This window comes from Camelus dromedarius, chromosome 19 (genome assembly GCF_036321535.1).
Source record: "Camelus dromedarius isolate mCamDro1 chromosome 19, mCamDro1.pat, whole genome shotgun sequence".
NCBI lineage: Eukaryota > Metazoa > Chordata > Mammalia > Artiodactyla > Camelidae > Camelus > Camelus dromedarius.
In genome coordinates, this window is record NC_087454.1 from 8,989,697 (window position 1) to 9,061,221 (window position 71,525).

The 71,525-nt window shown below is 45.4% G+C and overlaps 1 protein-coding gene across 4 annotated transcripts; it reads left to right on the forward strand.

Annotated features, from left to right (window-relative positions):
• The first annotated feature begins 4,272 nt into the window (after positions 1-4,272).
• CD83 (CD83 molecule) lies at positions 4,273-51,511 on the forward strand. Of its 4 annotated transcripts, XR_010376812.1 has the most exons (11): positions 4,273-5,604; positions 17,797-17,962; positions 20,470-20,545; positions 21,036-21,224; positions 21,336-21,470; positions 23,648-23,735; positions 25,174-25,272; positions 27,133-29,917; positions 30,074-30,277; positions 35,194-35,236; positions 35,897-36,012. XR_010376812.1 is itself a non-coding variant. In XM_031435173.2 (5 exons), the coding sequence occupies exons 1-5, from the start codon at positions 35,768-35,770 to the stop codon at positions 50,505-50,507; spliced, it is 600 nt and encodes a 199-aa protein (XP_031291033.1). In that variant the 5' UTR covers positions 35,680-35,767; the 3' UTR covers positions 50,508-51,511. The 4 variants fall into 4 exon arrangements, 1 of the variants encoding a protein (XP_031291033.1); XR_010376811.1 differs by having other exon boundaries at positions 21,036-21,470; positions 35,165-35,236; XR_010376810.1 differs by having other exon boundaries at positions 21,036-21,470.
• The last annotated feature ends 20,014 nt before the right edge of the window (positions 51,512-71,525 follow it).

Genomic DNA, 71,525 nt, shown 5'->3' on the forward strand with positions numbered 1-71,525 from the left:
CCTTTATTTTTAATATAATTTAAGTATACATTTCTACAATTTTCTTTTAAATCATGGTTGTCTTTAACAACTGGCTTGCAAAAATTCTGAAAATTTAACAGTGGGCTCTTCAGAGCTCAAGTACATCACCGCCTGTCTGTATCACTCCTTTGTAGGTGGGAGAGATTAGTTCTTATCGTAAATGCTGTGATATTTGGCAGCAGGGAACATATAAACAGGTGCTCAGTGCATGTATGTTGAATGAATGAAGACTTTCAGTAGATTGTCTGTTTGCTATAATCAAAGCATGCCCTTGTATTGTGTGTTTTGTTTTTTTTTTTAACCAGCTCCTATAACCAAAGGCAGAGTAACTGCATTCGAACTAGGGAATACAGTACTGACTGCAGACAGTTTGTTTTCTCAGCTGCAGTGTGACTTTCTACCCTTCCTCTGAAGGCATAGCTTGCCTTTTGAAACTAGATCCCTGCAATTTGATCCTCCCTTGTCCAGTTTGGAAGAATAACCGATAACAAAGCTAACTTAAAAAATACCAACAGGTTCCTTACGCCCCAGAATATAGTGTCTTCTCAGATGAGCTGCTGCTAATTGGCTTGCAGGGGTCTGGTCTTCCGGGATTTGTCTGAACAGCTCCCTACAGGTTGTTTACCTGGGAGACACTCACCTTGATCCCTGCAATTAACTAGAGGTGGGGCCTCTGAGTCTTGCTTTTGATTCATAGAAGCCAAACAACTTCCCTCATGGCCGTGCCCCTCTGAGACTACTCTTCTGGGAGTGATCTGTTGGTGGGTTCAGGGAGTCAGCAACAGAAGGCAAGCCTGGAGCTGTGTTGAATTCACTTCTTCGCAAGCACAGAAGAAGGCAGCCGTCCATCAGAAGGTCAGAAGACGAGCAGGCATACACTGTGTGAGACCGTGCTTTTGGCGTTCATTCATCTACATTTATTCTTCCTCCCTCACTCCCTCATCAAATTCATAAATAAGTACCGAGTGCCTCCCTGGAATCTGAACTGTGTGAATTTTCAAACATTTAAGACCCTTCGTGGACTTTTCCTTGTGGAAGCAAAGCATATTTATCGTAGAAGGCAAAAATAAAATACCAGTAAGTGAGAACGAAAGAAAGGCAGTCACAGTCACTCTGAGAAGTTTGTTGCCATCTCCCAGACTTTTTAGTGCATATATAACATGTGGTTGCAAAATTGGTGCACACTTGATATCATGCTTTTTGACTTAAAATTGTACAGCGCAGAACGTTTTTGCTTTATTTATTTTTTTGAACCCAGAACCTTGTGCCCACTAAGCATGAACTCTACCACAGAGCTGTTACCCTCCCCCAATGGGCACCTCATAGAATTGACTGTTGGGAATTTTTTTTTTAATGGAGGCACTGGGGATTGAACCCAGGACCTCGCAACTACTGAGCTATACCCCATCCCCTCATTTTAATAAGGTTTTGGCACTGGTCTTGGGAGGGACAAAATGTCCCTGTAACTTCATTGTATTGAAATAAAGTGATGCTTCTTGTGGAAATGCAGGGTTGGAACAGAGGAAACCAAACGATTGTGTAAGTCCTTCTGTCTCAAATGTGCTATTCCGGGGATAAAGGAATCTGAGGCCTTGGCATCTTGTCATTGTTTTTTGCGGTGGCTTTTGAATTAGAATCTTTGATTCTGGAAATTATACTATTGTTACTAAATGCGTATTTCTGCAATTATCTCCTTTCGCTTACTCAGTGATGAAAATATGTTACCTGTGCTGAGAAGAAATGCAGGAAAGAGCTTTGTGGCTGCTTTGCCTCTAAACTGAAGGGAGCAGCAGTCTCCTGAGACTCAGATGGGGGTAGCCAAGAGCAGATTCTTCCACCCAAACAACTACTTGATGTTGGAGGCTTGTAGTTACTGTCACCTCCTTCTGTCACTGAGCAAGTCCCCGGGATGCTAAGACTGGGCTCCGAGCCCACATGCATATAAACATCAATGAAAGAAGGAAGCAGCCAGAGGTGGGGTGGCGTGGGGGCTGCAAGCTCGAGAGAGTAGCAGAGGGAACCAGACTGGAGGGGGCCTGCCCTCCCCGCACCTCTGTTCTTGTCACTCCACTCCTGGGGGTGACACCCATACCCTCCACTGGCGTTAGCCCAGACCTCTGTCTCCCCTGAGCTCCACACACCAACGGCCAACTTCTTAAACGATAGTTCTGCCTGGTGTCCTGCCATCCCTGTTCATGCTTGGTGTGTCTAAAGCCGAATGACTCACAGTGAACTTGTTTCCTTGCACCCCTCCCCTGTTTCTGCTCTTCTTCCAGATTCTTGGGAACGGCGCCCTCACCCCTCAAGCCTGTTGGGTCCGTCTCCTTGCTGTCTCCACAGTCTGCCTCTTCTGTCTTCCCCACTGCCCCTGGCTTGGTTCAGGCCCTCATTGCTGCTCACCCGCATTGCCACAACACCCTCCTCGGCCCCTTCCAGCCATCGTTGTCACAGTGATCGCTCTGCAGCCTTGCTCTTGGAAGCGTGGTTCTTGGACCAGCATCACCTGGGAGCTAATTAGAGATGCAGAATCGCAGGACCCATACTCCCCATCAGCGATGACCCAGTATGAAGACAGGCAGCATCATTAACCTGAAAAAAGAAATTTTCATATGACAAATAGATGAATGGATAAGTAAACTGTATGCATGTACGCAATGGAAACCTAGTCAGGAAACAACATGAGTGACTCAAAGCGTTATGCTGAGCGAAAGACCCAAGTCTCAAAAAATTACTCACAGTATGATTCCATTTATATAATGTTCTGGAAAAGACAAAATTGTAGGGGCAAAGTTCAGTGGCTGAGGGGGAGCTCTGACTACAAAGGGGCAGCGTGAGGGAATTTTGGGGGTGCTGAAATGCTCTGCGTTTGGATCGTGCTGGTGAGCGCACTTGTCAGTACATGTGTTAATACTCATGGACTGTACACCAAAGGAAGCCAAGTGGACTGTACGTAAATTTAAACATAAATAATAAATTAATTAATTAACAATGATAGAGATGAATTACAAACCATTGGATACAATCGGAAACCTTGAGATCATATTAATATAAAGCAGTAAACACAATGATCTTCTCCCAAACACTTACCAACTGCAGAGGGAGGAAGGTTAACTTTATGGCGGAGAAGGCCTGGCTGACCCATCTTAATGGTTGGTCAAAGTTCACTTCATCAGCGATGGGTGAAGCTGAATCATTTGCCATTGGACAAGATGCAATATTAAGGTCACAGACAAGGTGAACTTCATGAACGTGAGATGTCTGTAGTCACACAAGGTCCCATGCCTGGTTTAATGCTCTGCTGTCGCCATCTTGAAATTCTGAAGAATTTTTATTTTTAATCAATCAGTCAATTAATTAATTGAAGTACAATCAGTTACAATGTGTCAATTTCTGGTGTACAGCATAATGTCCCACTCATGCATATATATACATATATTCATTTTCATATTCTTTTTCATTAAAGGTTATTACAAGATACTGAATATAGTTCCCTGTGCTAGACAGATGAAATTTGTCTTTTTATCTATTTTTATACATAGTAGTTAACCTTTGCAAATCTCAAACTCCCAAATTTATCCCTTCCCACCCGCTTTCCTCTGGTTACCATAAAATTGTTTACTCTGTCTGTGATTCTGTTTCTGTTTTGTAGATGAGTTCATTAGTGTTCTCTTTTTCTTTTTTTTTTAGATGCCACATATGAGTGATACCATATGGTGTTTTTCTTTCTCTTTCTGGCTTACTTCACTTAGAATGACGATCTCCAGGTCCATCCATGTTGCTGCAAATGACATTATTTTATTCTTTTTATTGCTGAGTAGTATTCCAGTGTATAAATATACCACAACTTATTTATCCAGTCATCTGTCAGTGGGTATTTAGGTTGCTTCCATGTCTTGGCTATTATGTATAATGCTACTATGAACATTGGGGTGCATGTATTTTTTCAAATTAGAGTTCCCTCTGGATATATGCCCAGGAGCGGGATTGCTGTATCACATGGTAAGTCTATTTTTAGTTTTTTGAGGAATCTCTGTATTGTTTTCCATAATGGCTGCACCAAACTACATTCCTACGAGCAGTGTAGGAGGGTTCCCCTTTCTCCACATCCTCTCCAGCGTTTATTGTTCATGGACTTTTGAATGATGGCCATTCTGACTGGTGTAAGGTGATACCTCATTGTAGTTTTGATTTGCATTTCTCTGATAATTAGCAATATTGAGCATTTTTTCATGTACCTGTTGGCCATTTGTATGTCTTCATTGGAGAATTACTTGTTTAGGTCTTCTGCCCATTTTTGGATTGGGTTGTTTTAAGAATTTTTAAACAAGGGTACAGTCTTCTGTGCAGGGTCTTTTGGCTGTAACGGATGTTGTTGGGACAATTGGTGAAAGTTGAATGTGGTCTGAGGACTGAATCAGTGTTAACCTCCCCATCCGGCTGGTTGTGTCATGGTTGTGGGGGAGAACGTTCTTGTTGTAGGACTTCCACACTTAAAACATGTGAGGCTGGCAGGGCACTGTGTTGATAACTTACTTTCAAATAGTTCAGGAAAAGAGTCCTTTGTTTTCTTTTTTTGCAACATGTCATTAAGTTTGATATTGTTTCAAACAAGAAAGAGTGATGGGGGAGGGAGGAAAGAGTTAGGGGAGAGGAAGGGCCTCTCTAATAAGGTGACGTTTGACCAGAGACCTGAATGAAGTGAGGGAGAAGCTGGGCGTCTGGAGGAAGAGCATTCTAGGCAGAGGGAATAGAATGTGCAAAGGCTTTGAGGAGGGGCAAGTGGTGTTTAGCTAGGGGTCCAGTAAGGTTGCTGCCGAGTGATGGAGTGGGAAAGAGGCAAGTGATGGGTCAGGGTGGTAATGGGGACCACATCAAAGTCTAGGTAAGGGTTTGGGGTTTTGGAGGGTTTGCTCTGCAGGGGGTACGTAAACCCACTCCGTGTCAGAAGGGTTGCTCTGACTGCTGTGTGGAAGTAGTCTACAGAGCAGCAAGATTGTAAGCAAGGGGGCCAGTTGGGAGATGAGGAGGGTCATTCACTCTCTGGTGGCTATTTGGGCTGCAGAAACTTGCAGGAAGGCTTCAAAGAGCCACCAACTGGCCCCCCGAGCACAGAGCCCTGGGATGGCTCAGCCCCAGCAGCAGGGAAGCCATCTGACTGCTCCCGTCCCTTCTGCCCGTCTTCCCTTGGAGACCTGCCAAGATGTGTCCTGCCCAGAAGTTGCTCACCAAGGGGCAGCTCTGATCATGACTTGCCAAGAAGGTTGAGAAGCCAGCTGGTTGCATTTTTAATCTAATTTTTCTATTATTTGGCACAAGTGCTAAAATGTCCTTTTAAATTAATTATCATAGAACCAAAGACAGGCTTAGAGAGAAATATTGTAATTAGCAGATCCTGTCTCCTTACCTGGGGCTGCCTGACAACCACAGCACTCTTGTCCTGTGCAGAACCTCTGAATGAAAGGATCTTGAGGTTTTGTCTGGTCTCAACTGACAAAGAAATCAGTGCATTGAGCCATGAATTTTGGACCCCAAAGGACCTTGGTAAGGAATAACTCCAGTCTCCTCTTTCTCTGGACCCATAAGGTGAGTGACAATTTACAGCTTGATTAATTGTGTTGTGCCCCAAACTCGCTCTCAATAGTCATAAAGTCCCAGTGAGAGAAAGACCTGGACTTCCAAGGAGTTGGTCCAAGGAGTTGTGTTCAATTCCTCTGTCCCCTCCTTCCTTGTTGGAACCTCCAATGGTCTCAAGGCCATACCTAAAATTTCATGTCTCTTTTATGTTTGTGTAATGATGTTTGAATCTATTGTGTGATTTTTTTGAAACATAATATACATCTGGGATGTGATACTTAAAACACACATTACAAAAACCCCAAAACAGACTCTTGGTTGAAGATCAACATGTAAAAATGTTTCTCCTGTACCTGTAATAAACGGGTATCTATTTTAAAGTGCATTTCAAATGTGATCTTAAGCTTCTGAGATACTTAATCCCCCGTTTACAAAGCAGCGACCTGCACAATTAGAGGATGGTTTGCTCTAAGAAGGAGACAAAACCAGTGACCTTGGTAATGAGGCAGCCAGTTAGAGTTGAGTGATTTCCAGGTCAGGATCCAGGATAATGTACAGCCAAACAGGGTTCTTCCCACTAATTTTGTGGGCTTGATAATGACTGAACTGGTTCTTTTTCAGCCCATGGTGCCTGCTCTTAAGTTCACTGAGTACAGTGGTTTGGTTTCAAATTTTGTTGGAAGAGATTTATACCATTCAAAGGTTTAGATGGAAAATATGATCTTCCTTAGTAACTTTTAGAATTATAACTCTGGGGCAGATAAAGCCTTTAATTCTAAAAATGCGATAAAAATAGGCTATTACAAGATATTGAATAAAAGTTCCCTGTGTTATACAGAAGAAACTTGTTTTTTAAAATCTATTTTTATATATAGTGGCTAACATTTGCAATCTCAAACTCTAAAATTTATCCCTTCTCACCCCCTTTGGCCTGGTAATCATAAAATTGTTTACTATGTCTGTGAGTCCGTTTCTGTTTTGTAGATGAGTTCATAGTGTCCTTTTTCTTTTTCTTTTTTTTAAGATTCCACATATAAGCGATATCATATGGCGTTTTTCTGTCTTTTTCTGGCTTACTTCACTTAGAATGATAATCTCTAGGTCCAACCATATACTGCAATGGCATTATTTTATTCTTTTTTATGGCTGAGTAGTTACTCAATTCTTTCTGTAAACCTTTTTGCTTTCTAATGAATCTGCTTTAAAGAAGACCCTCAGCTGTGATGACTCCCTGATACAGCTCCGGGAGGTGTTCTGGAAATGTCATCATAATCCCATCAGTGATTTAAGGGAGTCCAGTGGTGAATTATTTTGTCCACTGTGGAATTTTTTTTTCCTATTTGAAGAATTTCCTACTCATTTTTGACTTATAAGTTTGTATTTCCATGTGTTTGACTGTTTCAAAGCAGGCTACATAAATCAACACAGGACCGAAAGGCTATGAACTTCCTGAGAAAGGCTCTCCCAAAGAGTGAATCCGTTCTGCTCCCGCCTGGCCCGGTGCATTCACGATGCCCCGCGGCCTGGGACAGCACTGTGCCTCAGGTCCTTTGAGGAAAGGCCACGGGAAATGCATGTGGCTCTGCCGTCACACAAGCCTGCACACATCTCCCAGGGGGCTCAGATATTGGAAAAAGAAAAGCTACTTCTTAAAAGCAAGTTTTGTTTGTATAATCAGCTCTCTTCCTTTCTCTTCCTTCATTCTGAAAAAGTTCACTACCCATCATTCTGAAGGCAACTTAGCCAAGACCTTACCACACCTCCTTGACACTTTCCTTTTTTGCTTTTAAACCACTTTTGACATTGTTTATCTGGTTCTACGTGTGTCTCTAGCCAAGGCTGTGTGTGTCCACTTCTTTGTGTGTCCTCTGTGTGCTTCTCTGTCCTCCTTTTCATCCTGCCCCTAAGTGGCCCTGCCCAGCTCTGCTCCCTGCTCCTTCAGAGCAACGCAAAGACTGTGGGTAACAATGATGACAGTGGTGGCTAACGCATACGTGGAGCTGACTATGTGTTAGGCAACTCATTCTCTTTATTTAAAAGAATTTTTTTTGGTAATGCTTATTTTGGCGGGGGGTAATTAGGTTTATTTATTTATTTTTTGCTTTTAAATTTTTTTAACAGAGGTACTGGGGATTGAATCTAGGACCTTGTGTATGCTAAGCGCACACTCTACCATGAGCTATACCCTCCCCCCATCCTCTTTATATAATTTAATTAATTTAATCCTGATAATAACCCTATGAAGTTGGAACTGTTAGCTCCATTTTACATATGAGGACACTGACATACAAACTCTTACAAATAAATCCAGGGGAATAAAATAAAGTAATCCTCAAGCACACTCTCTCAGTTCCACAGGCTTCAGTATATTTGTCTGTGTGTGTGTGTGTGTGCCGGTGTGTGTGTGTGTGTGTGTGTGTGTGTCTGTGTGTGTGTGTGTGTGTAGAAAGAGAGAAACAGAGCAGAGAGAGTAAATATAGAAGACAGAATTTGGACAAACCCCCATCAACTCTTATTCCATTGCATCCTTCATATAATGTCTTCATAAGCCTGTGGCTTTCTTTCCTTTCTTCCTCCAGCACAGTGGACCAGAAGAGACAACGGTGGTGACTGACTGTTAGGTAGCCTTGGCACCTGGTAATCACATAAAAACTGTCCTTGGTTCCTTGAGACTTGAAGCTAGGCAGGCTGTTGCCCAGTGACCCTCAGATCTCTGTGGTGCATTACTGCCACCTAGAGCTGATGTGTTGAAACACAGATTGTAGATACAGCAAAACAGAACAAAGCAAAACAAAAAGTAACCCCCAACCCTGTCTTACAGCGAGCTGTTTCCATCTGAGTTAAAGGCTTCATTTGGACACTCCCTCTCCCTCCAGGTTTGTAACTTTACTGGGCCTTGTTCAGCCTCTAGGAGCCGGGGCTCGTGTAAAGCCTCCAGCCCAGGTAGGCTTGAGGTCCACCGTGGTCCGACGTTCACACTCTTGACTTTTCGGCTCTGGGTCAGGGGGAGGGAGGCAGCCTCCAAGCTGTGGGCCAACCCCTGGCTGACTCTCCCACGCCAGGCCTGGTTGTGAGGAAGAGAGTTCATGAGCCTGATTGCGCAAACCAACCTGGCTTTTAGGAGGAGGAGGAGGGATGGGAGAACTACGGGGCAAGCAGCTGGGGAAGGAAGGAGGAAGGGAAGGGCAGCTTATGGAATTCCTTTGGAATTTAAAGACTTAGTTATCCCCATGATTCCTTATGAAAAGGGAAATTCTCATTATGACTCAGACACACCTACCCATTTCCCTAGTTCCATCTCTGTTACCAAAAAAAAAAAAAGAAAACCCAAAGGGATTTTTTAAAGCAAGGGGCCACATCCAGTGAACAAACTGGATGGTTGTTCCTTGTGGAGTTTTCAGGGGAGAAACCACAGAATCCTACTGAAACACCTCCCTGTTACCAAGGGGAAGGGTACCCCTTGTGCACACGACAAACCATGGAAAGCCCAGATGGGCCACATTAGCTCATCCCAGATCCTGGGAGCGGACGAAGTCTCATGTCCTACCTCTGAGCAGCCTCAGGAGCAAGTAAGGTATGCTTTGCTCCAGTCCCACGGCAGGTACCTTGAGGGCAAGGGCCAAGACTAGGGTGCAGAGGAACAGATAAAGTGTTTTTTGGTTGTTGAATGAGTGAATGAGAATAGTCACTAACCCCTAGACAGCATCTGTCTAACGCCAGGCACCGTTGCGAGTGTATGAATCTTCTCAATAATGTGTAAGATAAATGTTATCCTCATCCTCATTTGACAGATGAGGACACTGGCTCAGAGAGGCTAAGTAACTTGCCCAAGATCATCCATTTGGCATCCATTTGGCAACAAGCCAAGATTCGAATCCAGTCTGTGCTTTTCGCGGCTGGACATTCATGGGTGTTGGGCCCCAGACTAGCTGAGGCTAGAGATGGAGTGAGACACAGCTCCATCCTAACGTGGGCCACAGAGCCTCATGTCAGGGCCCAAGCCTGAACTATTTTGTATGAGATTAGAAGCTGTGGAAGAACAACAAAGGCAGACATTTATTTCCTGGAGAGCCTGGCAGGCCTGAAGGCCCACGGAGATGGCCCCCAGCATCCAGGGAGCCTGCACAGCCGGGAGTCTCTGCATCCCAGAAGCTGCGTGTCCTGGGACAGCTCTCCTGGTCTGTGCCATGCTCTCGGGTCCGCTGATCTGGCCTCCTGCACAAGAGTGCTCTCTGATTCTCCGGACCATCGGCCTCCAGTATCGACATAAAGTTTGCTGGAGTTTATTTCCTTGTGAAGACAAAGCCTGCAGGCAGGACCACCAGGTGGGGAGTCGTAGGCGCTGGAGACGTAGGCGCTGGTCCCAGTTCTGCCCTTACGTTGCTTTCTGGTCCTCACCCGGCCAGTCAGGATCTCTAAATGGCTGCGTGCGCTGGGACTGTGGTCTCTGAGAGCCTCACTTTCCTCCTTTAAAAATATGTTGGCATTGGCTCAGGGCTCTTCAAACTGGCCTTTCTGCTGCAGCGGAGGAAATCCGGTCAGCCAGCTGCAGAGCTCAGACTTCACTAAGGCTGGTTTTTCTTCAGCTCGTGCTTGAATGTGGATGTAGGAGGGACCCCCAGATGGGGCACTCTTGGCTGTCCTGCCATCAGCTCTGCGGGTCCCAACCCGCCCCAGATCAAGAGCAGCCAGGTACAAGTCGTGGGCTTACCACGTTTGACCCTGACTGGTTTTTCTAAGTTATTCTGTACATTTTTCAGCAGTGAAGCCAAACTGGGTCCTTCCTTCAGCTTTATTCCCGTTTCTTGCAAGGTAAGAGCTTTTGTACAATTGGACACATTTTGATTTTTCCTCAATGAGAATGTTAACCTCTTTTGTGTTATTTCTACAATAATTTGTAAACTTACTTATTTTTGCCTTTTAAAAAAAAACCTTTTTGAGTCAAATTTTTTTTTATACTGTGCTTATTTGTCAAAATAGATTCTCACCTAAGAAAAGTGAATGGATTCTCAGAGGACATTGTCTGGAAGCAATACCATCCGGTTGTATGGTACTTGAGCCATGTTTATGAGAAGGAACTATGGGTGGGGCCATGATGGTTTTGACCTCGACTGGTTTTTAAACCCTTACGGGCTGGGTTGAAAGGCCAGGGGTGACCCCGGCCGGGCTCTGGGCACCCCACCATCCAACCTGAGCACCTTCACTTTACCAGGGCTTGTGGGGAAGCTTCCTTTGGACGAAGGAATCCCAGGCTTTAAAGCATGGCAAGCCACCGGGTTAGACCTCTGGGAGGTCCCTCCTGGGTCTGCCTTTCTGTGACTGTGAGGAAATGGAAGGTGACATGTGCTTTTTGTTATGAAGGATGTGTAGAGACAAGTGCCTTGTCACCCTTTGCCAGCATGAAACCATCCCAGCGATTCCAGGCGCTCCACCTGCTCCCATCGGCTCCCTTACTCAGCGGCCTCTCAGAGGCTGTGCGGGCCCGGGCCTGCGGGCGGGAGGCCTGCCCTGGCCCGCTGCCCAGGTCCCTCGGCGAGGCTGCGGGACAGAAGTTCCCTGCCAGCCACACAAGGGGGTTTTCTGAGAGGGAGCTGCTTGCAGTACTTTGACATTTGAAAGCAAGGAGGGCCTTATTTAGGCTCATGCGAGTGGCTCTCTCAGCACCATTTCCTGCAAAGTCCTCTTTCAAGGACAGAGATCCTCAAACTGCATCAGGCCTGAGTTTGCCATATCAATACCCATTGTCTCAGGCCCTGAGTTTGTGGGGTTACAACAAAGTGAAGCATTATAATTTTTATCCCGTTCATCTTCCCCTGCAGTGTTAAACAAGATAATTAACTAAATGAGTTTTTAACTCTGTTTAAACATTTAAATCACCTGAGGCGGGGGGCCAGAAAACTGCTGATGCAGGGTGCCATCCCAGAGAGTTTGATTTTATTTTACTGCACCTTGGGGTGCAGCCTGAGGGTCAGTTTTAAAACTCCCTCTCCCCTGGGATTCTAACTGTGCAGGCGAGGTGGAAACCACTGGGCTAAAGGAAATGTTCTAAAAAGACCAGTAGGAAGGACACACACACACACACATACACAGATACACACAGACACTCATACCACACCCACACACATACGGACACACACCTACCCACTCACCCCCACCCTCACCCCCAACACACACATGCTGGATTTAATGTCTTGAAATGTGTTTGTTCAAAAATACCATTCGATAATTTCATTTCTCATTGTATAAAAGGTCACAGGGAGAATATTTGCTTCAGTGGAAAATGACTTCTGAATCGTGGGAGTGATCAATTTAAAGAGAACAGCTAAAGTCCAGGTCTCATTTATAAATGAGGTTTCTTCTACTTTCCCCCACAGTTTGTCCTGCATTTTAAGTCACATAATCAACTGTCACAAATGGGATCATATTTTCCTCCAGGGACCCTGCCCTAATTGTTGGTTGACTCTTGATTAAGGACCATGCATCGCATAAATCAGGGTAGCGGTCTTTCAGAAAAGCAGCTCTTCATTGGTTAAAATGCCCTTATTCTATATAGTGCAACCACCGTTCAAATCCAGCACAGGGGCGTGATGTATTGTACACATGGAGTGTAGCTGAGGTGGCTAAATGTCTATTAAATGAAGATGTGGCACAGAAAAATACACCCCCACTGTGCTATAAATTTAATCTGAGACTAAATAATGTCAGCTATGACAATTGCCTCCAAAGCTTGTTCGGGGAATTAAGATGGCGACAATGTGTGTGAAAGTGCTTATTGAAAATAGCAGTTGTAGCCAGTCCACTTTAGATGTCGACTGTCTGCTGGTCCCCCGACCTGGGTGCTGAACTGACCCCACTGCTTTTCCTTCTCACATTAATCCAGGCTTTAACTGTGAGGTTTTGAAGCACAGCCCCAAGAAAGAAGCTGTTCCTTGAAGCCCGTGTGTTAAGAAACAGAGATGTGATATTGATGCTCAGACCCACTTAAGGAGTAATTCTGTGCAGCTCTCCCCAGCGGTTTATGGGACAGTGCTGGAGATTTGCAAAATGGATTTCATTCGACTCATATTTTGGTTCTTAATCCCCCTTCGTGCCAAATTCTTCACATTTCCATTTGGTATTTCAGAACCTATTTAAATAAATCATGAGCGCTTAATGGAAAATCAAAATCAAATTAAATAAATGGGTTAACTGTTCAGCTGCTAGGTTTCACTTCAGCCACTACAGGGTTAGGGAAAACCGCAGAGCAATTTATAACTCCCCCGTCTGCTCAGGGAGAGAGCTCTGTATCAGCCATACCCTCCCTCCCGGGCTCACTTAACCCATCTCACATGACACGTGGAGAAACATCTGTTCTTTGACAAATACCTACATGAGAACCGTCCAAATCGCAAACCCGAATCAATGTCAAACGTCCATCCTGCTGCATTTTAACTAGAAATAGGAGATCTAGCAATGGAGAATTCATTGCATGTCATTAAAGTTTATTTACCAAGCTTAGTGCTCAGAAGGGAGTTAAATTCCTTAAAATGGGGAGAGTTGAAGAGAGAGTCTGAGGGTGAAGAAATGTGTTTCTCTGAACTCCTTCTCTCGAAGGCTGTCAGACGTCTTTATTCCTCCCTCGCCCCACCCCCCGCTTCACTAGCAGTACTGCTTTGCTATCTCTTGTGACCATTGCTGGACAAGTTTCCTGAAAAGGTGATATCCCCTCATTTTGTAAGGCTGTTTCCTTGCCCTTGTTTCGTCTGTCCATCTTCGCACCTCTTACTTTGACACGCTGAAGAGTGGTCTTAGTTGATGGTGTATTCGATTTTTCCAAATTTCAGTGGCTTATGAAAGCAAATATTAATTTCTCCATCATGGGACTTTAGGTCAGCTGAGGCTCAGCTGTGGTTCACCTGGACTTGACTGGATTCCCCTGGACTTGACTAGGCTTGGTTCCAAGTTCCAGGTCAGGTTCAAGTCTGCCCTGTATGTTTTTCAATTGGAGACCCAGGCTGGAGGAGCGATGGCCACCTGGGGCATCCTTCTCTCATGGAGGTGGCAGGAATGCCAGACAGGAAGTGGAAAGACACAGTGCCTCTTAGAGTCTCTTCTTCGTGGTGGCGAGCTAGCATGTGTGCCACTTTCCATTGGCCAAAGCATGCCATGCAGCCAAGCCCAAAGTCAAGGCGATGGGGAGGCAGAGCCCATCCTGGGGGGTGGGCAAGGAGCATGAACACTGACTGAAGAAAAATATAATCTACTCTAGGTGGGAGGGTGTGGAGTGCAGGGATCTCTCAATGGGTTCTTATGGAGAAAAATCAAATAGTTCTCCAACTTTTATTACACTATTAGGCTGTGCCTTTATTTTTAGTGCTCAAGGTGAGTGTGTCCACTTCTCAGGAGAAGGAAGGCAGACTGAAATATTATAACTAGTCAATAGCAATCGTGGAAAGACTTAGAGATTATTGTGACTACCACATGCACAGGCCCTTCATGTGTCATTCGTATCGTGAGTCCTCGTTTCAGGCTTTGCAAACAATACAACTTTTTGTGACTGCACTTAATTTCGATTTCAGTTTCTGTTTAGTGCTCCCATTCCAAAGAGCTGCAGAAACTTAATCTTAGTCATTTTGGGGTTGGGGCTGGTTGGCGGTGTGTGTGGTGGGTTGTCGCCTGTCAGCCCAGGATGCTCCCCCGCCTCCTCATTCACATGTGGCCTCCAGTCCGTGATGTGTGGGGCACCGCCTCATCTGGCTCGTTCTGATGAGGCCCCTTGGGTCCAGGTCCCCCTCGGCCACTTTTTTGCCTTTGTCTGGAGCACAGACAATACTGAGCTGTGATTTCATCCTTGACACAGCTCCTACTAAGCTCTGCTGTTTCCCCTCATGCTGGGCTCAAGGGACTTTGAGGTCATAGGGACTTGGGTCTTTAAAGCCCGCTGGGTTTCTACCCGCCGTCTTCCCTTTCTGGGCTTGGCCCCAGCTGGGCTGAGAAGAGGTCAGATGCAGGGCTCTTTCTGGAACCACACGGCAACGACGAACTCTGTTGATGCCTATCGCTTTCTCTCTTCTCTCAAGGATGGGATTTTACCTCGGTTCAGTTGGGTTGACCTGGCGTCAGAGCATCTTCCCAAATGTATTGTTCAGGGCATAGTTTTATGTTCTGTTACCTTCATCTTCATCCCAGTAGAGAGGTTGATGTTGAGGCAGACGAAGTCGCTGCCCAGCGTTGATGAAGTGGGGAAATGGGGAAAGGAGGATTTGTTGAGTTTTAAAGCTGGCACTCCCTCCACCAGGCTAGACTGGCTCTATAGACAAAGAAATGTTTCTGAGGGAAAAAGGGGGGTGGGAAAAATGGGGATCTTTTGGCATTTCAACTCTCATATGAAGACTGCGGTGACTTGTGTGGGACCAAGTCAAGGAGCATTGCTGTCTTCTGCTGGGTGGGGGGAGAAGGTCTTAGTTGTTGGGGCAAAGTGGAGATGGAGCATTTTCAGCTCTTGTTTCTAAGTTTGCAGGGCACAATCCAGGTGGAGAGAGTCCTAGAACTGGAGCCACAGGGGCCAAGGGGCTGGTGGGTCACACTGGACTCAGTGATTGATCAGGTTTGGAGTTTGGAAAACAGGCTTTAGTCTGTGTGCCAAAAAAACAAAGCTTACACATGGCATGGTTCCTCTGACTTTGGGAAAAGACCTGGTAAATGCAGACCGTGGTTCTACCTTCTCTGATTCCTGCTGCAAGTGGCATTTCTTCCATTTTGAGAGATTTTACTCCATTTCAAAGCACTAGGAAATAAGCTTTTGTGATTTGTGTTGAAAGCTGTATTCCTCCTTCCCTCCTTCCCTCCTTCTCTCTCTCTCTCTCTCTCACACACACACACACCCAGAGGGTCTCCACAAATGACTGACTTGGGGATGACACCACATTCTCTTTATTCTTTGTTAAAACCACATCTTTTCATTCTCTCTCACTCTTGGTTTCTGTCTCACTTGTCATGCTTCGTGGTGGTTTGCCCAAATATTATTCTTGCAAGATATTATCAGCAAGGAACAGGGAACAGAAAATCATATAAACATTCTTATTTTGTATACCTCTTCACCTTTTTCAACTTCTACACGTTTTGAAAGAAGTTGGAAGTTAGAACACTCTCTGAAGCATGACTTTTCCTGTTACTCAGCTTCCCCAAACCTCATGAAAGGAGAATAATAGGAATGTTGACTATTCATTCATGGGGAACACATGGGGGAGGGTCCGAGCTGCGTATCTGGCATGTCCCACTTGTGTGAAAATGTATACGTGAAAAACCTGTTGGAAGTAAATGTACCGGTGTGTTGATGGTGGTTATCTCTGGCTTGTGAGATTGTGGACACATTTGAATTTCTTCTTTATATCGTTCGGCTCGACGGCTCTTCTTTTTCACCAAACTTGCCTCCAAATGACTTTTTCTGTTTCCAAAACCACATGCATTCTCAAAGACAGAGATTTGCTGCTTTTAACAATATTTTTTAAAATGTACAGCAGGGTTTGAAGGAAATCACACACAAAAGAGATTTTCAGCACAGTTTAGAGCACTGGCAATTCCTTGGAATAATTGGATGAGGTGACTGATTTGAAGGAACAGCGTTCATTCTGTTATATAATTTGTGGTAGCATCTATGATGCTTTGATAGTTAGGTCCATAGATGGAAAGAAAAGATAGCCTTTTCTATTGTTCAGTTTTTTTAAAACCCCAGATCAATGTACCATGTGAATGTACTAATTCAACCAGTCATCTGGAAAATTCCTGTATATGAAAAGTAAATATGTACCTTAAAAAAAAACCCAGTTCATTGAATTCTTTTATATAAAGCAAATCTTTCTGCTTACGTAAATAGAAAGAGGAACTACACTGCATTTGAAACTAAATTGTGAAAAAAATGTGATTCTGAACAATTGTCCCTGCTTTCAAATATAGAACATGAAAATCAAAGATTATTTGCTCTCATACACAAAAGTATGTTTTATTAAGAAAATGAGACATATAGAACTGTAACATTGAGAGTGAATATTAACTTTTCACAGATTTTGCCTTGTAAGTGTTTTAATTAGGTAACTTCTTGAGCTCACGTTTATTTTTATTAATAGATTTTTGGATGGGAAAGGGAAAATTTTAACTCAATATCCTGTGGAATTGATAATTGAATATTATATTTATCAAAAGAAGACAAAATAGATGAAATTGAATGTTAATAGATCAGAAATATTTATCTGATTGACAAAAACTCAGTCACATTTTCCTTTCCAATGAACATTTCATGAATATTTGAATGCCTCCTGTGGTTACTGTGTGCATAGCCTTATGCTGGCCCCTGTATGTGCAGTAACAATGTGTTTCTGTTTTTGTTTTTGTTTTTTTTGTGGGGGAGGTAATTGGGTTATTTATTTATTTATTTATTTATTTATTTATTTACTTACTTAATGGCGGTACTGGGGATCGAACCTAGGAACTCATGCATGCTAGGCAGGCACTCTACTACTGAGTTATACCCTTCCCCCAACAATGCGTTTCTAAGTAACTATTGGAAGCCTTATTCTGACAAGGATGGGGGATAATGGTACAGAATATTTGTAATTAACAGGGTTTTATTGCCCGTACTATATTCATATGATCCCTGTTCTCCATGACTTCATAGTCTTATTGATAATGTTTCAAATATGCAATTATTAAATAATATATCAGGCTGAGTTCTAGAAAGTGTTCTATTGAATATAAACAAGTGCCAAAATATAGGACATAGAAAAGCAGGGTCTGGAGTGGTCAAGGTGTAGAGGATCTGAAGTTAACCAGGGAAGTTTTCATGAACGAGGTGGTCTTGAAGGGTGGTCCATGCAAGGATCAGGTAGTAACCTGGCTGTAGTTTGGATTAGACCTTGCAACATTCAGTTATGCTGTATAGCAAACAACTCCCTCCAGATCTCAGTGACTTGCATCAAAGACGTTTCTTTTTCTTTTTTTTTTTTTAACATTTTTTATTGACTTATAATCATTTTACAATGTTGTGTCAAATTCCAGTGTAGAGCACAATTTTTCAGTTATACCTGAACGTATATATTCATTGTCACATTTTTTTCTCTGTGAGCTACCATAAGATCTTGTATATATTTTCCTGTGCTGTACAGTATAATCTTGTTTATCTATTCTATAATTTTGAAAAAAGGCGTTTCTTTTTCTTGCTTACAGGTCTGTTGGGTGGCTGAGATTCAGCTGATCTTGGTTGGACTCAGCTGGGCATGGCTCCAAATTCCAAGTCCACTTTGGGCCTGCTTCCTAGATCTCTGTCTGGGACTGGCACCACCTGGGGCAGGGACTTCTCGTGGTTATGGCACAAGAGACCGACTCGAACCAGGCAAGCACATTTAAAGCCTCTGCTACATTATTTTCACTAACATTCTGTTGTCCAAAGCAAGTCCTGGGGACCTAGCCAATTAGCAATGGGGCGAGGAAGTACACTGCGTTGATTCTCATGAGAGAGACCACAAGTCACATGGCAGAGGTCACGGATATATAATTCCACACAACAGGGAAAGAGGGATGAGAGGGCAGCCATCATTCAATCTGCTGCAGTCACATATTTGAGGAAATAGCTGAAAAACTGCACACAGTACAGATAAGAACCCCAAGTGAAGAACACAGGTATAGATCATTGCGCTTAGCTGGCCTGAAATGAAAAGACATAAAGACATGATCTTTAAGATGTTGAGGTTTGTGACAGGACTAATGCTAACCAGTTCATCTTTCTGGACTAAAAAAATATATATATATATATGACCAAAGTTAAATCAGAACTTGAGTTGGAAGAAAATCTTCTCTATTTGGGGGCTAAAACAGTGGCAGAAATTACCGAAAGAGGTGAAGTGTCCGTTTCTGACTCTTCAAGGGAGAAAACTGCGTCTTGTCTCACAGAGGTGCCTGCAGAAGATGAACCCTTCAAGCATTTTTCGGTTCTATGTTTGTGATGTCAGTGTTACTTCCCCTCCCAAAATCCCCAGCAGTGGCCGAGTGTCAGAATGCCCCATGACAAGACCCATGACGGCCTTTGCGAGTTCTTCTTTTGGTCTCTGGTAGGAAGTGATGGAGGAGGAGTGAAAGGCTGGAGGTCTGCTTTGGGGCCACGTTCTTGGGATGGCTAATTGATGTCAGGTTGCCGCCCCAGGGAGCCTGGTTGCCAACCCCTGGCAGCCTCCCTGTGCTAAAGCGTATTGTGTGGGGGACCACAGATGCCTGGACCACAGACTGGGCTTCAAACATAAACCAGATTCTACTTTGAAAGTCTGCATTCAGATCTTAGGACTCTCAGACGTAATGCAAGTGGAACTAAATGTTATTGAACCTCCATGTGCAGCCAGGGATGGTACCAGCGACCTTGCAGGGCTGTTGGGCAGATTAAATGAGAAAATATATGCAAAGATCCCAGCACATAGTCAGTATTAAATAATCAGTAGCTTTTTTTTTTTTACAGCACCAAAAACATCCTGTTATTTGGAAACAATTGGATGATTTTTTTTTTTCTTTTTAAAATTTAGTTCGGTGGTATACAGATACTGCTAGCTTCAAGCAGGAAATTACCACTTGCAGGCTGACGCTCTGGGAAAAGTTTCTCAGATGCTCCCAGCTAGGGAAGTCTGGTTAAGAAACCCTTCCCAAGAAATGTTTTGTTTTGTTTATTTTAGAATTTTTTTTTTCCTTTTTTGGGGGCAGAGAGGAAAGTAATTAGGTTTGTTTGTTTGTTTATTTATTTATTTATTTATTTATTTATTTATTTATTTATTTATTTATTTATTATTATTTTTTTAATGGAGGTACTGGGGATTGACCCCAGGACCTCGTGCATGCTAAACACAAGCTCTACCACTGAGTTATACCTTCCCCCCACCAAGAAATCTTTATTGAAAGGCAACATTATCTGGCCTTGGGCCCCACTGCAGAGGGGTAGCAGGTGATGTGCACAGGTCTCCTTGAATCTCATTGGTTTCCAGATCCCCAGACATGCACTTGACCTGACTGCCTGGTAGTTTGCTCCAGGGTGAAGGCAGTGTCTTATCCAGGGTTGTGGGGTCCATAGTGTTAAGTATAATGGATTATAAACTCCAGGCACTCAGTTAATGAATGTTTGCTGAATGACTGTATACATCCATAACCCATATCCCCAGTGCACGTGTACCATCTACATCAGCTCAGCACTGCACTGAATTTCAAATTGTGGGCTAAAAACCTACATATAGTCTATGATTATACCTTAGGTTATAGGAGGCGTTCTGTCTTCTAAGACCCTCACATCAGCTGAGTTTGAGAACCAGGACCCCGTGTTGAATTAGCTCCATGATGAACAACACTGGCAGCAAAGGTTTAATTAAGCTTCAATAGACCTCTCACCAAATTTCCTGAGAACTTTTATTTCCTCTGTCAAAGGATAAAACTAGACTCAGGGGAACTTCCCCAGAAGAGGCCAAACCTGGTGGCCTCTTGTGGGTTCCACATGGGAACCCACCAGGATGTCACCCAGCCTTTGTCAAGTTCCGCCTGATTTCCTGTCCCCCAGCCAGCTGTGCCTGTTCACGCTACCGGGAGACCTGGCCCTGACCTGGACTTGGGCCGTCAGCATCACTGGTTCCCCTGCCAGGTACACAGAGGCTGGATTTCTTGCCTCTGAACTTGTTTCCCTCCGTCCTTGACCCTGTTCCTACACTGACTACCCACCACAACGCCCCCCAAGCTCACCACAAGTGCACCTGCCAGTCCCCCTGAATAGGTAGCCTAGAGTTTGTATCTCAACCCACAGAACTTGAACTTGAGTCCTAATTCTCATTCTGTCTCTTTAATCCATGAACTTCCTGTTGACATTTGCATTTCCAGTTATGCCCATAAATTCAGACGCCTCCTGGCTCCAAGCAGATCACATCATGAGTGGAGCTGGTGAGCAGCGTGGGAGGTAGGTGAGAATGGCAGGGGCCTCTCTGCTAATCCTTTGCTTCCCCACCTGGGAGGACACACAGTGCAGAGCAAGAGTTCTCTGCCCCGAGACAAATAGCAGAGTGAGATGCTGAGTGGCTACCGGCATCCACCCCAGTTCAGCTGTAGAGCGGGGGGTTGCAGGGGGTGAGGGAGGCAGGAACCGGAGGGCAGATGAGCCTCACGTGGCTGGACAAAGGGGGTGTATATGTCACAGTTCTGGCCAGTGTCCCCAGGTCTTGCTCCATTATTTTCAAAAGAAAGCAAACATCTGGATTTTTATGTGAAATACCCTGATTTTCAGCACTGGCTGGTTTATTTTCAAAACTCTGTGCTGGCCAAGTAAAACCGCCTGTGAGCTGGGTTCAGGCTGTGGGCTACTGGTTGGAGGACTGGCTCCCTGAGGCCCCTCCCAAGCGTCAGTCTGATTCCTTGGAGTGTCATTTTGATCCACCTTTCCCGTGTAAAAGGTCACACGGAGGAGCAGAAGAGCCAGGGTCTGAACCTGCATCTTTCAACTCCACGTCCATGGGTCTGGCTGCCGCAGTGAGTGACTTCCCAGCCAATGAGTTTCTCAACACGCATCCCGATGTGCTTGGGCCTGGGATGAAGGGCCTTCATCCAGCTCTCATAAACGCTGTGTCCACCAGACCCCAAAGGTCTGTCTGGGCTGACGAGGTTCAGGGCTGTCCAATGATGCTCTCCCAACACAGCGGGAGCCTGGGTGGCCTCGCACGATGGCCTCGAACATCTCCTGTCTCGGCCTGCAGGTGTGCGGGTGGGCCTGCCAGGGCCAGCAGAAGTGGCCTGGAGCACCACAGGCCGGGGATGCAGGACGCTGAGCTCTCCTCCTGTGGCCTTCCCTTCCACCTTGGATGTGACCGTCCCTCGGATTTCTCCCTCAGGTGAGCCTGGGGCGAAGGCCACCTACCACACTGACCCTGTCATCTGAACTTGGACCCAGACGGTCTGAGTGTTAGCACCGCCTTTGCGCTAATCTCCCAGCGTGACTTTGGGCCTCTTTCTTCACCTCATTGAGCCTTAGAGTCCACACCTGCAAAATAACAGGCTCCACCAGTGTATCTGTTGAGACTCTGAGTGCAGTGACAGAAAACCCAACTCAAGCAGGCAAAGGCAAAGTCTTGAAATGATGGTTGACGTCATTAAATAAAAATAGCAGGGCTTTGAGCAGTATTTCCGTAAATTGGTCTCGGACCTCTCAGCTCCGCTCTCCTCCATTTTGGCTTCCTTTCAAGGTGAATACCGGGCACCCCAGGTCTAAAACTTCCTGGATTCAAGCACAGTGAAAAAGAGGAAGGCAGCCTCTCTCTGCATGGCAGCAGCTAAAGAAATATGGTGTGTCACTGGCGCAGTCTGTGTTGGGTGCCCTACTCTGGGCCGGCCCCTCTGGCCAGACAAATGCAGTGCACAGAATTGTGTCGCGCGCTCACCTCACTCGAAACACCCGTGGGCTGAGCCCGTGGGAGGAAGTCAGGGTGTGGCCAGCCTGGCAAAGCGGTACTGGGTATTAAACTTTATTATCAGTTTAATTTTGTTTTTGATATGTACAACACTGAAATGCTACCCAAACTTAAAACCATACAGAAAGGAAGGCTCAGAGAAGCACCCCCCTGTGCACCCCATAGGAAACCAACTACCTTCTTTTTCGATTTGTTCTTCCGGTGCTGCTTTTGGGAAAGAGAAGCAGATATAAGCAAAGCTTATAATTTCCCTTCTTTCTTCTACCAAAGATAGCAGATGATATATGCTCTTTTGCACTTTGTCTTTTCACTTAAATGTAGCTCCTGGAAATCATTCCAAATCGATTCACAGAGCTCTTCCTCATATTTTTTTTAATGTCTAAGTACCTCATTGCATGTGCGTGTGCCATATTTTATTCAACTGATCTCCTGTGCTTGGGCATTTAGGTAGTTTCCCGTATTTTGCAACTGTAAATTATGCTGCAATGAGTATCTGTATTTTTATATTGCTGGAGGTACATATTTGGGATACGTTTCTAGATGAGGAATAGCTGCGGAGAAGGGTAAATGCATACATGGCTTTATTAGATATTGCCAAGTTCCACTCCATAGAGGGGGTCCCATATCACGTGCCCATCAGCAGTGTTCCTGAGGACCTGTTTCTCTAGTCTCACCAACAGAGGGTATTGTTAAAGCTTTGAGAAAAAAAATTGTTTTCCAATCTGATGGGTTAAAAAAAAGCAATGTGGACTTAATTTGCATTTTTTATTGAGTGAAATACACATTTTCATGTGTAAGGACCAATTTTATATTTCTTTTAATGAACTGTCTGTTCATGTCTTTTGTCCTCTTTTCTAATGGATTTCTGGTCTCTCTTAATTTTTAAAATATTAGATATGGGTTCTTTCTGAGCCATGCTACAAATATTTTTCTGTCAGTTTTCATTTGTGTTTTGACAATGCGAAAGCTTTTTTTGGTAGTCAAATTTACCAATTTCTCCATTCTAGCATATAGAGTTTTAGTCATATTGAAAAAAATCTTTTCCTACTTAGGTTACATCAGAGTCCATCCATGTTTTCTTCCTAGTATTTATGCAATTTCATTTTGCATCCAGATCTTTGATTCGTTTGGCAATTCTTCTTGTATATAGTGCAAGAAATAGATCTAAATTAACTTTTAAATACAGCTGGCCCAACACCAGGAAACCCCAGTGATTTCGGGGTATCTCCTTCATCATAACCTAGATTTCTTTAAGTATTTGCGCCTATTTGTTGACTTTCCATTTTATTCCACTGGTCTGTTGGTCTTTTTAGACTTTGATATCACACTGTTTGGATTACAGAGGTTTCACAGTACATATTAATATCTTGTAGGACCATTCCTCTTTCATAGAAGATTGTTTTTAAACAAGAGGAATTCTTACAGAGTATTTGTAGGGTGAGGGAAATGACCGAGTAGAGAGGTGAGTCAGGAGAGAGGCGGCAATAGTGATGCCCTCGATTAGGCACAAGTGGAGAATTCTGAAAGGAGCCAGAGAATCCAGATGCGGAAGTTGATAGATTTGTTGGTGAGAAGAATGCTCTTCTGACTTAATTTTCCAGTGAAATAAGAACCAAGGTCATCGGCCAAGTGTGGAGAGAGGGCAGAAGAAGAGGGAATCACTCGGACAATGCTAAGGGCCCACCTGAGGTTTGTGGTCATAAATAGAAAGCAAGACCCGTCTGCTGGTCACATGTTTCTCTCTGGCCTCACACAATGGCTTGAGTTTGGGAGCTAAGTAGACAAGGAGGTGAGTTTCAACAGAGTTGGGATTTAGCCAAACAAACACGACAAACAGAGAGAGGGGTTAAGTAGTAGAGGGAATGTGGATGCAGGTGAGCAGAAGGAAGGGCCAGGGATCCAAGCTGGGCAAGGAGAGACATGAGGACAGTGGGCAAGAAGGCTAGATGTGAGGAAGGTGGTGGTGACAGTGGATTAAGATCCTGAAAGGGTTTAAGAAATGTTGGCATCTTTGAAAGGGGAGGTCATGGTCCTGGGAGCGAGGGGATAAGATGGAATAGAAGAAAAGATGTCAATAAAGATTTAAAAAATCTGAAGGGCAGAATGTAGGTAGGTTGTCTTTGTGATTGTGATGATAGGGACAGAGACAGTGAGCCAGATCCTAAAATCTTCGTGAGTAAAGGGCGGTGGCTGGGAGGTTGGAGGTGCCCGCAAAAGAGAGTGGGGAGTGGGTAGGATCTCAATTAAACAGTCCTCATGGACCCACAGAATTTTAGCACTAAGAAGTTCAGGTCCCCATCTCCCCTAGGAGTCTCCTCTTGCTCCTTTTCAGCCTGTTTCCCTGGCAACCTTCTGGGGTTGGATTAAGCTGTGAAGGCTGAGTCTAAGAGGTTTGCCTAAGAGATTTGTCTTAAAGTTTGTATAGCCTGACATTCCTTAAAACGCAAAGGCAACTAGAAAGCCTTTAGGGAGACCTTAGAGAGTCAAGTGGGACTCTTTCTGCAGGGCTGGCATGAGCTCCACCATAGGAAAAGTCCTGGCATTCCTCTGCAGCGGAGGCCAGGTGAATGGAGAGGTTCCTTGTTGTCATACAGGAATGCAAGAGGGTGACTCTCAAACAGTCAATTACCCTGGACAGCCTACCCTGACTCCAAAGTCAAAGCCATGGCTCTTTCTAAAAGATCTCTTATGTGTTAAAAACCATCCTTCACCTTCAATGATCCTACATTATCCAGACATCTTGAGAATCCTCACACATCTGAGATTAGATCCTAGACGATGATGTGTCCCAGCCAGGTGAACTGGACCTGGGCCACCTTCAGAGGACCAAAGCTGTAATGAGCCCTGGTTGAATGGGTGACCCCATTGTGGCTTTGGCCATGCAGCTGAGGCTGACCGTGACTGAGACCTCTTGGCAGGAAGGGCCCAGGTCTCCATGAGGGAAACGTAGATAATGTTAGCCTTTGGGGGAACAGGAGTAATTAATGGACTTAGGATGGGGTCCACGTGTGAGGGGACAAGTGGGAGATGTGGACTGTCAGATCTGAGTCTTCGTTAAGAATGAAAGATTATGGTCTACAGCCAGTTAGGACGTAAGCAGTAAGATTCAGATCCCTGTTATTTTCAGTCACGTCTAGTAATTCAGACATTGGCACAGAGGCAGAAGAAAGGTGCACACCGGACTTGGAGCCCACTGACTCGTGCTTACAAGGACAGGAAAGAACAGGTAAGAAAAACGCATCTCTGCTTCCATGCTGTGTCTCAGGAGGTCCTATGTGGAGAAGAGGCGAGGGCCTATCAGCTCTTACCCTCGGGCTGTAATTTGCCAATGGGACTGGGTTCCAAGATGGACAGGTGGGGCCTGGACTTGGGTAGGAGAAGGGGAGGGGTTGGGATGGGAGGTTCCAGACACCTCCACCCTCACCCATTCGCACAGCTTGCTTTGCTCAGAAAGAAGTGGTGCTTGAGCGTCACCAACCCTGAATCCGCATCCGAACAAGATACCTCAGATCCTGGAGAGATACACCCCCCAACTCCCACACACGTGTATGTTCAAATCCACAAACCCAACATTGTCGTTGTTCTCACTCAGACACTCGAGCAGCAGCTTGCTCAGTAACCTGAGGTCCTGGGCGAGAGAGAAGAGTCTCATCACACAGAGAACAGGTTTCAAACCCCAAACATCAGTTTGTTAAAATATGCAGATCAGTGGGGATGCTCTGTGATGAATAAAGGCTCCCCCAAATCTCACGCCTCCCACAGCTTTTGGAAAGCTCTGTGTCTGTCTACGACACCCAGCTCCACGTGCAGACCCCCTTTTACAGGTGGGCTTTTTGGACTCAAGTCCCCAGACAAGCCTGTCTTGGGAACAGTAGACCTTTGACTGTCCCATCGTGTTTAAATCTTTAGGCAAGATCTTTTCTGTTAGCCATGAGACATAAGAAAGTTACCCTTTAATTTAGTGACGTCACAGGATTTTGCTCTCGGGTAAGTTACTGTGTGTTTTTAAGGAGCTTTCTTTAGCTTGTTTGCCTCTCTACTACGTAAATGAATGACCACAAGCAAATCTGAGTTTTCTCTTCCCTTTTGGCTTGATGCTCCTTTGTGCGACATAGAGGATATTTATTTATAGAGTAAGTTTTTTTTCCCCACAGTTTGGTCTATTTCCTTCTAGATACATATACATATATATCTGGGTTAATATTCTAAGTATTGTGTTTTAAAATTAAGATATAATTTACACACCATAAAATTCACCATTTAGAGTGTACAGTTCAGTGGGTTTTAGTATATTCACAAAATTCTGCAGCCATCACCACTGATTCCAGAACATTTTCACCACTGCAAAAAGCCACTCCTATCATTTGGGGAGAATGTTATCTGAGTGTAGGGAACTGTTGATTAGCCACGTTCCCAGACTCCAGGCAAAAGTCAGCCCTGCCAGCAGGCCTTTCTAAGGACAGGCAGTCTCAGGCCTGTTTCGTGAACTCTTCTGCGCGGTAGGAGTTCTGTATGCATTCAGGATCCTAGGCCTTCATAAAGTTACACGTGATGCAAATATCTTTTCCTACTCTCCCGATTCATCTTTTGCTCTCTTTATGGTATCTTTTGATACATGAATGTTTTTAATTTTAACATAGCCAACTCTTTTATTTTTTCCCTTAATGGTTAGCATTTCTTGTTTTTTTTTTAATTGAAATATAGTTGGTTTACAATGTTGTGTTAATTTCTGGTGTACAGCATAGTGATTCAGTTTTATATATATATATATAGCACTTATAGAGTACCTTTTGTAGGCAGAAAAGCTTTGGGCCACTGGGCTCCTTCCAGCCAAACAACAGAGTGAGCACAGATTCTGTAGTCCCAGCCAGGGATTGTGGAACAGAGAATTCAAAATCTGGAAAGTCCAAGTCATGTGATTATCTACACAAGTCTCTTGGGTCAGGCCTGTGTGGCTATCGGTTCCCTCAGGTGTAGAAGTAGACACCTGAATATCACCCATCAGAATTATCATAAAGATTGAGCGGTGTGGCGTGTGTGTGTGGTGAGTACCCCTCAGTAGATGTTACTTTCTTTTCTCTTTCAGGTCCTAGTGGAATGTCCTTTCCAAGGCACTGTTGGTATCTGTTCTACAAAATGAAACCCTTAAAGATGCTCAGATGCTTCTGTGCACGAAGCACCCCCATTGGCATCGCACTTAGAGATGAGCACTCTGCTAACTCAGCTCCTTCTCGGGCAGCTGCTCACAGATCTGTTCGGGTGGGGGAGACCTCTCCTGGCCTTCCTCAAAACCATCATTTGTGTAACCATCCCCAGGGCTACAGACAGCTAAGAAGTGAGGAAAAGCAAGCAACATCTGGTGTTAAACAAATACCATCATCTTACAAATGACTCATCTCTGGGAGAATGATTCGTGCATATGCAGAGCAGAGGGGAGTGAACACCAGGACCCGATACTAGAAAATCAACACCTGGAAGGCTGTTGTAGGACCTCCTGAGAGCTCTACTGTGTCTCCAGCTAAATGCCATTTTGGGAAAAAGAGAAGGTGCTGGTGTTCATAGCTTTTAGTCACACTGGACAGGATGCCCGCCTCCTGCTCTCTGTTCTGAAGAGCAGAATTCTGCTGACAGACAGCTGGAGAGTGGGTCCGTGTCTGGGGTGCTGAGTGAGCTTGTGTGGTCCCCACGAGCATCTCTTGGCCTGCTTCCTCGCCCCCTATTCCTCGCCAAGACCATCCCTGTTGTTCTGCCGCCGGTGCGGTTGGGAGCTCTTCAGACCTTCTCGAGCATCATCCAGACAGTTAAGCATGTAAATGGCTAAGACAGATGCTTTATGACTTGCCTGGTTATTATGGGTGTCATACCCCCAAAGAAGAAAAATATTAATGAGTCGTTCTGTAACACTTACGTGACTCCAATTAAGCTGTGATGGGAAGGGCCCGGAGCCAAATGGCGATGGAGAACTTCGTCACTGGCATCCGACTGTTAAGTCTCTCTCCTTTCAGCATGATCTTTTTCTCTCTCAACTGAAATCCGTCATCCAGCTTCCTGTGAGGCAACCAGTCCCTCATGCTGACCCAGGCCATCAAGGATCTTCTCTGCAAGGTTCCAGACAAGGCTGCTACCACCAAATGTATCCTCTGACATAAATGACAGCCACGGATGTGTTCGGTTTGTCTTGTGTAGCGTTTTAAACGAAAATTAATGGTTTGCAGCGTTCAAGAGATTTCATATAAATATCTAAATTCTCAGCTTCTCTGGGGAAAAAAACCAGAAAGATTTGGCAAGACTGGGTTAACATTTTCACATTAGCAACAATTGGCTGTTCCTTTTAGATGGGCTGTGGCTGTTCACTTTGCCGTGGACCCCACTACTCCCAATTGCCTCCCTTCTCACATGGTCAAATTGATTATCAGGAGCTGTGAACAGGGCACTCCAGCGTAGCTGTCACTGTAACACCAGGAAGTCATCCTATGTGGTGTGATTTCTTCACGTTCCCCATGGGAATCGTGTCATCTGCCCCCTTCCTCCCTCACGGATGTGCAACAGCAGCTCTAAATGCTTCTAGTTTCTCAGAGGAAAAAAAAGCCGGCAAGCCAGAAAAGTACAGAAATAAGAGTCCTTTCTATTTACTGTGTTCATTAAATGAACAAATGAGCACATCACTGGAAAGTACAGTGACTAAGAAGTAGCCCAAAGGGAAAAACCTAATGGGGGAATTTTATTAAAAAACATAATTTACACAGCCACGCTCTGGGTTTCCCTCTCAGCCTCTCGGTGGTTCTCAAAGCCCCTGGGAGCAGCTTGAGTGGTGGAAAGTGTATTTGAAGGTTCTATCGGCTTGAGGGCGGGGCTGTGGGAGGGGGGCCCCCCAAATCCTGTGGCCAGCTGATAAGAGCTCTCCTCACAGGGCTGTTTGTGGGTCACGAGGTGCTTGGCCACAAACCTTGACTCTTGGCAGGGCTTGACTGTGGTAGATTTGTTGGCAAGATTAGTTCAAGTGCATTCTTTTCATTCAAAAACCCTTCTCTGGAAAGGAGGTTCACGAGGCACCCTGGGGGCAAAGGAGGAACCCCGCCATTCTTTTTTTATAGGACTTCCTCCTCTGTCACGTGGGTCCACCCAAGCGGCAAGAGTCTGGGTGGAGAGAGGGGTGCCCAGCCCAGCCACCATGGGCTCTGCGCCCTGCCAGCCAGCAGCAGTCATCCGATGAGCTCCTCCTTGTCAATCATGAACCACTTTTGCATATTTGTGATGTGCTCAGTGTTTCATCAGAAGTGTGTTCACTGGCCCATCCTGCAGGACTTGCCCTCAAAGGCATGTTTTACTCCCTCTTCCCTTTTCTCCTGGTCCAGCCTCCCCCTTCTCTGAATCCTGTCCTCACCAGCCCCTCCCCTCCTGGTAGAACCACCCTCAGCCTCTGCATGGCACACTCCTCACCCCCAACCGTGGCCCTGCAGACAGAAATTGTGTCGTGTTGAGAGACAAAGCAAGGTCCCCTTGGAGAAAGAGTGTCCTCCCACAGACCCTTCTTGAGAACAGTCTTTTCCAACGCACAACTTACATGCTGCTTAGTAATGTTTAAGAGTGAACTAAAACTTCCTCCCTTCCATGCCCGTCCCCCAGAAAGCCCCTGCCCAGGGGGTAGGTGAAGAGAACTGGGGTAAATTCTCGAGCTTTCTCCTCCCCGGCCTCCAAACCCCTCCAGGGTTCTCCAGGGTCTGAGTCCCAGCATGAGGGCACGGCGCTGGCAAGTTCTCTCAGAGACGTGAGACCGCAAAGCCTCAGTCCCGGCGAAGCTGCCTGAGAAGGGAGGGCCTGAGGGTCAGCAGAAGTGGGAGCGCCTTGGTTACCTTTGTTTTCGGCCCACGGTGAGTGCCTGCCCGCCGCGGCAGTGAGCACGGGCAACCACAGCGCCTTCTGATGATTTCGGGTTTTTCTCTTTTTAAACACGTGAAGGTGACAGCTAGTGGTTTCAGAAAGATAACACGCACTTCCTCGTGTTCGTTTTTCTTTTCTCCTTCCAGCCCATCTATGAACTCGTCTCACTTGTTGAAGGAAGACCCCAAGGTGGGACTTGGAGTGTTGCTGTCCCATCCACTGCCACGTCCAAGACACACTTACAGTAACGTGGCCTGTGCCACTTGAGAGCGGTTCCTAAGGAGTGGCCTTCTCAGAAGTGTGTTCCTACCTCAGTATGAGGGGCTACTTAGAAGATGGGGAAGAATCTGGTAAGGTGAAAACCCATGTGGGTAATTCAGTGGGTTAAGAGGGAGTTTCTGTGAAGTCACACTTTTAGACTCTTAAATAATAGGTTGGGCAGTTCTATTTTCAGGAATACAGTTTTCTGTGTAATACAGCACACCCCCCCCCAACCTTTGGCAACTTTCTAGAAATAATGAATAAGCCTAGCTCGTGCCTAGCCCTGCCTGTAAGAGATTACGGGCAATCTGGAAGAACTGCCATAAGCCTCGTGAGCTGACCTGGGGCTTCTGGGCGGGGAGGGGGGAGGAGGACGGAGGGGGTGCAGGTGGGAAAGAGCGGTTGTTTGGGCTTCAGGATCGACTGGGGAGTAAGGAGCTTAGACTTTAATACCCAGCAGGCCCACAAGAGGAAGCCTGAGCCCGAGGAGAGTAGAAAGTTGGAACTGAGAGCACCCTCCCACCCCCCAGTGTTAGGATGAACTGAAAACAGTTGCCTTCTCAACCGGAGAAATGACAAGGAAGCTTGCTTTTTATTGTTGTTTGTTGCTGTTGTTTTTTAAACAAAAGCCTCCCCTTAAAATTCATCATCACAGAGGCGCCCTCACAAGGATGTGCTATTTAAATTTAAATTACTAGTGTGGTCCAGGACATACCCCTCCAAGAGATTAATATAAAATGCTGTCATAGGCTACTACTACTTTTGGGGGCACCTGGTTGAAACAAACATAAGGAAGGAAACAAGCAGAGAGAATGGAGGTCAGGCAATATTCCAAGAGAATAAGCGAGAATTTTCCAGAACCTGATGAAAGCTATGAACCTCAGCAGGTTAAATAACACAAAATTCTCTACTAAACACAGCACAACACAGCATACCCCAAACAAGACCAAGCAGAAACACAAAAGCTTAGAAGCACTTGCAGATAATTAGATGGGTTGCCTACAGAAGAATGAGTATCAGATTGTCCAGAACTTTGCAACAGCAACGGTGGAATAGCATGGAATCATATATTCAAAGTGTTAAGAGAAAACAGCCATCTACTTGTAACTAAATTATCATTTAGGAATATAGGCAAAACAAACATTTTCAGACAAACGAAAACAAAGATTTACCATGAACAGATCTTTGCTGAAAGAATTACACAAGATTATACTTCAGAAGACACTGACCCTAAGAAGAAGCAGTGGGATGCATGATACTTGTTAAGTGTAAACAAATATTTATCATATAGAAAGGTCTAATTGAGGAGTAGAAAGGTGGAATGAAGGTCTAGGTCACAGTACTATGTAAGCAGGGCAGGGGATGAGCGGAAGTCAGGCAGTCAGGCATTTTGGGGAGAAGGGTGTTGATTACTAATTAACTTTAGACTTTATTAGATAGACTGTGCTTATTAAAAGTTGGGTAACTGTTTACAAGAGCCAAGACATGAAAGCAAACTAAATGTCCATCGAGAGATGATTGGATAAAGTGGCTTTGATCTCCGTATTCAGCAGAATACGACTCAGCCATAAAACAAGAATGAAATAATGCCATTTGCAGCAACATGGATGGTCCGGGAGATGATCACACTAAGTGAAGTAAGGAAGACAAAGGCAAATTCTATCCGATACCACTTCTATGTGGAATCTAACAAATAGTACAAATGAACTTATTTACAGCACAGAAACAGGATCGCAGACATAGAAAACAAATTTATAGTTACTAAAGGGGAAAGGGGGAAGGGACAATTTAGGAGTCTGGGATTAGCAGATACACTCCACTACACATGAAATAGATAAACAACAAGGACGTACTGTATAGCACAGGGGGAAAAATTTAAATTTAAAGCTCTATAAAGGTTAATTACTTAAGATGAGAAATTGTATAGCTTTCAAACTAGCAGAGAACACTACTGAATACAAAAAGAGTCATCAATATAAAATAGATGTAAGAGAGAATAAAGAAGCAGAGGAGAATCAAGTTAAGATTGAAGCATGGAACAAGATGCCTGAAATAAACTCAAAATAGCAGAGCTCAGAAAAAAAAGTAAAATCAAACTCACTTCAAAAGACAGTCAGTAGTCAGTTGGATTAGAAAAATCTAATGATATACTTAAAAAAATAGAACATACAAAGAAATATTGAATGTAAAAGTATAGAAAATACTGGCAAAATATTAGCCCAAAGAAAGTGATGTGGTTATAATAAGAGTAGACAAATTGTCTTTGAAGTTAAAAAGGAATGTTACAGGGAAAATGGTTACTAAAGAAAGAAGAAGAAGGAACAAATGCACTGGGAAGAGATCATAACTTGCAGGCACCTAAACATAGCATCAAGTTACATGAGGCAATAGATTGATACAATTCCAAAGTTAAATGAGCAATTTCTTAGTTACAGGGGTATTTTTGGGCACATCTCTTTTGATAACTGACAGTTTAAGTGACAAAGAGTAAGGATATAGAGTTGAATAACACACTGAGCAAGGCTGATCAGCAACCCATGTGGCAAATGAATGTTCTTCCCCAAAACCCATGACACATTTACCAAAAGACCGCATATTAGGTCACAAAGCATTTCCTGGTAAGCAGCAAAGAATCATATAGACCACGTTTTGAGCATACCCAACTGCTAGACACTAGCAGCAACAATTCAAAGCAAACCACATACTTGGAATTTTGGGGGGGATCCCTCTAAATAATTTATGACTATAAAAGCGTTTTAACGGAGAGTCTAAGAACAAATTGTTAACATTAATAAAGTTCAGCAAGATGGCTGGCTATACAAAAGTACATTTTTATTCACTGTCCTTGAGCAATGAGAAGAACTTAGTTTAGAAAATATACATCTGAAAATAGCAACCCAAAATATAAAGGTCCCTAGTAATAAATCTAACATAAGGTGTAGAAAACGTTTATGTATGAAATTTAAAAAAATTCCTGAAGACCTAAATACATAGAAAGATACTCAGTATTGATGGATTTGTAGAATCAATTTCTAAAGGTGTTAATTTTCTGAAATTTATGAATTGAATGTGTTCCTATTAAAATTCAAATGAAGTTTTTTGAGGCTCACAGGTTGATTCTAATATGTATAAGAGCAAAGAAAGAAGAATGCCAGGACAGTTTTGAAGAGGCAGATCAACGTATCAGGGGCTCACTCATTCCTTCATCACAGCAAGACTTAAAACTAGTTCAATTAAGCAATAAGGAAGTGGTATTAGCACAGGGAGAGACAGAATAGAGCCCAGAAACAGGCCCACACACATATGGAAGTTTGTATCTAACAGAGATGCGATTTCAAATTAGTGGGGAAATAAGGACTTTAAGCAAGAGCACTGGAACAACTGGTTATCCATATGGAAAAAATAAACTAGATCTCTACATCAAACCATATTCAAATGGATTAAAGACCTACATCTGAGTAAGCATGACTTTAAAAGTTTTGGATGAAAATGAAAGAAAATGTTTTTATGATCTCAGGGTAGGAAAAGATTTCTTAACCACAAGACCAGAAGCACAAACCATGAACAACAACAACAAAAAAAACTGCAATAAATTTGACTACATTAAAATATTAAAAAAAATCCTTTTACACATTAAAAGTACCATAAAGTGAAAAATGAAACTTAGACTTGGAGAAGCTCTTTGGTGCATACTTAACCGAGAAAGGATTTGGCCCAGAATTTATAAACATCTCCGGTGGAAAAGGCCCAATGACAATGAAGACACCAAGTGACTTTGAAACATAAGAAAGGATGTTCCTCCCTCCTAATAATCAAACATCACATAAATTAAATAAAAAGGAACTAATATTGCACACTCATTAGATTGGCACACATTCTGGAGAACAGAATGGCAATATTTAAGAAAGGGTTGGGATTGCTGGGCTAGGTGGTTTGAACATCCCCAGCTCCACACCATTGTTTATAACCATGAGAAATTGGAAGGAAGCTTAAATGTCCAGGTATGGGATCTAGCAAGGGACAGATGCTTAAGAATCTATTGAGCACCCAAGCCCCACACCTCGTGGCCTTTCTCTTGCCTTTCAATGTATCTCTCTGAATAAATCTACCTTCATTCAAAAAAAAAAAAGAATCTGTTGCATACAAATGTGTTTGAATCTTTTATTTTCTGTACTTATTTTGTATGTTTAAAAATTTTCCTAATTAAAAAATTAGTTTGGTGGGGGCTTGGGGGGAAAGGTACTTACACATAGCTAGTGTGACCGTCAATTGGTACAGCCACTTCCAAGGGCAAATTAAAGTGTCACTGTGATGCCATTCTTTTGAAGCCCCTGAATGGACCAAGATGGACAGGTCTGATAACAGTTTGCCCTGGCAAGAGAGAGGCACTTAATACACTGCAGATGGGAGTGTAGATTGAGGCTGCCTCAATGAAGGTAATTTTGGCAATATTTAACAAAACGGTTAATTCCCTTTGACCTGGTACAATTTCCTCTAGGTATTCATTCTAAGAAAAGATGCCATATTAGGGCAAAGTTTTATCTAAAATGGAAGTTCATCATAACAATCACAGCACTGTTTGTAATAGTAACAATAATAAAAGAAACAACTTAATGTTAACACTATCTAGATTAGTAACCATAGACTAATCCTTCCTGAAGCTATCTAATTGGTTTTAATTTATGGTACAACTGTGCTGTGGAATATTATGCAGTCATCAAAATGATGCTGTTGGATTTTTTTTTTTTTAATGATGTGGAAGCTCTTGCAAAATATTAAGCTAAAATAAAGTAGGTTCCAAAATATTACATAGGGGGTATTCCATTAAAAATACTTATCTATGCACTGAAGCAAAGACACCAAAATGTTGCCAGAGGTTACTTCTGGATGGATAGAGGTCATTTCTATTCTCTTCTGGATTAAAAAAAATCTTTCTTATTAATTTTCTGTGTGTGTATAATCTTCATTTTTAATAGGACACGTTCTCCTTTGCCTAAATAAACAGGTTGGATGACAAGGACGGACAACGCCAGAAGGCAGGGGGCCAGGTATGATGAACTGCCGGGTTCTTGGGGAAGCACAGCGGGTCTTATTATCACAGAATCTGGAGAAGGGCGAGGACCTGGGTTCCCAGTGATGTCCCCACGGGCAGGCCAGGCGATGGGGAAAGCTGCTCATCCATCCTCTTGGGATCTGGTTTCGCTTCGGTGCAGAGGACCTAACAGCCTCGGCTGGCCTGGCTCCTGGCTGTTTGGCGGGTCAGCGGGAGGGTGTCTGGCGTGCGCGCGCGGTTCGCCGAGCCTCGGGCGCGGTGCGTTCCGCGGGGATTGTTGTCATCGCGGCCCGGCTGCGGCGGCAGCAGCGGCAGCAGCGACGCCGGCTTGGGGGGCGGGCGGCGGGGGCGGGGCCGGGGACGACGGGGGCGGGGCCGGGGGCGCCCGGGTGGCGCGGGTTGGGGGAGGCGCGCCGCCGCTTCCGCCGCCCGCGGGGATCCCCCGGGACCAGCGCCCGGGGAAGTCCCAGTGCGCACGGGTACAAGAGGAGGCGCGGCGCGGCTGCCCCAGGCGGCAGCCCCAGCCATGGCGCGCGGCCTCCAGCTCCTGCTCCTGAGCTGCGGTAGGGCCCGAGGACGCCCGGCGCCCCCCGCCCGCCCCGCCGCGACACCCCCTTTTCTCGCTCGCTCACGCCGCTCTCTCTCCCTCTTGCAGCCTGCAGCCTGGCGCCCGCGGCGCGGGAGGTGAAGGTGGCCTGTTTGGAGGATGTGGACTTGCCCTGCACTGCCCACTGGGACCCGCAGGTCCCCTACGCGGTCTCCTGGGCCAAGGTAAGCGCGGCGAGGCCGGCGGGTGAGGGTTTGGTGGTTTCATTGGAGGCAGGGGAACCGCCTTCCTTGGGCTGGCGACCCTCTGTGGTTGGGAGTCGGAAGCGTCTTCCGTAGCTGAACTCGGTCCCCGGTCTCCCCACACGCCTCTTCCATCCCCGCCACGAGCCCATCCGCATCCAGGTGCCGGCTGACTTAGATTTCATTCCCGCGGGGACCTCATTCCTCTCCTTGCCTCTAAAGGTGGCCTGAGATGAATGAGCCAAATAAGACGTTTTGGAAGGGCAGAGAACCTCTTATTTGGATAAATTCCAGAGGCCACCTGTGGTTGTGACTAGCGGGCCAGGGAGAAAGCAGCTAGGGTGGATTTGACATTGGACGCGAGGAGTGTCCCCGGCTTTCTGATTTCTGGTATTTTGTGACGGGGATGCTCATACATTTGGGGAAGGGAGAATGGGCAGTTTGAGAGGAAGGACCGAGACAAGTGATTCAGGCTTGTTTCTTAGGTGGTAGTTATCTGTCAACCATCCTTTTTCTGGTGCACCCTTGGCGTCCTTCCCTGTCCTCCCCTGCCCCTGGCTGCTCCTCCCTCTGGCCGTCCTGAGAGGTCCAGCAAGGAGGGCGCCTGGGATGGTGCATGAGAGGGGTCCCTGCGTGTAAGAGCAGTGTCACTGTCCCTACTTTCAGAGGATTGAGTAAGATTGAGGCTTTTTTTTAAGGTTTCCTGTCACCTGGAACCTGTTCAGATTCTAAGGTTGCGTTTTTGGTGGCATTGACAAAGCCAAGCAGCCAATGTTGGGTGTCACTGGTATTTTTGTTCACTGCCTTTCATGAGGTTAGTGCCACAGTGGCACCTCCGGGTGGAGCCCAGTAAATGTGGTATCTCAGCCTTACTCTGTGGCTCCCACTGATTTGTCATCTCACCTGGCAGGAAATCTCTGTGTGTTTGTAGCTCTCCCCCGAATGCTGGGTTTTCTTCTGGCCACCATAAAAAATGCTGTAAGAACCCGCACAACTATCTGGCCATTCAACAAGGCAGCACAGGAGCATTCTCTCTTTGTGTGTGTCTGTATGTGTGTGTCTTCTTTCCCAACCAGATTGTCAGTACCGCTCCCAACCCACTCCAAGGACAGTGCGGCACCACTGCCTTTGTGTACCCTGCATGGCACCCCAGTGTTCACCCTGTTAATTTTGAAGGCACCCAGTGAATTCAGGCTGGTGCTTTGTGATTATGCACAGTGGCAGTGGTCCTGGAGCCTGGGGGCACTGTGCTGTGTATGAAAGTAGATTTGTTATTATTGCTACTTCATTTCCACCTTATTCACTGTGGGATCAGAGAACACAGAAGTTCCAAAATTATCCCCTTGTAAAAACAATAATATTTAAACAAAAATATTGTAAGACCAATATTATTTGAGTACTCAGCATCTGCCAAGCTAGGAGCTTAATATCTACATGCATTAGCTGTTTCAACCTTCCAGTGGACTTAGAGGTCAGTACTATGACTGTTTCTACATTACAGGCAAGGAAACTGGGCCTTAGGGAGTGAAATAATCTGTTCACTGTTACGCAGCTGGCTAAACGAGTGAGTTAGGAGTTGAACCAAGTAGTCTCACTCTACAGCCTCAGTTCTTAGAGGTCTGTCTTGTTATTTCTGTTTTCTGCCTTAATTACTTGAAGTAAAGAAAATGAAAGTGTCTTTGGGCTAGCCAGGGAGGGACTTTGTTATCTAAAAGAGAGGGAAAAACATGAAACCATGATCCCTTCCAGAGAGTAATTTAAAAAAAAAAGGAAAATAATATTAATATCCCCGGGGGAGTAATTAAAAAGTACTCATGAAAGGAGTAGATGAAATTTCAGACTGTAAAGTTCAAACAGTTGTCAAGTTAAATCTTCTTGCACAAGGTCATTTGGAATGATGCAGTAAACCAGGGCAATTAACCTTTGGCTTTTCCTTGGCTGTCAGCTGATGATGTAACTGTATAGTGTATGTGCTTGTTTGTTGGACACAGTTCTTGCAATCTTTACCAGGAAGGTCTCTCCAAACTCTGTTAAGAAAAAAGACAGTGGGCTGTTGGGATTCTCTCTCTCTTTTTTTTTTCTGTTGGTCCCTGGAATAGGGTCATTGAAAAATCATACGCTAGTTATTTTCTTAAGAAGGAAACTGCAATTGAGCAGTGCTGGACAGGAGGGCTGTGCAGTGCCAGTAAACTAATCAGATACCTTGAAAGTGACACGCTTTGTTTTTCAAGTCCTTCTTAGCAGATCTTAGCACACTCTGCAGATAATTGTCATTTTCCAGCCCAGTAACTATACTTTTGCATCAATCATCCTTGTAGAACAAAAATGGATAGAGTGTTCTGAAAATAAGGCCACTGTGAAACACTGAAATACCTCGTGTTACAGAAGATCAGGCGTCTTGTCATCTTCCTTCACACTTTCTTGTAAAATGTTGCGGTGAAGCAGAGAGGTGGCTGTTAAGTGGGGAGTTTAAGCCTGGTGACCACAGCCAGCCTGGCTGCAGCGTCACTAGGCTGGTTTGTAAAACCACTTTGCACGGTTGTGGGCTGCGTGCTGGACAAGTGAAGCAGCGAGTCCCTTGCAGTGTGGATTTTCACTGTCCGCCAGATCGAATCGCATCCTTGCAGGCCTTCTGCATGTCACAATTACGGTCATAATGACTCACAATTTAAAAATCCATTTACCACTTAGTTCTCCAGCACTATGGAGCGTCTCGCCACTGTCCAGTTGGCACTGATTACTCGTGATTAACAAAAGAACCCGTGTAAACCATGTGTTTCTTATCATGTGCCTTTTGCCAAAAGACTCAAAGCAGACGGTGTCCAATTAGTGTTTGTAACACTAGGGTGAATCGGGAAGAAGCAGTGTCCATTGCATTCTCTCTGTTTTAAAGGTACAGTGAGAGGGGACCGGAGGGGGCTTACTCTAGACATGCACAGGAGGTCAAAGGCGGAACCAAGAGTGGGCAGAGATGGCCCAGTTCCTGTTAGCCCTTCTTTCCTGTGGACTACTGTCCTCCCAACCGGGGTCCAAGAATGGGGCCTATGCTCATCCCTTCCTATTCGGGACCTTTTAAGGCAGAATGAATGATTGGGAAGAAATAGAAAAGTTAATGCACTGTATCCATCAAATTTAGCTATTAAGACTGTGAATAGATTGTGGGTGTTGGGGGAGTATTTTGAGATATTTTGAAGCAAATAGACTTTGGTCCAGCCCTCTCCTTCCATTGGCTGTGACCTTGGGTTAGATTCTAGCCTAAGACGGTCCTAACACAGTCCCGTGTCTGCCAGGAGTGAGACCATCCATTGAAGGGCTGCACCTGAGCTTCACGCAGAGCATCACTGGGTTCACACTCTGTTTAATCCGGCTGCAGTAGGTTTGGAGGGAGAGGATGACACTGGGTGGATGGAGTGTTTGGATGTGGTTGAAGTTCACCACTGATAATAGTGAGTGGTTATTTACGAGGGAGACGTAGTACCATCTTGTACTGTGCTAAGAGCCCTGGCCACCTAGGTTGATGCATAACGAAAGAGGACATATACTGTCATCTCTGGGTGACACTGCGGGGGTGAGGACAGAGATGCGTCACAAGACAAGTCCCCTTTTAGATGATTTCCAAAGGAAGGGAGAAAGGGGAAGTAAGACTGTGATTTCAGAGAACAGAGCAGACTTGAACTTTATATTTAGAAGAACCACAGCTGTGGCAGGTCCTGGGCTGTCCCCGGGGATTAAGGGGACTGTTGGAGAGCAGGTTAGTGGCTTGCATGAAGCTACTTCAAAAGTCCCAGGGTAGTTGCCGCACAGATATTGCTTGTTGTTAATTCCTTGTGAGCTGACTTCCTTGTATGTTGCTAATCTCCTATTCAGCAGTCATAGTTTCTGTCTCTGCCGTCTTGTGTAATAATGAGCCACAGAGCAAAGGGTCACTGAGGAGAGCAGAGAGCCTTGGGAGGGGCTAGGGCTGACGAGTGGCCTGGGCAGGTGTCTTCCGTACAGCCACCAACCCTGATGGACCCCTAAAGGAGGTGATGACTGCCCCTCACCTGATTCTAGAGTGCCGTCTGTTGTAAGATAGATTTAAGATGTTTGGGGAGAAAAAGGAAACATCTCTACATTAAATATAGAAGCATTGAAACACTGAAATGTGAAAACAATGTGCGTGTTAGCATCAAGCAAGAATCATACCATCCCCACTGGCACCTATACTACTGGACCTGGTTGAATAATTTTTAGGTCAGACTATGAAAGACATAAAGTTAGTTTTCAGATGTCTTTCATATTTGCCTTTACATCATTTTGTAGATATTTCTGTGTCCCAAATGTGGGCCAGGTCCCGAGCCTGGCAATGACCATCCCAAGAACAACACAGAACTTTTGCCAGAGGACCACTGTGAGCGAAGACATGGACACAGGAATCTACAGGCGCTTTGGGGAAGTGGTGGGTAACCAGTACTCTAGAAGGGAGAATTATACAGCAGAGGACCGAGAGGTGATGCCGGAAAACAGGCTGGGAACAGGTGGTGAAGGACCTTGAAAGCCCAACTGTAAGGGCTTGAACTTGATCCTTGGGGCAGCAAGGAGTCTTTGAAAGGTTTTCAGCAAAGAGGACAACATAATGAAAAATATGTCAGAAGGAAAGCGTATTTCTTGTGGTGAAAAACAGAGCCTAATTCCTCCTAGAAGATGAGTCTCCGAGGGAGGCTTTAGGCTCCCACCAGATGGAACTCACTCCAGGTTAACACAGTAAGACTGGAACACGTGCATGGCTTTTACCTCCCCCTCTCTCTTGGTCACTTGTCTTGTTGTCCACGCGGTCCTGAGCCAAAAGCGGCTGCCTCAGAGGGGGCTAGAGAAGTGGCTGAGATGAGAACAGTGGATCGTTGAGACTTCTGGACAATGACGAGACAGAGCAAAGTTGCTAAAATCTTTCAGCTTGGAAGAGGGTAGGGAGGAAAAAGGCCACTGAGAGTTAAGTAGAAAAATCTGCAACCACTTGTTTTCCATAAATAAAAGGGGGAACCCAAATCACATGAGGACTAGATTATCTTAGTTCTGTACTTGGTTATGTCACTGCACAAAGAAGAGGAAGTTGAAAGAAGGTCTCTGTGACATAAGGAAAGTTTTTATGTAGGCCAGGACTAAAAAGTGATTCTTTACCTAAAAAGGGCTTCCTCCATCTAGAGTTGTTTCCATGAGTCCTTCCTGGCTACTCTTGGGATAACCCCGGATTTTCTACCAGCAGTCTTTAGCTTAAAACGGAGCTGGACTAAAGCACTTCCCTAAGGCTCTCTACACCCAGAAGCATGTTTCTGATTTTTGTTTTTGCACTGGGGTGTCCTTGGGTAAAGTTTCTGTATGTGTTGTGTAGTTCTGGTGTGGGCTTAGGAGCCCAAGGCGGCGCAGATTACTTGACGATTCTGTGGCACACTGACTCGTGTGCTGCACTTTCTTGTCCAAATTCTCCAAGAAGAGAGAGGTTCCAGAAGAGCCGGCAGTTTTCAGGATTACTGGTCCAGATGGGGAAGACCTCTGGGAAAAGACAGATGCTAGTGGCCATAGACAGTTCATGTTCGCCGTGGACCAGACTCACTGGGTCTGTTCTGGAGAACAAAGGTTCTGAGTCTCATCAGGCCCTGGTGTCTCCTTCCCCACAGCCTGGGAGGCATGTGAGCCTGAGGGACAAAGCAGGACTGGCCTAGGGGCCGGGGCCACGTGGAGACCATCTGCTCTGTGCCACTTTTATTTATGGAGTAGGGCCCTGTTCAACTAGGAATCTTTATGTTGGAAGGTTTGTGATCCGATATAATCCAATCAAAACTAGCTTAAGGAAAAGTCAGTATCTTGGTCTATATAATTGAAATAAACATTAAAAAAAAATCAAAATACCGTTCATACTTCAGTTATGGCTGGTGTTGTGGTTTAATCGTGTCCCACAGAAAGATCTGTCTCAGTCCTCACCCCTGCTGCTTGTGAGTGTGACCTTATTTGGAAATAGGGTCTTTCCAGATGTAGTCAAGTTAAAGTGAGGTCACACTTGATTAGAGTAGGCCCTAAGATGAAGACTGGTGTCCTTCTAAGAAGAGTCAGAGGTGAAGTGATTTCCAACAGTGACCCAGCTCACCGACAGAGAAGCTGGGGCTTGACTTCAGGACTTCTACCCACGTGGTTGTGGAGCACACAAGCCTGAGAGCTGGACAGTCCGTTGACCAAGAGCAGCCCGTGGTAGGGCTGGGGTTTGTCTCCAGATCTGTCCTGCTCCAAAGCCTGCGCTCTTAATTACATTGCCTCTGCCACACTCATAACTCTGTTAACAGCCATAAATCCAACTCTATCTGTTAGACCCAGTAAATTTCAAAGTGGAAAATGATTTTTCCAATAAAACTACACTTAGGAATAAAACGATGTTAATGCTCATACATTCTACCCTCGTTATGACATCAACCTCTGAGCCAAACTATTTTGCACGTTATAAAGAGCTGTTTTTATGATGAATGGGGATTATATTGGCACTTTAATTGAGTTAGAAACCAAGGTACATGAATGTTAGTGCATGAGAAATGCAGTAAAAAAAAAAAAGCGGTTTGATGTGATTGGAATATATCAGATTAATTTAATGCCACCTTTAAATACTTAAAGTCCATTCTTTTAAATATGCTTAATTAAATTGTTGGATTAAATATTTATATGCATATATAAGTGCATACATTTCCCCTCCTCCAAAAATCTCTTTCTTTTCTTTTACTGTCCTATCACATTCTTAACAGATCTCGTTAATAAATTTGGGTTTTAAGGTTGTGAAATCAAACTTCTTTGCTATAGGGATGGAGCTGTCATCCATTTACAACCAAATATGCTAATCTAGGAAGTTAGCGTGTATATATTTGGATAAAACTATGCAAACTTTTAAAAGAAATTCTTTTCACAATAGGGTTTTTGACTGAACTGTTGGTTTAACTTTAGCCATATTTTGTTATTTATTTGATTTCTTTCTCTCTAGTTCAAATTTTTCCGCCATTAAAAAAAAATTTTTACTTAATTCACATGCCCTTAAAATTGGTCTTTGTGTTTGCTTGATTTAGTATTCAGGAAATTAAAGAGAATTTATTTTAATTTAGGGCTTGTGGTTTCCTTAAAGTCAGGTCTCCATCTTAGAGAAGAAATGTGGTATTTAAATTATTTAGTCAAATTGGAGGCCTTGAGACAAGTCGAAAGTCTGAAGGCTTTCTGAAAATGAGATGTCTTATATTTTGGCCTTTTGTAATTCAATCAGAAAGACAATGTGTCAGCATAAGAGTTAATGCACAGGATGTGGATTTTAAAAACGTAATTGGGATGAGTGTTTTGAGGAATTAATTTGCCCAAATGGTGCAGTGGTCTAGCCCACAACAGTATTAGCGTTGCAAAGCGTGCGTTAAATAGTTCCCATCAGTTACACTTGGCTCTGAATGAATCCAAGGGTTCTTTTTGTGATAAATTACTATTTCCTAAAATGCTTCTGCAGAGAGGCAATGAAACACTTTTAGATTTGGAATGTTTAAAGAGTCATTCTTGCCAGTGGTTGATTTTCAGCCAGCTCAAATGTTTATGAGAACTCATAAAATAAAGCGAAGTTGAGGATGGCCGGTTTGCTGTTACTCTGTTCCTCCCCCTAAAATTCTCCTTCGGCTCTAGAACGGTGCTGCTTGGGCCCCAGCCTTGGCCTCACCGCTGAAGATGATGATTTGAACTGTGGCATAAAAAGCCTCTTGGTCCTGCAGGTGCCCCACTCCCAATTTAAGCACGTGCATTAGCATAAAAACTACAGCGATTTTTGTGGCCGTCCAGATGGCGTCCCACGAGAAGGTATTTCTTAACATGGCAAAAGGAAGCGGGAACAGGCGTTGTCCACACCTACAGCTTGAAGCTGGAGGGAGGGTTCTGATCTGTTTCCCTGCACACTGTGTGATTGACAGAAGGTTCCTCTTGTCACAGTGAGTTATCAGGCACAGACAGCTGGTCGTTACTTTGGAAAGAGTTCCCAGGTGAAGCCAGCACTTGTCTCCATTCTCAGGGTCTTTCAGAAAGACCCAAGAAGGGGCCATGGGAAGACGACCTCAGGAGAGTTGAGATACTTTGCCATAATCCCACTGCTGCCTGGGGTGGTTCAGCAAGTCAGAACTCTGCAGGCTGCTTTGGGGTCCTTTGTCTTGACTTTCCCCTATGCCTTCTTGCTTTCACTCTCCTGATCTCACCCTGCCTTTGAAAATAACCAGAGGCTTGCTGGAGGCTTTGCCAGAGGCCCATGGGACTCTGACCATCCCGTAAGCTACTTTTTGTTGTTGCTGCTGATTTTTAAAATGAATTCTCTCTTGCAAATAGGCAGAAGGCCACTGCCAGCCAGTTCTGACTACCGCCACATACTGGCTTCAGCGGTCCCCTGCAGCCAGCGTGATGATGGGGCCATCTTTACGTAAATAAGCAAACAGTTTATATCCCCACCAGCTCCGGGTGGGGGCCTTGATGTTGATCTTGACTTTCGGACAGGCCTTTTTGATTTGAGGGAGGGGTCACTGGATGGGAAGGAAGACCCTCAAGGAGAAAGCAGAGGTAGATAATCTCAAGATGACTGTGACAGTCACGTTTTCATCTTTTCAAACGCAGGGGTTTCTAGCAAAACCGAGTTCCAGTGAAATCTAATAAAATCTGAGTTGAACACACTTGGAGGTGAATTGAGAAAAGAAAAAGCAGGAGGAGATGGCATCGTGGGGACTGCAGAGATTAAGCGGAGTGAACTAGTTCAAACTGGCCTTGGTGAGGCTGGGAAGGAATCTTGAAAGAGATTGGCCCTGGGTGGTACTGGGCACCTGACCCATCGAAAGCTCTGGTAGGAGGGAGCACTTCTGCTGGGCAGCGGAGAAGCGGAGAGATGCGCGTACATGATAAGGCTGAAATTAGTGGTTTAATTAGGCTTGAAAAGGAAAAAACTGGGCTAAATCAGTTGGATGCCCGAGATTCCTTGACCACACCTCCTTTTTTGTTTGTTTTTTTGCTTTAGTTTTGAACAGCTAAATGCCCCCGTCTGTAGATTATTTAGGATTATTATTTAGGAAGGAACCTTTCAACACAAGAAGGACCATCAAGAAATGGGATTTATGTTTATAGACTCGGCCTGAGAAAAGCTATTAATCTCACCCGGGTGCTAGGAGTGAATGAAGCAGAGCTTCCTGCAGGAGCGATAAATCTGCCACCAGATGTCTCTGCAGCCCAGGCCACGGGAATGCTAACCGGAGCCGAGGCCGTGGAAGCCGGAATCTGAGCTTCCCGCGGACCTGGTGGTGCATCCTGCACTTCTCAGATGAAGCGGAAGCCGGTGAGGGGCTGTGTCTGTGCATGTGCATACATTTTCTTTCCTGTGCTGCCTCCCTGCCCGCCTTTCACTAGGTGCTCCCCTCATTCCCTGGTTAAGGATTTCCCTGTGCTGATTCCCTTTTGAAAAGTAGGGAAGGAGTCATAGGGTGCTCCCAGAACAGGAGATTAAACACTGGTAAGTGCTGGGGGCAAAGGCAGCGGCAGCGAAGCCTGCTGACTGCGGTGTCTTCTCCTCTGGTGGCTCTTTGGTGCTGGCACAATGCTGGGGACTGGGAAGGAATGCCACCAAATCCCAGACTCCCACCCGGCAAAAGGCTCGGGGCTGCCCTCGAGCCCTGGAAATGGGGATGGGCTTTACTGTTTGTGTAAATCGATTTTCGAAGCTTTCAAACATTTCAGTGGCGGCTCCGTGGGCAAGTTGAAAATATATCTGGGGAGAAAGAGAATTGATGGTGATCGTGGTGCGTGCCTAGTCTTGGAAGTAGGAGATGGTGGGAAGACCCCACCAATTCAATCGCAAAGATAGTTCAGGGGGAGCAAACCAGCCAGGTTAGTTTGGCTAAATCTGGCATCTACCCCGGTCAGGCTGGTCCGTCCTGGGTACAGTGACTTAAGCCGTAACTGTCTCTCCATGTGGATCTCGATGTGACCAGCAAATGACCTGACATGTGAAGTCTCTGCTCTACATGAAGGGGTGCCATGGCCAGCTGTCTCCCTGCCTCGGCAGAGAGAGTGAGAGTGGTCCATCCTGCGAGGTCGTGGGTGAGCACAGGGGCACAGTCTTGGGAGAGCAAGGGGGCTGCTCACAGGCGGCAGTGCTGCTCTGCATCTCTGTGTTTTTTGTTGGGTTGTCTGGCAATGACCTGACCCGATCTAGGAACATTTCCCCATAAAAGGCTGGGCCACAAAAATAAGAATCAGTCAGTGGGTGAGTTGGTATCTGACAAAAAAAAACAAAGAGAGCATTTAGTAGAGAACAGCCAGCAACAGAGCGTGATTCAGAGAGATTCACCCCCTTCATCACATAGTCATCAGTGACGCACCACCGCCGCCACCAGCAGGAACACTCTCTCCAGTCGAGCAGAAGTTGGGATACAAAGAGTCTTCAAAAGCAGATCTTCTTCCCAAAAAAGACAGAGCCTTAAAGAGTCCTCCTAGGTTGTCTCCTCCTCCCCCAAAGGTCACACACAGACACTATCTGGTTTTAAACAGTTAGCCAAGGCTGGGTTGTATGAAAACAGCAGGTAAGACCTTGATGTGGGGCCCAGTGCTCGCAGGTTCTGTCTAGAGCGTCATGCGATGCGATTCCTTTTTCACAGCTTACAGTCAGCGGTGCAGAGAGGCTGGAGGTGCCCCAGGAAGACCTGCAGTCCTATCGCCAGAACAGCACTTCAGAGGCTCCCGGTGAAAGGCCATACTCCCTGAAGATCCGAAACACTACCAGCTGCAGCTCGGGGACCTACAGGTGCACCCTGGAGGATCCGGAAGGACAGAGAAACCTCAGTGGCACTGTGATCTTGAAAGTGACAGGTGGGGTGATCACTGCATCTGTTTTTGTCTTACAGAGTGTGTGTGCGCCTCCTGTAGGCCCTAAAATTGATCTCAGTCGGAGTTTAATTCGGCAGCTTTAGATCACATCTGTGGCTAAAAGCTAAATTCTGCTGCAAAGGATGTCATAAGTTTCTCTGCTTTCTTTTTTCTTTTTCTTTGTTTAAATAAGGACGGATCTATGGGGTGGTTGCCAAATGTACTCTAACAACTAAATCTGGATGTTGTTTATTTGTATAAGAGACCTTTGGAGCCAGTAGGATGTATCCAAGTCTAATTTTGGGGAGACAGAGAAACTGTATAGTCCTGAATATATCGGATAACTGCGTCTTATCCCACTCAGCTTTCTCACTTTGCTGAGGGAGCTGCTCCATGTTTCCACCTTTTTAGCATGAGAACCGCACTTCCTTTCCACTTTACAGTGATCGAATTCCCCCAAACCTCAACTCAGGCCAAAGAAAAAGGGCACAGGGAGAAGATAATGTTCCTGGGACAGGATGCACATTTTTGCTCTATGCAGTCAGACCAAGAATTGAGTGTCAAGACAAGGATTATCTCCTTGGATTTTTTTCCGTAACGTTTCTTTATGTAGCTTAAAATCCGCCTTGCCTTGGGCTTCTGCCCAAGTCTCGTTAGTGGCTAAGGCTGGAAATGACAGACGTGTTGTTACAGAGTCCCTGACTTTGTACGATAGCTACTTTCTCCTTCCACGAAATAGCTGACAGGAGTCAAGATAATAGTCCTGCACTGACGAGAACACAGTTGCTAGTGAGGGGTCAGTGTTTGGATTGGGTTCACTGTTACACACACACACACACACACACACACACACACACACACACACACACACACACACACACACACACACACACTACACCCGTTCCAGGCTCTCGCCCTTTATGCTGCTCTGTTTGTCTTGCTCTGTGGCACTTACCACACCTGACGCGATCCACTCCCTGCTTTGTTCTCTGCTGTCTCCTGGCACACAGTAGGCCCTCAATGAATTTTATTCACTCGAATAAGAAATGAGAACCACCTGGCAGGAAGAGCAGGGAGGGCCGGCATGTCCTGCAGGGAACAGAGAGGAAATGAACAGAAAACACCTGCTTGGCTTTCTTTTCCTCTTGGAAGGCAGTGTTGCCTGCAAGTTAACTGGTCCTACTAGTGGTCGCTTGGATCTGGTTCAGATATCAGCTCAGCTGCTCATTAATGTGTGACCTTGGGCAAATCTCTGATTGACTCTCAGCCTCAGTTTTCCCATCTCTAAAATGGGATGATAAGGTTTACAGCACAGGCCTGTTGTGGAGGTGGAATGAGATATTGCACTGAAATGCTCAGGACAGAGTGCTCGATAAATGTGAGCACCGTTAGGACAGCGGCTCTCAGCCTTTCTCTTCTGAGGTCACAGACATCCATGAGAATCCATCCCTAGACCGTTGCACAAAATTTTGAATCCAGTTTCAGGGTCAACAGCTCTCTGGAGGCCCATCTGTGGCCCTGGGGATGGAATCCTCTTTGATCAAATGCACGCCATCTGCTCCCGCCTGGGGCCCTTGTTACCCCAACGCGCACGTTGGGTGTCGTGCCTGAGTGGGGAGAGGCTGTCCCTGCGATGTCTCACCCTGGGCTGAGGGCCTCACTCCTCCCGCACTTGCCCTTTCTAGCGCTGTGGCCGCAGCCTTTAATGACCCCGCAGGGAGCTATTCCAAAGCCCCCCCTTTTCTGCTGGCCTTGGTGGAGGAACCTTCATGATTTTCCAAAGATGTCCCTTTGTTCAGTAATAGCAGGGTGCCCTTTGCACGCAGCCGGGCACAGAGCAAGAGTGAGTGCCGGCTGCCGCCACCATCACTGCTGTCAGCGCTGCTGCTCTTCCCAGCGGCACACGTGTGAGGGTGGGAGTGGGAGACGAGGGGGCCTTAAAAGAGCCAGAACCAAGCATTCTTAGCTTTTTTAAAAAAATTATGGTAGAAAAGTCCTGTTAAATGGCTTCCTTCATATTTTACTTATTTCTTTTTTAAGGATGCTCTCAGGGACGCAGAGAAGAGACTTTTAAGAAATACAGAGCTGAGATTGTACTGCTGTTGACTCTGGTCATTTTCTACTTAACACTCATCATTTTCACTTGCGTGAGTATCTTTTTAGAACATCTCTTATGATGAAAAGATCACCTAGGGCACCAGCCCGGGTGCGTTTTGTCGATGGTGTGCGTCACTGAACAACGGGGAGAGTCGTATTCTCAGAGCCCTGGCCGTACCCTAGACTGGGGGTCTCCCTGCAAGAAGCTCCCAGCTTGTCTTCCATCTGGTGGCTCGGCACAGAGCTCTGTGAAGACAAAATGAAGGCAGACGGGTGAAGGAAGTTTGTGAAATGCTGACGGATCAACTAAAGCACCAGCAGGCCTTATAGTTACGGTGGTAGAAAGTGGAAGCCTGCCCGTCCACCCTGCGGGGCGAGCAGGGTCCTTCCTGTAGGCAGGGGAGCCAGCCCAGCCCCCCCGGGACAGATCAGCCTCCTTCACTTGCCCATGAACTCTTTTCTCTTAGAGATTCCCTCTTATAATTTTGGTACTTCCACTACTTTTTAAGAATTAACCCTGAGAAGCCAGAAGCACACAGAGGGTGGCCTGGGGTGGAGGAGGACTGGCCGGCACTTGGGCATCTTTGACACGCCCTTGAGTGTCGGTGACAGACTCCAGCCTACACCCCTCCCTGCCTCTTTCTGCAGGCTGCTCACCTGGGTCACCAGCGGTCGTGGGGGAGCAGGGCCAGCTCTGGTCCTGACCCACTAGGAAGTGATCAGTCCCGTAGGTCTCAGAGTCAAGGAGTGCTGGCTACTTGGGGACCAGGACAAGGGTCACCCAGGAGCGGTTCAAGGGCTGGTTTTTGTCACTCACTGGGCCCTTCTCTTCACTTCCTTGGCTCTCTGGCCAAACACTCATCTCTCTGGTTCCTCTTTTAGACATCAATCAGTGAGTCGGAAAACTCCAGTGAGCACCTACTGTGTACAAGGCATTATGCTAGGCACTGGAGGGGATGTAAAAAGGCGTAAGACCTATGTCCTTCCCTCAAGGACACCGTAAGAAACTTACAGCTTGTTCTTTAGAGTTATTTGCATATAAGAATATAATTAGAATTACCTCATGGTACATTTTAAAAATGAATGACTTGAGTTTTTTGTTGGCAAATGCCCATTTCCATGGGCACTGATTTTCCGTACAGATCTCTTCACAGTTGGGTCTTGAAATGGCCCCCATCTGTAACTCCTGGTTGACATGTGGAGGTGCCAGAGAAATAGTGCAAAGCCACTGTGAGTGAGTCAGGCAGCCAGTGTCACAAGGGCTCCCAGAGGAGCTGTCCCGCCAGCTCCTAGTGAATGTTAAATCCAGCTGACAACGGATGCATTTTTTTGTTATTCACTTCTCAACATATCTTGTATTTGATTTGATTTTTCAGAAGTTTGCACGACAGCAGAGTATTTTCCCAGATTTTTCTAAACCCGTCATGGAACAAGCTTTCCTGCCAGTCACCTCCCCAAGTAAGCAGTCGGAGCCCGTGACTCTTCACAAGACGGTACTGGTGTGACAGGACTTCTGCAGGTTGTGTTTTCTAAAGACGGAGGCTCCATGGGGTGCCCCCGGACTGCAGAAGCGCGAGCCCCTCACTGAAGATGGCAGCCTTCCCGTGAAGTCCTTCCCTCGACCGAGACATCCCAAAGTGGATCCCACGCCGCCTTTTGTGAGCAGGGCCTCGAAGACTGTGACATGACCGCAAAGCGTGAGGCCACCTGCAGGGGGCTCGCCCCTGCTGCTTCTCCGTGACCTTCTCAGTGTTGTATTCAGCACTCTGGTCAACCTCTTGGACATTTTTTTCAGTCCTAGAAAAGCTATGGTGAGATCCAGTTGGAAAAAGGGTCTTGGGAAATACGAATGCCCAGAGCTGGCCCTGTGATAGACCATTGAGGACAGCTGTCCTCTGCCACATCTGGAAAACATCTCTGAACGTGCTGTCCAAGCCCAGATGTTTTATGTCTGGGAGAAATCGACAGGCCAAGCTGTGAGACAGTGGGAAATATTTAGCAAATAATTTCCCGGTGGGGAGGCCCTGCCATTACCACGGAGTATGATGTGTACATAGAAATAGCAGGTCAGCGAACTGTCCCCAGCAGGGCTTCTTGATCAGGGAAAGACATCCATAAAGAAGCAATAAAGAAGAGTGCCACGTTTATTTTTATATCTGTGTATACTTGTCAAAGAAGGATTTGTGTTTCTTCTCCTTTTGAAATCTCTATCTTCAGTTAGATGCCCTTGCTCACTGACCAGCAACCCGCATGTGGAGGAGGAGGAGAAGTCGAAGACGGTGACAGTAAGATAGAGAGCTACTTAGTGACCTGATGGAAATGCTGGACCAATCGTGCGGTCTGGGTGCTGGCCCCGCCGTTCCGCTCCCTGGCTGTCTGGTCTTAGACAAGATCCTTATGGTTTCTCCTCTCTCAGTTGTAAACCAAAAGGTTGTTGTATGAGTTGGTTGGAAAAAAATGTATGTGAAAATGCTTTGAAAGAGTATAAAGCACTATCCAAAATTCGAAATGCCTTCGGGTCATTATCCTTATTATTGCAGTGTTGCTCTGGGCATGAGAAAATGCCTTTCATTCTTCATGTTTTCCATCGCTCCAAACAAAGAAGGCTACGGAGGAGACTTTCCCATAGTCTTCTGTACGAATTCCTTCGGGGAAGTGAGGAGGCCAGTTCGGCGGTCTGTTCTTGAAGCACCAGCCAAAAGTACTCCAAGATATGGACACTCAGGAGCCACTGGGCCACGGGGAGAAGGGAGTTCATAAATATTCCGTTGATGTTTTGGCAGTTGTTGGGTTTCTCTTATCAGGCTTGGCCCTTCCTCTACTTAATTTCCGAAGAGATAATTGCCCACGCTGATACTTGAGAGGAAAAGGGGTGCCGAGTTTAGTGTTTCTGCCTCTTTGCCATAGCTTTCATGTTATTAAATTTATGCATGTGAAGAGGGAGTGTTTTTCTTTTTTATGTTTAAAACTACTCATAAGACGTTGGGATGAGTGCTAGTTGGAGAACCAGAACCTAAGGTGAAATTCTAGAGATGAAAGACTGGCTGAGTTCTTCCTCTGAGAGGGAGGGGCTTTGTGGCAGGCAGACCTCCTTGAAGCAGCATCCCCTTCTTCCCAGAGATGCTCCTGAATCCATCCTCCGATTCCCTTGTCACCAGGTGGTACATGATCAGCCTGACCACGTGCATGACGACAGGTGGGCAGGATGGAAAGAAGGAGAGTATCTATTTCAGAAGGATGTTTCATGCCAGGGGCTCTGTGCCTGTCATTCATGGGGTTTCACTCAAAATTTTCAAATAGGTCCATTACCCCCAAACGGTAAGAACAGTCTCGTGCAAGTGGTTGTAACAGTTATAAAAGCATCATGGAAATGGCTCTTGGTAAAGACGAATGCCCATAAAATGTCTGTAAAAGCTGCAGATTCCCTTTCAGTGGAATCACCTCCATTCTCAGGTGCCTTATGGAAAGTGTTGGGGAGACCACTGGCCTGGTAATGAAGAGCTCAGAGTTCCTACTCAGCAGGTTTGATGCCCAGCTTCACCACCTGCAAGTTTTACCACCTTGGGCAGGGGGTTCACCCCTCTGAGCCTCAGCTGGCAGTTCTTTAGAATAAGAATACAAATAGTATCTGCCCATTAGGTTTGCCGTGAGGATTAAATGAGATAATGTGTCTAAGAGCTTAGCTCAGTGTCTGGCAAATTGTCGTGTTAGAACAAGGTTAACATTAGAACAAGGAATAAGGAGGCAGCAGAGAAAGTGACGATGACAGTGAGTCTTTGACAGACAAAATGCTTTTGTTAAAAGGAACAGAATTGACTTGATGGGAGAGTCGTGTTGCTTTCAGAGGATTAATACCAGGTGAAACGAAATGTTTCTTGGCCCTTAGAATTACAGTACATGAGAGACCAAGGAAGGGGGACCCTTCATCAGTTTGGACTGCAGGCTTGAGATGAGGTAGACTCAGCATTCATACCTAGTGTCTTTGGTATAAGAAAAGCTGTGTGGATGTGTGTGTGAGTAAGAGAGAGAGAGAGAGAAGGGTAGAGGTCAGGAGGGCTGAATGAATCCAGGAGCGTGAGCTGGTTTTCCACTGCCTTGATCGCCGCCTCCCAAGGTATTTCCAAAGAAGGTAGATGATCGTGGGCTGTATTTATTTTTTGTCTCTACCTCCAGGGAAAGCTTTATTTTCAGGGACCTGCTTTGTCTATGAAATTAGATCTACAGTTAACAATAATTTCACCTCGGGATGCCCCAAGACATGAACACTGACGTGAATATTAGCTCCACATCCTCCCTAAAGAAGGCCTGCGGTTTTTGTTTTTATAATCATTCTTAGCAGGTTTCGTCATAGGAAGTACTGAGCTGCACTCACAGAAGCCAAAAGAGCCTGATGCTTTGTTGGGGCTGCAGAAGGGACCCCGCGGCAGCCCATGGGCACAGAGAATGCTTGAGGCTCGCGTGCTCGACCCCACGGCAGTCAGGGTTGGGAGTCTCAGAATAATTCAGTCTGGTTTCCCTGTTGTAGATAAGTGTGTGACAGCTCAGTGTTACAGCTCAGTTGTGACAGCAGCCTGGATCTGGGTGAGAGATCAAGCAGCACTTGGAGAGTTGGAGAACTCAGGTTTATTACGCCAGTGGGCCCAGAGGAGTTAACACTACAAGCTTGACCCCGTCTGTAGGTTTACACAGGCTTTTACAGGCTACCACTGTAGACTTTGCCACATTTTGTAACATCATATGCAAATAAGGTATAACAAAGGTGACTAGGAACAAGCTTTGTAGAAATGGACCAATCAGGAGTGAGAGAAATGGACCAATCAGGTGTGAACTCCACGCAAATGAAGCATTACAAATGGACAAATCAGGAGTTAGCTCAGGGAACCAATAGAATTTTAGGGGTAAGTTCCACTTTCTTAGAAGAAAGCCGTTTCAGAGGCAAAAAGTGAGATAAAGCCGCTGGGCCAGGGAATCGGATGATGCTGTCAGGAGAGTAGTGGCCCTGCCTGGGGGTCCTGCCGGTCTTTTTTTATGGGGCTTCCACCTCACCCTGACTCTCTTCTTCTTGGCAACTTTATGTGGCTGCATTACCTGGATAATTGTTTAACACTCCATCTTTCCTATGTGAAAACAGCCAGAGGCCCCAGACCTTTACAATAGGAGCTGTTTGCTTAGTCCAGCAACGTTCTTTCATAGTTTTGCAACTGATTGTCTGCAGAGCCAGGTTTGCCCTAACTGGTCAGTAGGACACAATCAATCAGTTCTTTGGTCAGAGACTTTTATTGCTGTTTATTGTCTTCTCAAGACCAGATGGGTTTATTGTCTAATTTTTACCTTTAAATTGCATAAGAAATTAAAATTCTGCCACTTGCTTTTTTTGTAGTGTCTGTGTGTGTGTTGAATGGATGGAATTAAACATGAGTATCTTTGCTGAGCACTTACTCTGGACAGAACACTGTTGTAGTAGGCCCTCTGTGTCATACTCCAAGAAAGCCAGACACAATCCTTCCTTTCAAGGCCCTGATGATCTAGCCGAGGGAGTAATGAGCTCAGAGCTCTATGTGTGGCTGCTGGTTTTACTTAGCATTAGGGAAGTATACAACGCATAGTGGGAACACAGAAAACAGACTGGGAGTATCCAAGTTCACCTGGGAACACCTTAGAAGGATTTATAGAGCTAATTCCTTTTGAACTTGGATTTGAAAGATAAGCAGGATTTTGAGTGGTAGTAATGGCCAGGGGAGGTAGGAATGCCAGAGGCTCGTCTCTAATGCATAAAGGGAGAGAGAATCCTTGAACAGAGGATTGTATGAGAGTGTTTGTGGGCACAGGGGACCCACAGTGCAGGCCAAGGAGGCAGGAGGCAATAATGGAAGACAGACAAGTTACTGCAGAGAATGTGCACAATGGGGCGGCATGGACGGATTCTGAGCTGAGGAGCTGTGTGAGTAGATCTATTTCTGGGACAATAACCAGGAAAACAAAGTGAAGGATGAAATAAAAGAGCTGGAGGAGATGGAAACAGGAAGACCATTTTGGAGGCTGATGGAAGCCCAAAGAAGCAGAGCATCAGTAGAAGGGAAAAGGAGGGCTGGAAACAAGCTGGTCCCTACATGTTGTCCTCTGAATTTTCAGTTGTGGGTTTTCTTATGATCCTAACTGATCTCTCTGTATATATCTATCTATTTCTTTATCTAATTTTTTCCTTTTTCAGTTTTATAAAGTAGAGTCATTACAGTTTGACTGCACATACACATTATATTGCATGTAAATACATATGTACAGTATACTGCACTTTTTTTTAGTTTATATATATGTACTAATCATTGTTTCTAAGAACAGATGAGAGCTTTAGCTTTTTAAACTTGCATAGTTGTCAAAGGAATAAAGCCAACCACAAAATAAGAATCAACAGAATGCGGTAATCCAATCATAAAGGACAGTCAGATATGCTTACACATATATTTAAGAGGTCAGTCATCTAAGTTGTAAATAATAAGTTCATTTGTGTCCTTATCATTTTTGTTGTTATTTTTTGATTCCACGTATAAGTGATATGTGGCATTTTTCTTTCTCTTTCTGGCCCACTGCACTTAGAATGATGATCTTCATCTATCTAATTTTATTTACTTAGTTCTTCTGTCCTCTTTTTAAATAATGGAACGGAAAGAAAGAAACCACCCCTTCCATCCTGACCGTTAAGTAACGGCAGAACTCAATCATCTTGGATGACAGGAAGGTCCCTGTGTTTCACAGCCGTCACGACAGCTGGCAGGGCTCTGGTGCTCCTGCATTCATAGACTTTACATGGTTAAAGCTGATTTTACCCCATCTTACCCTTCGTCCTGCCTCAACTTTCCTGTCCCAGCAGAATATTCCTGGTTTTCCCCTTAGATAATTTGATACCATATTTGATCAGTGATTGGCAGACTTAGGAAACACAGAATGCATTATCGATGCTCTTTTGGTTTATTTTTTCTGTGTTCACGGTGACGTGGCAAACGTTTGCTTCTTTCATTGATTCTGTGCTTTTATACTTCTGTCCAATGGACTACATGTTACATAATCGCTCCTTAGCGATTTTTAAAAATAAAACCTTCCAGCAGTTGACTAACAGACCCTGCTAACCAAGCGTTAAGTTAAACCAAAAGATACCTTGAAGGGATCCTAATGGCTTGTGTGTGGGAATCGGGGGATGAGCATGAATACATTTTAGAGAGAAGGAAAACGGTGCCTTATGACACGTTTGCTGCCCCAGAGCTTGATGAAATACTCACGAGCCCCATCCTGTCCTTCAGAGACAAGGCATTTCACTTGCAGACGTATCTTTTTCCTTTCCCACTTCTTGATTTCATTCCCCTCATGGGATCCCATGTGAGCGTACAGTTAGGCAACAAAGTCTAGCAGGAAAGCATCATCCGGGTGGGGTGTATTTGTTTTCCCTGGTGCCTGAGAAGTTAGGGTGAAGGAAGGAGGCGAAGCTCGGGCACGGAAAGCAAATCTCCTCTTCTTTTCTCCTTTCAATGCGTAAACAAGTACAGAATCCCTCTGGGCAAGCGAGGCAGCCCTCACTTAGCAATTCATTTAGATTCTGCATGAGGAGGAGATACTGTTTTATTCTTCATTATAAGAGGGGCCATTTCTTCAAATTGACCATTTTCCCCCCTCGCTCCTTTGCAAAGTAGCCTGTTGACAATCTCCCCCTGGAGATTACCGTACTTAGGAGAGACAAGTAGGAAGAAATTCAGGCATTGAAAAGCTTCCAGACATCCCATGGAGCTGGAATGCTTTTTTCAAAGGGGAAAAAAATCTGCAAATGTGTATGCACTTGCCTCTGTACCCGAAAGAACCAGCTGGACAGCCCATAAATGGCTCCCATCCAGGAACAACAAAAACTCGTGTCAGAAGTCAAGGGACAGGGGGCTGAGAACTAATAATAATTTTGCACTTACACAGCAGTTCTCATTGGAAGACCTCAGAGTGGTTTATAAACATTAATTAAATTGCACCCCCCAGCCCTGCGAGATGGCGGTGTATCACTATTTCCAATTTCCAGGGGGTGGAGAGAAGCTGGAACTGGGCCATGCTACAATGCATGTGGATTGTGGACTCAGAAAAAACAGTGGAACCTTTTCCTCTGTGAATCTAAGGCCACGGTCACGTGTCATGGTACCTGCTAGGCCGAGAGGGAGATGGGCCAGCAACAGGGTGACCGGCTGCCCAGGGCGACCACTCAGCTGGACCCACTTATTGCATAAGGTGAACCGGCAGCCACCTGCGCTGGGCTTGAAGGGGGCTGCGATGCTCTCCCCACGAGCGCATTACCGCTGCTGCCATCATTACAGAGTCATTCCTTCAGCGGGACTCGTGGTGGTGAGTCGGTTTCACCTGAGGTGCCGGCTGTGATGGCTTGGAGGTGTCGCCAGGACGGCTGCTTGCAGAAGGGCTATGGCGTCTCGTGTCCTCGGCAGAACTTCCCGTGATCGATGACTGCTCGCTGCCCTGCATTTGGGAAAAGGTTGTCGTGGGTTGAATTGTGCCCCCTGAAAATTGAAGTCCTAACCCTGGTACCTGTGCACGTGACTTTATTTGGAAATAGGGTCTTTGTAGATGTAACCAACTTAAGATAAGGTCATGCTGGATTAGAGTGGGCCCTAAATCCGACGTCGGTGTCCATGAGAAAAGGGCAATCTGGAAACAGACACAAAAGAGAATTCCATGTGAAGATGGAGTGGGTAACTGGGGTGATGTGCTTTCAAGCCAAGGAATGATGAGGGTTGCTGGCAGTCACCACGGCTAGAAGAGGCGAGGAAGCTGTCTTTCCTGGAGACTTGGCAGGGGTCACACCCTGCTGACACTCTGATTTCGAACTTTTGGCCTCTTGAATTTTGAGAGAATAAATTTCTGTTGTTTTAAGCCACGCAGTTTGTGGTACTTTTTACAGCAGCACTGAGAAATTAACACAGTAGTATAAATATTGGAAGTTTCCAAATGCAGGATCTTTAAAACGGTCATTTATTTAAAAACACATCCCACCGTTGTAATAAATGAAGGAAGGTTTTCTGGACAATTATGTTGAGTACAGGGTGAGCACACGTAATGGTGGTGACAGTGACATCACCGTGGTCCCTTGACATGACACAGGTGGATGGTTCTCGGTTGCTTCGATGCCGCTGATGTTTTAGCTCATCAGTCCTGTTGGAATGTGTTGAATTAAAATTGTGAAAATTCAGTAACACATCCCATTTCCTAATCCCCTTAATGACATGGAAGGAAAACCAAGGAAATTATCCAGAAGCCAGATCAAGGGCAGCAAAAAGGAAAAATAATCTACAAATAATAAGAAGAAAAAAGTAAGCTCCAAACTCTGAGAAAGTTAATCTGATGTGGGCGAGGTTGCAGACATTTGGGGCAAGAGATCACCTGTTGTATCTGTCTTTAGTCTTGCCATTTGCAGGCTCCCTTTAAAAAAAAAAATGTGCCCAGTCCTGGGAGGGGCACCACATATAAAACAATACAATAGTGTCCAGCTACACACTGTTGCGGAAGGAAAATGGTCTTTGGAGTCAGGCAGATTGGAATCGAAATCCAGGCTCTGTCATTGGTCATTTACTAGCTCTCTGATGTCAGGGAAGTCACTTGACCTCTTGGTGCCTCAATGTACTCATCTACTAAGTGGATGTAATGATATTCTCATAGGCTTGCTCTCAGAACTAAATGCATCCATAGCTGTTTCAAAGCCCGCTCTTGAGTATGTATGGTATTATCTGCTTCTGCTCAATAAATAGCTTTCCTTCCTGTGGAGAGTGGATAAGGTGGGAAAGGCAAGCTGAGGAGGGGGCAGGGTCGGGCTGGGGGAGGTGACCCAGGTACCTGTGAGTCTGCCACTGGACTGGGCTTGGAGGACAAGTTGCTTCCTTCTCCACTTGGCCTCAAGGTAGCCCTGCACCCAGGATTCATTTTCCCTCTGTGTCTGGGGCTCCCCAGAGCTGCTGGGAGTGAGGGAGGCAGGCGGTCCACAGTAGACTGCCGTGGGCAGTGGAGCTGCTTCCTTGTCTGCCATTGCTCTCGGAGGAGCGCCACATGCAGGGCACTGGAGATGGGGAGCCAGTGGGTGCAGTGCCAGCTGTCAGTGGAATCCTTTCCATAGGCCAAGAACCAAGCCATGCAAAGGAAAGAGGCAGGAGTTTCTCCTATCAGATGGGGCGGAGGAGAAGTCAGCAAGCCCACCTTCTCTGACAGGGATCTCTGAGCCCCACTTACATGTGTCAGCTCCGATCTACCCAAACAGAACCAATCCTTGCCAACTGGCTCATCATCATCTTTTCATTTTTCCACAAATGCCAACAGGTTTTGAGTATGACATCTTATCTCCCCAGGCTGCACAGAACCAAAGGCATGAGTGACAGCCTTGATAGAAATATAAATATCTCTCACGTTGGCTTCCCCCCACCAAATACGGCTGGTAACACGCACAGATCCAACTCCGTGCGGGTCCTGAGCAGCTCACCCTTGGCCTTGGCCGTCACCATGTTTTCCCTCTTGGGATGGCCATGCCGCTCTCGCTCTGCCACCTGGTGGGCTGGACCGGCAACTGCGCTTCCCCTACATGCAGCTTAGGTTGACTCTTGGCTGTTTGTTGCTGCTGCCGCTGCAGAGGCCCATGAACACTGGAAAGGCCTCTCTTGCCAATAAAAGCTCCGCAAATAAGAAGTTAGCTAACTGAAATTTCTTTCATCTTGAGTCACTTTTCACCACCCAGTGCTACATTCACAAACATCTTGTCCGCCCCTTGCCAAAACCCTCAGCAGGGCCCAGACACGTGACAAAGTCCCTCTCCCCTTCGACCAGGCTGTAATCAGCCTCCTCGGAGCCCCCACCCGGACGAGGCCTGACCTTGGCTTCCTCCTCTGTTTGAGCAGGAATCCTATAAAGTCAGTTTAGGGAAAATTCCCCACTTTTAGTGTCCGACTAACCTTGACGTCACGCTGATACCAGGCTGGCCTGCCTGGGGCAAGAATTCTGTTGAGTCGGTCTAGCAAGAATTCCCCTCCCCTGACGTCTCCCCTTAGTCATTTTCCACCCCCTGACCCCCGCCTGGCTTCTTCACTACAAACCCCCATTGTCTTTGTTAGACTCAGAGTTGAGCCAAAACCTTACTGCAAACCCCCTTGCAGTAGGCTGCCTGTACTGAGTGACTGTCATTAATGATTTTTTCTTTAACACACTTCTGCTGCACTGCAGAAGGCATGCCCAGCCCACATGGGCATCACAGGTTGGGACAGACTTTCTTCCTTATCTTGGAGACCCTTAATCCCAGAAAGGGCCCGAGTCATCAGATTTTAAGTCTCTCAATAATCTTTCCCAGGAAGCCTATGGAGGTTGGTGGTCGTGTTTCTTAGATTTGGGAGGGCATTCGTAATTTCAAATCATCTTTCTCACCGCCGGCAAACAAGTCCTGAATTTTGGGTTTAAATAAAAGTTCTCTGTACTTTCTGTACTGGCTCTGGATCTCCCTCCTCATCACCCCAACTAGGGGCAACACCCATCGGGCTCCCACATCATCCCTTTCAAGTGTCCAGCCATCCCCCTCAGCCTCAGAGCCTACGTCTCCTTCATGACCCTCCCCATGACTTAGCTCAGCTGATTAACCGGGCCGTGGCTGGCCAGGCTCACTTCCTTGGCAACTCGAGACTCGATCGGAGCCCAGGAGGAGAAAGAGGGGAAGAGACATGCCTTTGTCCTTTCTCCTCCCTAGCTCCCTGCCTCCCTGCCTAACATCATGCTGCTGGGCATGTGATGTGCTAATCTGGCTACTTTTTTCTCCTGAAAATCCAACCCCATTGTCCCCAGTGCCAGTGCTTGGTGAAGAGAGGGCTGAGCTGAGCCTTGGACATGATGACAGGAAGTGAAAATCACCCTGAGATTCTGGGCATAAACAGGACCAATTAAAGGATGGTGAGTAAAGAGATTCTTTATGTAGCGAGTTTCTTTTGGGAACGGGGGCTGGACACTTGTGAGGAGCACGGGGTCTATGCCAGGCGCTTTTCACCCATTAACTTCTCCCACCTTATAGATTAGGTAACTCAGCCTTGGAGAGGTTAAATAACGTCCCCAGGCCCCATAGCTCACGAGTGGAGCCAAGATTCAGACTCGAGTCTGCAGATCTATTTGACTTCCAAGACCGGCTCTTTCTATGAAATTCTATTCCTCCCCTGGTGTGGGGAGTATGTGCGCCCCTGGGAACAGGTATGCGGTCCTCACACGTCTTCTATGGGGTAGCTCGGCTGCCCTAGGTCAACCACCCCTCTGTGCCTCAGATCTTGTTACCATTTATGCAGTTTCCAATAAAATATTTGTAATAATCTCTAAGGTGACAGAAATGGCATCAGTCCACTGACATCTGGAAGGGCTCAGGGCCGCCATGACCACTGGCATGGTCTCGGGGCTCAGCCCATCTCCGCCATGGACTGTGGATGCCCTGAATCAGATCCCCAGGCCGGGAAGGGCAGGAACAGAACTGCAACCAGGCCTGGGAGGTTTCCCTGAGATAGAGCCATGACTTACGTCCCCTTGGTAAAGCTGATCTGGGCAACAAGCCCTTGGGGAGTGGATAACCCAGCCTGACAAGCGACCTTGACAGAATTACAGCAGTAATATTTTCAGTTGGTTGAGCTGGTCTTGGCCAATGTCTCTAGAGCGTTAGGTGCAAACATAAGTCTGCGGCTCCACATCATGCATGCTGGCGTCAGCCTCTTCCCCTCCGCTGTTGAAAGTATTTATCCTGTGGCTTCGACTAGGGACGGCTTTCTCTTCCCCGGTGAGAGTGAGAGTCTCCAGGCTTCCCTCCTCCCGCCGCTGGAAGGGCAGCGAAGCAATGCAGACAGGGATGTTGCTCCAAGCCCATTGGGCAGGACTAGCGTTTAGTGACCTTCTGCACCAGTAATTCTGTCCTTTGGGGATTGAAATGGATTTTCCTCCTTTCTGTGTGCAAGCACAACCCCAGGGGACAGCTCTGTTACCAACACCAACCTCAGGTATGCAGTTAAGGGTGAGCAGCAACCCTCTTGAAAAGATGAATGAGGAAAGTTCTTTAAAGAATGCCCTTTGTCACCTCTGCAAAGGGAACAGGATGTCTGCTTACATTTCCAGAGTGGTTTTTAATTTCTCCATGCCATTGTGTGTGTGTGCATGCAGAAATGAGGGTGAGGGTTGTCTGAAGCTGTGAGAGACAAATGTGTAAAACTCCAAATTCTTGTCCATGTGGCCAGGCTGGGATCAAGGCATACAAGATGCTTGCCTCTGGCCAAAGATTTCAGGAGGTGTACAAAAAAGTCAGCACTCAAAATGTTTTAATACCATGTATTTAAAGATCAAAATTATATGCAAAAAAAAAAAAAAAGCCCATGGTGAGCAACATATCAAAAATTTAAATAAATAAACAATTGATATCACGAAATTTTGCTTTTGCCTCAGACTCCAGTATGACTCAGCACAGCACTTGCTTATAAACTTTTGATATTGGGTCATCATGGATTTTTTTTTTAACTTTTAAAATATTGTATGAAGATACGATTTAGCTTGATTACTAAGGGTTTTTTGTTTGTTTGTTTTTTTCCTGGCGTCCCTTTAAGTTTTGCACGCTTGGGGAATTACCTCTCCCTGGTCCCAGTTCCCTTCAGGTATGGCCTAAATCAGAGGCAGGGCTGATTTTGAGCTTGGCTGGAATTTATATTCTGCCTCCAAACTGAAAATGAGTCGTTGAACTCTCCTTCTAGATAATAACTATTTAAGTCCAGAATGGCATTTGGATTTTGTCATTGACTTGGTCACTGCCAAAGCCATCTTGAGTGCCAAGCAATACAATAGAACTGGTTCTCTTGAGGGTAGTGTCAATTCTGTGCATACCATGGATGATCCAAGAGCTGCCTAGGCCATGGGAGGATACCGTGAGGGTCTTGGCAGATACTCAAGGTTAATTTTGATGCCCAGTCCTCGCTGACGATGTCTGTAGAGGATCCTCGCCCTCCTCTCCCAAGCTCACTGCACATGCTCAGCTGGGCGCCCCCACATCATCATCACTGGTGTCCCCTGCAGCTGCAGGCTGCGCGGGTATCATTTCAGTAGCTGCCTTTTAAAGATATGGCCCGACAACTTCTGGTGCTTCTGGAAAAGCTAGCTATTTCATAATTGTAAAATTGACCTCTATTCCACAGCTTTACAACCCACGGGTGTATTTCCTGGCAAATCCATCGAACCCAAAGTTAAATGACCTTTCCTAGTGAGAGATGGGCAAGTGGTTGAAAATAACACAGCAACCGCTCTGCTCAACTTGTAATATTCCTTTACAGTCACTGTCTCAGGTCTTTCCTGGGTCTATTAACCGGCAAGCTTAAGGGGCGACACTGTGAGCTTGGAGTCCTGCCATTTGGAATAAGAGGCCAGTGAGAGGCTGCCTGACTCTGGTTTTCAGTCTTAACTTTTCCAGTGTGTTCTTTCCCATCTCAAACCTGCCCTTCCTCCTCGATGCTTTCTTTCGAGGAGCTGACATCATCGTCTGTACCCAGGCACACGGTCCCAATTTTACCTCTATAACCATTTGGGTCCCACTCGGCTGGCAGAATGATCCTGTTAGAATGTTGATATGATCACGTCATTTTCTTTAGAACCCATAGCAACAACTCCTTCTGGCTTAGAAGATAAGGCTCCACTTTCCAATTTTGGCTCTTCTCACCTCACTGGACTTGCGGCTCTCTGCTCTGGCTCAGCCCCTGGGCCTTTGCACACACCCTTCCCTCTTGTCACACTCCAGTTTCCTGTCTTAGGGTAACTGTATGGCTGCCAGCCTCCTTGGAATGAGAGGCCAGGTGATGGTGGGGTCCTGGGGTTCTGGTGTGGACTTCCACTCCTTGCCCTGATGTCAGTAGGGTGCCACCCCCCATCCTTCAACATACTTGGTGGGCTTGTTTCTAGAGCCACTCATGTTCATTTCATCCCCTAAATAAGACACCACTGCACCTCCTGGGGGGTGAGGATGAGGACCAACTGCCTGGCTGGACCAGCTGATGGAGCGGCCTGCACGATCTTGCCTCTTTCATGACTTCTAATTACTTTTCCTAGTTTCAGCCTCTCGCCTCCCTTGTGTCTTCAGTGACGCTCAGGGCTTCAACTTCCTGAATCTTTCTAGAGTTCTAGGGAGCAGATTGTTATTTATCATTGATATCCTTTTTTGGAGGCACTTAAGATACAGCTTTCTTAGGTTGGCTAACATCCGTGGTCTGACTTCATTTCCCTTATCTGTAAAATGATAAAAAATGTTACATCACTTTCAATTCCATTAAAGGAGTTGAATGAGGTAATCTCTCAGGTGACTTCTAAGCCCGGACTATCCTATGATTAGTCAAGGAATTCTGATTTGCCGGCATGTTGTGTACGAGTTCTCTCTTCCCCAGTTGACTGTGGTCAGTGGGAAATCAGACACGTTGGCTCCAGGATGATCTGGCAAATTAATGGACATTTGTTTTTAGGTTAAATTAAAGTTTGCTTGCATGCATTTTTTTAAATGATTCCCTATTTTGGTAGACTTTTTGATTAATTGACTGACAATGAAAATGTGGATAGTATGTTGGATAAGAGAGTTTGCGAAAGGAAACCACCAAGGGTTTCGTGCTGGGAAGGGGCTGGAGGACCTACTTAGAGAGGCGTGAATGATGTCACCTTCTGGCAGAGGGAGTCACCGCATGGCCTGTGTCCCCTCTGTGACTTGGTGGGTAATGGCCTAAGGTTCAGGGAGAGATGTTATTGGACCAATTAAATAGTTAGAGCTGTTAAAAAAGACCAAGTTTTCATTATGCTTTCCAAGAGTGGGCCGTAATTTTCATTTAAGTACACACAAGCCACAGAAGTCTGAAAGGCATTACAGCTCAATGTATGTAGCTGTTGTGGGCGTCCCAGGGATCACCCTGGATTGCTGCTCTGGGAGTCATGTGCGGTCACTGCTGGCAACAGCCAGTCCCCGGGGCAGGGCTCTCCTGGCAAGCACGGGCAGGAGCTTAGAGCTGTGGTTATATTGGAAAGAGGAACCAGCAGATGTGCCCCTCCGCTGACTCCTCGACCTGCCATGGGACTCACTGGCCCCTTGGAGGGGGGCTCTGATACCCAACGGCGTAGAGGTGCTTTTGGTTAATTGTTACGGCCGCGTGTAAGAAGAACTCCAAGTGAGGCTGCCAAGTCTTTCATGAGGGCCAGAAATGGAAAAGCCTGTCAAACAGAAAATGAAGTTTAGTTTGGCATTCTGATAGATCATTAGCCTCAAAATGCACACTTGGCCTGGCTGGTAGGCTCTAGGAAAGGAATAGTAACCGTGCAGAGTTTATACATTCTGCCCAAGCGGACCAGCCTCCCGGCCCCAGGGCCCTGTGGAGCCCGGCTCCAGCCCCACATCCTTGCCGTCGGTGGGGGGGGGGGGGAGGGTGGCTCCACCCAGGATCTCCTTTCCCTGCCGTGGGCATTTGGCTCTGCCAGATGTTAAACTTGGTCTTTTCAGACTTACTGCTTCCCGCGGCCGGCTCCATCTAAGTGCTCCCCACGCCCCGACACGACGTGGTCTCGCTTCTGCCTCCTGCCCCCGCTACAGTCTAACCTGGGAGGTTCCAGATGGACGCTGCTGTCATTTCTTCTTATGTCTGAGTCCCTTCTTGACAAGCATGTGACACTGGGGATTTTGTCTGCTTTATTTTCTGATGATACACATACACAATGTACCCAACTTCTGACGTGATGAAATTGCATCCTACGGGGACAGAAATGTACTGGTCTTTGGAAATTCACAGCTGGGTTTGGAAGCAAGTTGATATCACTGGTGATGTGCGGGGTGACACAGATTTATGTGACAAGCTTCTCTGGCAAGCCACACCATCAGGGTCACAAACCCCTGTCCTTTCCAAAATGTAACCAAAACTTATGTATGTCTCAAAGTGTCCTTTGAGCAGAGGTCATGGACTTGGATGAGGATGGGTGCCAGAATGAGTCTCGAGCTGATTGTGTGTTGTGTGTGTGTGTGTGTGTGGGGGGGGGGTGATGGCGTGGGGACCAGGGAAGGGTGGATGGTGAGATATGCAGGCCTGGAGGATAGAGGAGATGGGGGCTGACAGCTTGAGTGATAAAAAGGAAGAATTCTAAGGAAACAGATGATTCAAAAATTGATTTCTGGAATTTCGTGCGGGCTGAGCTCACAGGGGAACTGAAAAAGTTACCTAGAGCCTGGATACACCGTTAGGGTCATGATGTGGAGTCTGAACCCTGACGGTGCTGGTCAACTTACTTTTTTTTTTGAAGTATAGTTGATTTACAATGTTGTGTTAATTTCTGGTGTACAGCATAGTGATTCAGTTATGTGTATATATATATATTCCTTTTCATATTCTTTTTCATTATAGGCCATTACAAGGTATTGAACTGAATTTTTCTGAGTGGTAACATACTTACTTTGCACAGAGGTATTAGCATACATCTAAGGCTCATTCCACTCCCCTGTGCCCTACAGGAGGACCTTGTTGTTTGGTCACTTTGAGACCTGACTCTGCGGTTTGGGTTCTTTGGTGGCCAATCACCTTCTCTAACTTCAAAATCTGAACTAAGGAAAATGAAAAGAAGCTTGTCATTTGCAGTAGAGCTAGAAGTGAAAAGATAGCTCTACTGCAAATAGATAGTGAAAAGATGAGATTGAGTTGGGGCCGAGGCAAGCCAACACTTGCCTCTCTCTGGAGAGAGACATGCTGACACGGTTCGGGAGCTTCTTTTGAATCTTAGACCATTCTAACAAGCTTAGGAAAGCTATGGGCTCGCTCCCCTGAGAAATATGTAAATTAACATATATACAATGTTTTGCTTAGAGTTTCAAGATGCTTATAAATGTTTTTAATCTTGGGCTAGTTAATTCTAGAAAAAAGGCAATAACCTGGTTGGTTTTGAGACAGTAAAGAGGATGTGCAGGAAGAAACAGGGGTGGAGAGAGACAGACCCCCAGACCTGCTTCATCTCCTGAGGTCTCCAGGTCTGGTCCCAGTCCACCTGACCTTTCCAGTAAACTCCTCTTTCCTTGAGATAAATTGAGTGAGTCTCTGTTCTTGCAGCCAAAAGTGCTTTCCTTAAATAACCAGGTCATCATCCACACAGTCATGCAAGCTATGAACCGTAGAGTCACACCTCTGACTCCAAACATCACCTTCCAAGGGCTTCATGCTTCGCCTTTCTTACTGTGCTGACATCCCAGAGGCCAACCCACTCATCCCTTCTGGATCACTTGTTTCCTCATGATTTCTCTGTCTCCAGCCCAGATTGCTTCTCAAACTGTACACTCAGGTAGCCAACCACCGACTGAACATTTCTACCTGGTTGTCCCATAAATATTGCAAATGCAAACCAAACTCATAGTTTTCTTATCACCAAAAAGAAAGAGGAAGCCAAAATAAAAGCAGGGCATACCAAAGTCCTCTTTTCTTAATTGCTTTGTCTTTTTTCTGTCAACAGCATCCATTCGAAGAAGCCTAAGAAGCAGCTCTGGCACTCTTCTCCCTCCCAACCTCAACTGAGGCAGTCTTCTTGCTGATTCTGTCCACTGAAGAGTTGTCACACCTGTTTCTGTCACCCTACTGCCACCATCCCTATCCTGCCATTCTCATCCATCACCTGGAGGAGGTTTATTGTAAAATAAAACTTGAATCTGTCTCCCTGTCTCCCATCTCGACCACCCCAGCCTGTCCTCCAGCTGCAGCCCCGTGAGAAGCCTAAGGTTCAAATCTAGGACACTCCCACTTACAGCTCTAAGAGACCACGTTCACATGCCCTACAGGGCAGAGGAGCCTCCATGACGGCCCCTGCCCCTCCCTGCACGTCCCTTCCTGCTCTGGCCAAGTGATGTTCTTACACTTTCAGCCCAGACCATCCTGTTTCCTGTCCCAAGACTCTGCTGGGGATGCCCTCCTCTAGCTGAAGGTTTTTCAGAGGCTCCTCTTTGGCTAAATTCCTTTGGAAGGTCTGAAAAAAAATATATATATATATATATACAAATTATGCAAAACTACTAACACTTTAATAAAGAAATTGAGAACTGTACATAACACACTGCATGGCCAAACGTGGCCACTTAAAGATATTTAACGTATTGAATGCATCCAATATTTACCATCTAAGGTTCCCCATGTTCCTCTTTTGATGGTCTTTTCACAGCTCCTTTCTGCCCCAGTGACACTTACCCTGCAAACTCTCCAGCCACACTCACTTCAGCCTTTCCCTCCTCTTATGTTTCTACTCACTCACCCTAGCTTCCTTTTTTTAAATGGAGACCAGTATGGTTCTCATTTAGATTTTCCAACTAGCAGCCTTCAGCTTAGCACTTCATCAGCAGATGCAATATTTTTCTAGGGATTGGCCTTCATTGGAAAGCAGGGTGAATCTGAAAAATGTGAATTTTAACTAATATGTAAATTTTAAAGGACCTATAAATTTTTCGGATAACTTTTTTTCTGGTTACAAAAGTAGTTTCTGCTTATTGAGGAAATATTAGAAATAACAAAAGAATGGAAAGAAAGCCATAACAAGTACCACACAGCCAACTACACAGATGTAACATAATTCTCCCTCTGTCTGTCTCTCCTCCCCTCTTCCTCCTTGGTTTAGCTTGGATCCCCATAAGAAACCAGAAAGAATCTCTCCTAGGCCCTCTAGGGAGGCTGAAATCAAGCCTACATTGCAAAAGAAAAAAAAAAAAATCTGAAGAAAATCGACTTTTTCTTTTCTTTTAATGAAAACAAGCTGTTGCAACCTGGAAACCCATAGGTATTCCCTCGCTTAAAAAAATGATTGATTGACTTAATATTTGAATCGGTCGTTCATTCACATCCCTCAGAATTCTAGGAATATAAGAACTTACTGTACTTTTTAAATATATCTGCAAATTCTTCGCTCTACTCACCCCAGCAGAAGATAGAGTAGAAGTCCTCACCTTTTGAATATAAACTGGCTCTAATGACCCATTCAGAGACGTTTGTGTACTTGAAAAAAAAGGTAAACATATCCTTTCTCCTCATTTTTATACACTGTTTCATACTTTGACTTTTTCCCACCTATCAGTACATTTTGGAGATCTTTTATTTTATTTTATTTTTGCAGTTGAATAATATTGCCTTGTCTGAGTCCCTTTTTAACGGACATTTCAGTAGTTCCTAATCTTTTGCTCTTACGATGTTGCAAGAAATAATTTTGTACATATCATTTTTCACATATGAGGGTATAACTATAGGATAAAGGCTTGGAAATGGAATTGCTGGGTCAAAGGGCAGGCACATTTGTAATTTTAATAGATATTACCATATTGACCTTTCCAGCCCTCCAATTTACTCCCCCTCCAGTGATAAATGAGTTCCCTTTACTTCAGACTTCAGCAACTGAGTATATTACTGGACTTTTGGATCTTTGCCAATCTCAGTGACCAAAAAATAGTATCTCAGTGCAGTTTTAATTTATATTTTTAAAATGAGTGATGTTGAACACAGTTTGTATTTTTAAGTCTTTTTTGTATTTACTTTTCTCTCTTCTATCTACTTTTATATTCTTTGCCCATTTTTTGAACGAATTGATGATCTTTAAAGAAATTAACTTCAACATACATATGTGAACTTGATCTGTAACGGAAGAAGTAAATTTTTTCCTGATTTGTTGTTTGCCTTTTTGACTCTGTTTGTAATATTTATTGCATGGAGAATGTGTATTTTATTTCTCCATGACAGAATTTATTGTCTTTTTTTTTTTTATGGCTTCTGAATCATATGTCATAGTTGGAAAAGTCTTTCCCAATCTAAAATTACTGAATAATTCCCTTATATTTTCTTCTACTTCTTGGGGGTGTTAATTTTTTACATTTGGAATTTATTCAGGTGTAAGTGTAAAGTATGGCTCCAACTTTATTTTTTCAAGATGGCTTCTGTGTTGATCGAGCACCACTGATCTGATAATCCACTTTCTCCTCAGTCATTTAGATGCCACTTACAGGTGTGTTTCTCTTTATTTCTAGACTCCCTATTTTGTTCCACTGATTTGTCTGTCTATTCTGATGCAGCGTCATGCTTTTCAGGTGCTGATGTTTTAGAATATGTTTTAATATTTCATATACATATTCCCCATTCATTGCTCTTTTTATTCAGAGTTTTCCAGATAAATCTTGTTTATTTGTCCATATGAGGTTTTGCGTCACCGTGTCTGCCTTTTTAGGAGTCCATATCTGAAGTCAATGTCTACTAATACCCCTAAAACTTTGACAATATGGCCACTTTCTTTTAAGGCTCTTATCTCTTTCATATTCAATCCTTAATTGTTCTTACTTTTTTAATCAAAGGAAATTCTAAGGGACACAATTTCCACTACCTTCTGAAAATAAAATTATTAGCAAGATTCGTCAAAGAAACCATGCATTCGATGTACTCAGTCTGTAGCAGATGTCTGGAGAGGTTAAATCCATCACTCATAATGGGCAGATCTTAGGAAATCATCAGTAACATCCTCCATCAGGCAGGGCAGCCTGTACCATATGCTCAGCGTCTCCACTCACACACTCCACTGATCCTTTCCAGCTTCATGTGCATGGATTTCCATACCCATTTATTCATCAGCTATTTTGAGAGAACCCACTATGTGCCAGGCACTGTTTCTAGATAATAGGAATGCAGTAGTTTATAAAACATTATGGAATGTTTATGGTGCCTCATTTTGAAGCTTTGGATTCACCTTCTAGGAAGGATGCTAGTCCTGATATATATGGTGGATTAAACCTTCTCCATTCATTCATTTTTCATTTCTTCAGGAGCATGCATGGAGTAAGTATTTTGTACCAGGTGCCAGGCTGGCAGCTTGGGGTATTTCTTCCTCACGTCATGTGTTTTCCATTCATGAGCTTCTTAATATTCTTTTCGATTCTATCTCCTTAGAGTTACTTTTCCTTCTGATGCTTTCTGCAGTCATCCTTGTCATTACATCCAGGAACTCTCAATCCTTCTAGTCAGCAAGAATTTAGGAGTCTGTCCCGCAGAGCCTTTTCTCTCTATCAAAAGGTTCGTGTTCATGTCGTCCCCAAGCCACAGGAAGGCAGACGTGAGTGAGCCCTGCAAGCCCCTAAACACAGCTCAGTCCTCAAGACATCCTACTCTTTGGATGGGGAACTCGGCTGAACTGTAACTTTTAGCGGATTCCTTCTGTCCTGTTGCCTGATGACCTGCTGTGGTATTGGGACTGTTTGCCATATTTGTTCATCAGGTCGGATCTGATCTTGAGGAATTATTGGCAATTTCTATTTAAAAGCAGCTGTGTCTCTGCCTCTCACCCAAGCACAGCCCCACGGCTAGGTGACTATGTACTTTCTCAATACTCAAATTTACAAAGTCATTGTTGCCTAGTTAAAAAAAAAAATCCCTCATTCTGCTGATGGCAATATTGCCAAGTATTCTGCTCAGTTCACTGAACCTCTTTCTGAA

Bases quoted from the DNA above. Each gene is read 5' to 3' on its own strand.
- CD83 (XM_031435173.2), top strand. From the start codon at position 35,768: ATGGCGCGCGGCCTCCAGCTCCTGCTCCTGAGCTGCG. The intron at 35,805-35,896 runs GTAGGGCCCGAG...TCCCTCTTGCAG, and splicing joins GCTCCTGCTCCTGAGCTGCG to CCTGCAGCCTGGCGCCCGCG. The intron at 36,013-46,697 runs GTAAGCGCGGCG...CCTTTTTCACAG, and splicing joins ACGCGGTCTCCTGGGCCAAG to CTTACAGTCAGCGGTGCAGA.